Source organism: Carassius carassius, chromosome 20 (assembly GCF_963082965.1).
Source record: "Carassius carassius chromosome 20, fCarCar2.1, whole genome shotgun sequence".
NCBI classification, from domain to species: Eukaryota; Metazoa; Chordata; class Actinopteri; order Cypriniformes; family Cyprinidae; genus Carassius; species Carassius carassius.
This window is the reverse complement of record NC_081774.1, coordinates 10,742,338-10,814,426: the sequence shown is the minus strand read 5'-3', so window position 1 is coordinate 10,814,426 and position 72,089 is coordinate 10,742,338. Positions and strand designations below refer to the sequence as shown.

The 72,089-nt window shown below is 37.4% G+C and overlaps 1 protein-coding gene, 1 long non-coding RNA gene and 3 gene segments (V, D, J or C); 2 read left to right on the top strand and 3 right to left on the bottom strand.

Annotated features, from left to right (window-relative positions):
• Positions 1–43,199: 43,199 nt before the first annotated feature.
• Positions 43,200–43,827, bottom strand: LOC132096924 (T cell receptor alpha variable 13-2-like). The segment is given in 2 exon segments: positions 43,200–43,555; positions 43,654–43,827. Coding segments are annotated over 2 exon segments (396 nt in total).
• Positions 43,828–47,777: 3,950 nt separating this feature from the next.
• LOC132095771 (T cell receptor alpha variable 38-1-like) lies at positions 47,778–48,953 on the bottom strand. The segment is given in 2 exon segments: positions 47,778–48,619; positions 48,733–48,953. Coding segments are annotated over 2 exon segments (498 nt in total).
• Positions 48,954–51,438: 2,485 nt separating this feature from the next.
• LOC132095770 (uncharacterized) lies at positions 51,439–52,157 on the top strand. The gene is made up of 2 exons (XR_009422499.1): positions 51,439–51,680; positions 51,777–52,157. It is a non-coding gene; the product is annotated as an uncharacterized LOC132095770 (long non-coding RNA).
• Positions 52,158–56,599: 4,442 nt separating this feature from the next.
• Positions 56,600–59,950, top strand: LOC132096923 (uncharacterized). Its single transcript, XM_059502612.1, has 2 exons — positions 56,600–58,146; positions 58,311–59,950. The coding sequence occupies exon 2, from the start codon at positions 58,313–58,315 to the stop codon at positions 59,948–59,950; it is 1,638 nt and encodes a 545-aa protein (XP_059358595.1). The 5' UTR covers positions 56,600–58,146; positions 58,311–58,312.
• A 10,698-nt stretch (positions 59,951–70,648) lies between these two features.
• Positions 70,649–71,385, bottom strand: LOC132096922 (T cell receptor alpha variable 38-1-like). The segment is given in 2 exon segments: positions 70,649–71,001; positions 71,112–71,385. Coding segments are annotated over 2 exon segments (393 nt in total).
• Between the last annotated feature and the right edge of the window lie 704 nt (positions 71,386–72,089).

Genomic DNA, 72,089 nt, shown 5'->3' with positions numbered 1-72,089 from the left:
CACCTGTATATTATTTTTTCACCAAAACATTCAGTGAATAAAGTCTTGACTGATCTCTGCACTTGGTCAGTCAGTTGGGGCATTCAGTTGCAGTGTAATATTTCCTAATATTAATTTCCATCATTGATAGCAGTGGTGTTTTAACGCTGGCTTTACTTTCATCTCTCTCACAATGCTGACTCATGTTCTGTTATTCCAAACTCAACTGTCACTTGCATCCCGATGGTCTTCAAAAAGACCTCAGTATTACTAATGACATCAGTATTAAAATTACTAGTATTTTTTAACAGTTTTGGTCTTGTTGGTAAAGCTATTTTGTGTAATAGGTTTCTAATCAGGTTTTTGTACATTGTTACTTAGTTTCCTGTCACTGTGGGCACCAGAGCACAGTAGTAGAGAGCAGAGTCTGATACAGCAGCAGAGAAGATCACCAGATCCACACGTTTTATTTCTTTTTTAGCTTCTGAAAATAGTCGTAGTTCAAGCTCAGATTTGCTAGAATATTCAGTGACAAAAAGTAAAAACACAGGTTTTGCTCCGGGATACTGGCGATACCACTGGATAGTAACACTAGTGCCGCTAGTGAGGCTGTAGTTACAGGACAGAGTCATATTTTTACTCTCAGAATCATGTTTTTCTGGAAACCATGGTTGTATTGTGTCACCAAAAGAATGTCCTGTGAAAAAAAAAACATTCATACACTGCATATGTAACATTAAATGGATTTTAACAATAAATTGATTATTTTTATAATAAGCATATTGCTTAAAATAATATATCTTACCCATGCAAAGTTGAATTATTATCCAGTTAAAGAGAAACATGATGTCTTCAGAGAGACAGTGATTGCAAAAATAGTATTTAAACACCTGTCTGTCTCTGTCTCACACTCTCAACAGTGTGAATAAACTCCACCCACTGCTTACAGTGAAAAACATGCTCATGTTAAAATGGTATGTTTCAGAGCTCTTAGATCTTGTCCAGATGTGCAGAGCACAACAGTAAACAGCAGAGTCAAACACACACATCCTGGATTGACAGAGAAACTGAGCTTGAGGATTTGTTGAGATCTGCATGAAATCTTTCCTTGAATTCTTTTTCACTGCAGCTTGATCCAGTCGAGAGTTTACGGAGCATGTAAACTGGGAATCCATAGGTTTTATGTTGGTACCAGCAAAGATAAGGGTATTTGGTCACTGATACTGTAAGTGCAGTGAAGCATAACTGTCTCATGTTCAGAAGCTGTTTGAACTCTTTTTGGCTGATTGACAGAATCCTGTGTATTGCACTCTGTCAAGAAAAAACACTGTACATTTATATACTGTATATTCTTGTGTAATGATCATGCACTGTTAGATTTTAATTGAATTGTTACTTACCAAGAAATACTGTCAGTAGAAGTAAATTCCTCCACCAGATTAATATAGTTTATGTGCAGCAGGCAATATTAGTCTGAATGTCACAGGTCGGAGCGGACCACAGATGTCGTGAGTCACGCCCCTCCCTAATTTCCACCTCGAGGAGGTCCCAAGAACACCCCAATGACCAGACACACGAGAGACGGTAAGTAAGTATTAAAACAGCTTTATTAAATTACTAAAAGAAAAGGTATAGGGAAGGGAGGGGGAGGGAGGGAGGCTAAAATCCAACTCTCCAATTGGGGGAGTATCAGTCTTGAGTCTCCTAGACTCCGTCACGGGAGATCTCCGGTAAGTCCTTCACTCCTCTTTCCTTCTGGCTATGTGACGACAATCAGCTTATTCACAAGTGCCCCTTTGTTCTAGCTTGTAGGACAGCTGCCCAGGGCCCTCTCCTTTTCCTGGACGTATCAGATACAAGTGGTAAGTATTTAGAGTTTGAATGCACGATGGGTACCTGCTGCTTCTCGTGGCGAACTCTGAGGCGGCCCAGCGGGTTGGACTCCTGGTCGTCCAGATGCTGGTGGAGCTGCACAATGGCTGTCGGGACCCGACTGAAACCGTGCTGGTAAGTGTACGGGAGGTGTTCGCAGTTTCTGTATCCTGAGTAACGGGTCGACGTGCAGGTAGACACTTCAAAGGGACCTGCTAGATCTGCACAAGAACATACAAGTAAGTATGACAGGACATGGACGGTGGACAGAGGGGCCACTGGCTCTTCGCTCGGGGCACAGGTAAGTCTGTAGGAAAGACAACTGAGGCTTCACTTGGGCATACAGGCGAATGTACAACACAATATGCTGGCTTTAGCTTTGGGCATAGGGTAAGTACATCAAAGGCAGCTGGGACTTCACTCTGGGCATACAGGCGAATGTACAACACAATATGCTGGCTTTAGCTTTGGGCATAAGGTAAGTACATCAACGGTAGCTGGGACTTCACTCTGGGCATACAGGCGAATGTACAACACAATATTCTGGCTTTAGCTTTGGGCATGAGGTAAGTACATCAAAGATCGCTGGGACTTCACTCTGGGCATACAGGCGAGTGTACAACACAATATGCTGGCTTTAGCTTTAGGCAATAGCTTACGGTGAATATACAGGGAAGCAGAAAGGGATGTTACTCACACCTTTTGGGGAAATAGACGTCAGGCGTTCTTTTTCTGAGGTTTACCAACTGCTGATAGAGAGGCGGGTCGAAAGCTGCTGCTGCGTTGGGCCGAACACGGCCTCCGCTGATGTCACACACAGGTAAGTGGTTTCCCCCAGGGTGTGCTACACTGGGTGGGTCGGACACTTCCCTCTCCTTTCTGCCAACCAACAGGGTGAGTCTTCTAGACGGGGCGAACCTTGAAGAACTCCACAGCAGGTAATAATACACGCACAGCTGATTTCCTCCTCCAACAGCCAACTCCTCGCCATTAATACTTCCCACTATATCCACACTGTTCTTACTTGAATTTGTTTCCCACCTCCGTTACGTGGGGTAGAAGGGTCAGGATGTCATCAACGGCATCTAATTAGAGATGTTGTTTTCTTTGCCCGCCTCAGTACTCACTTCCTCCACAGGATTTCGTCGGGCCTGAAAGGTGGTTTTTGACGACACAAATACAGCACAACACTGCAATTTTCAAGTGTATACACTCACAGCAAAGGACAAAGGCTCACCCACTGCACTCCACACACTCTTGGTGAATTTAGGGTCAAGCCCCCCCGTCTGACCAAAGACTTGTCCTGGAAATCGTCCGCCACGACACCCCAATGTCTTCTCTCACTCACTGGTCCTGGCTCACCCACAATCCTCCTCCACGGTGGGGCCGCTCACTTACTATGCCAAAAACTCACAAAAAGGCTCACAGATAGTTCACTCCAGATAATTATGCTGCTGTACAATGGTTTAGGGTACTCACACCGTTACTAACACGAGGTTCCTTTTCCCTCTTCTTTCCAGCTCCTGGATACTTTTCCTGTTGCCACGTGACCTGTCCAAAAGGGCCTCCTTCAGCAATATTTCCGGTGAGTATTCCTCTTCTTAACCACTCAGAATTCGTTACACATGTCCATAGAGCATTTCACAGTTGGATAGACATCCCAATATACTCAGCCCAGTTTCTGTTTCTGCCAAACCCTTGTCTCCGTCTTCACCCAGCCTACAATATTCCCCCGCCTGCTTTCCGCTGCCCTCGCCCAAACACTGCAACTCACTCGCCGTATCGGCTAGAATAAACAACTTCTCTCTCTGCAGTTTCTGAGGCCCTCTTTATACTCCTCCTCCTCTTCCCACTGCCCAATCCACGATCGCCCCGTTCATCCATCCACCTGCGATCAATGAAACCCTGATTTCCTTCCCTGGAGTTCCCGGAAGTAGCCGGTGTTTGAGGAATTATCGTCCGGGCGGAACCAATCTCCGTCCTTTTAGTTCCGCCCTTACAAAGTCACTCCGTGACATCCTCCCCCGCCAATCCGTTCTAGTCCCTAGAACGTCTCTCTGCCCACTCACCGTAACGTGCAGGGGGGCGTCCTCGGTTCTCTCGGTGGGACCGCCTAGGTGGCGAAGCAGGGTCAACTCTGGCAGGAACATCCACAGGGCCCCTTGGGACCACTCAGGTGGGCACATTCACAGGGCCCCCTGGGACCACAGCCCATCCCCCAATCCACGGGGCTACGGGCGCCGGCTCTCTTGGAGCCTCCTTCATGGGGCTAGGATAATTTGGACAGGGGCGGATCATGTTGCGGTGGACTACTCGGTCCGGCACGGCCTTCCCTTCTGGGCGAATCGTATACACGGGTTGTCCAGACCGCTGCTGGCCTTGGATCACATATGGAGTGGTCTCCCACCGGTCACTCAACTTTCCTTTACCTTGTCGCCTGTGGTCCCGCACCAGTACTCTTTCTCCAGGGAGTAGGGGGGCCTCTCGTGCCATCCGATCGTATAGCCGCTTGTTCTTATCTCCGGCCACTTGTATCCGCTTGGTGACTTGCTCGTAAGCAAAATGGAGGTGTTGGTGATGACGGCCCACCCACTCTGTCAGGCCCACCTTTTCCTCGGCCATTGCTGTTCCCAACATCAGATCCGTTGGCATCCGCACATGTCTGCCAAACATTAGATAAGTCGGGGATAACCCCGTAGTACTGTGTACGCTATTATTGTATGCCTGGATTAGATTTGGCAAGGCACTCACCCAGTCGTTCTGATGTTCCCGGTCCAAGGTGCCCAATAGGCCCAGCAGAGTCTGATTAAACCTCTCGCACCCCCCGTTACCCTGGGGATGGTAGGAAGTAGTGTGAGTCTTCGTACACCCATACAATTGGCACAGCTCCTTTATCCCCCGAGACTCAAAGTTAGGTCCTTGGTCCGAATGCAGGAACTCGGGGCATCCGAACGGCTGGAAGACAGCCCTCCACAGGGCTGTGGCGGTGGTGTTAGCCGTCTGATCTAGGGTAGGAACAGCCCAAGCATATTTCGTAAACAAATCAGTAACCACAAGAATGTTCTGGTAACGGTCCATGGGTCGGCCCAGCGTCAGGAAGTCCATAGCTACAATGTGTAGAGGGGCTTTTGCGTTTATGGGGACCATCGGTGCTCTGGCCTCTTGCCTTGATTTAAATAGAGTACATCGGGGGCACGCCTGGATGAAATCACTCACTGATGTTTCTAGTCCTGGCCAATAGAAGTGTCGGCGCAGAAGGGACACCGTTTTCTCCTGTCCTTGGTGCCCCAGCTGGTCATGGTAAGCCGCTAATAAAGCTCGTACCTGATTTTCTGGTACCACAATCTGGCAGATCTCCTCATCTAGCCCCGGATCTCGGATGATTCTGCACAGTACTCCGTCTCTCAACTTGAGCTTCGTCCATTGCCCCAGCAACTTTTGTCCTGTCCCAACTTGGGCTTGTCTTTCCACCGGTGTTGGCCTTCGGCCCTGTTCCAGCCATTGACTCAGGGTCCTCACCTCTCTGTCTCCCTGTTGCCTCTCCCTCCATCGGCGGGGGTCCCATCCCCAACTCACGGGCACCACCTCTCGTTGTCCTCCAGGTGCTTCCACCACGCCTACCATATACCCCTCCTCTTCTTGGTCCGAAACTGGTCCTGATGGACTTCTCAAATTCCTCACCGCCGGGAGTTGGGACAGGGCATCGGCGTTGGTGTGCTCTTGCCCAGGCCGATACTGGAGCTAGTAATCGTAATTGGCTAGCTGGGCCACCCACCGCTGCTCCACAGCCCCCAGCTTCGCTGTCTGTAGGTGCACAAGCGGGTTGTTATCGGTGACCACTGTTACCTGAGCGCCCCAGAGGTAGTCTTTGAATTTTTCGCTGAGTGCCCACTTCAATGCCAACAACTCCAGTTTGAAGGAACTATAATTGGTATCGTTCCTCTCCGTGGGATGAAGACTCGCATACGCGATGACCCGTTCCACTCCCGCCTGCCGTTGGGCTAGTACTGCCCCCAAGCAGAGGTTGCTGGCATCTGTGTAAAGAACAAAGGGTTTAGTGAAGTCCGCGTAGGCTAAAATCGGGGCTTGCAACAGCTCCTGCTTCAGCCGTTGAAAGGCAGTCTCACACTCGGGACTCCACGTAATGGCCAGGGACCCGCGGCCTCGAGGGCGTCCCGTCCCAGACAGCAGCTGATTCAAAGGTTTTGCGATCTTAGAAAAATCTTTGATAAACCGTCGATAGTATCCTACAAAGCCCAAGAATGACCTCACTTGCCTCACGGTCTTTGGGGCACTCCATTCTCGTACTGCTGCTACCTTTTCCGGGTCCACAGAAACCCCCGCGGCACTCACACAGTGGCCCAAAAACTTGACCTCTCTCCGCAGCAGGTGGCACTTGTGTGGTTGGAGCTTCAACCCATACCTCTCCATCGCCTGAAAGACCTTCTCCAGATGTTGCAGATGGGATTCAAAGTCTGGGGAATAGACAATCACATCATCAAGATATACGAGTGTGGACTCCATCAACTGACCTCTCAAACACCGTTGCATGAGCCGCTGGAACGTGGCTGGGGCGTTACAAAGGCCAAAGGGCATCCGGTCCCATTCAAAAAGACCAAACGGGGTCGTGAAGGCGGTCTTTTCCCAGTCTACCTCTTCCACCTGCACCTGCCAATATCCGCTGGCCAAATCCAACGTGGAGTTACAAGCTGATTTTGTTAAGCTGGCGAGTGAGTCTTCAATTCTAGGTAATGGAAAGGCATCCTTCTTAGTCACTTGGTTCAGTTTTCGGTAGTCGACACAGAACATCCAGGCCCCTGTCTTCTTCTGCACGAGTACAATAGGAGCTGCCCACGGGCTGCTGCTTTCTCGAACGATCCCCTGGTCGAGCATACCTTGCAGCAGAGTCCGAACCTCAGTATATAAGACTAACTGTCTGCAGAGGATATACTCATATAGCAGGGACTTCATAAAAGCATCATAGATTGTGCCACACAGTGGCCAACTTCTGAATTTACATTGTTTTCATTCAACTATAAAGGGTCCTTCTCAAAGACAAAAGCTGAAATAATTTTAATGCAAATAAGTCCCTTTCTGACTGAAACTCATGCATCTAGCAAGAACTTAATACACACAATAATCAAATTGATTCAAGCATTTAATATTTATGAATTAATTAAATGTCAGTAATGAACAAGACTGCACAAATTATAGTGATCACGAGGAAGGTCCGCGTACATTAAAGTGGATAGTGTACAACACCCCATCAGTTATATTCAGGTCTATAGTGCCACCTGCTAGTGCAGTTTTGTAACTTCTTAGAGAAAATTAAGTCATTATAACGAGAAAACGACTTTGGTTATGTAGAGATAATGAGAAAATTAAGTCGTTATAAAATCAAGTCACCGTTGACCGTCCAGAGTCAAGTCAGGTCCCCGTTGACTTCCCAGAGTGAAGGCAGGTCCCTGTAGATCAGGTCCCTGTTGATTTCCAAGAGGCTAGTCAAGTCACCGTTGTCCGTCCAGAGTCAGGTCAAGTCACCATTAACACCCATGAGTCAAGTAAAACCTCATATCTCATATGTCGAGATAACGAGAAAATTAAGTCGTTATAACGAGAAAACAAGAAGGAAAAATATTGTAATGCATGGCCACTTAGAACTTCCGTAGGAACCTAGCAATATCTCCATGTGAAAGTGTGTGAACACTGCCATCCTGTGGCATACATCAACCTGCACTGCTTATTGCAAATGTGGAATATATTAAATGTTTTATAGTTTGTCAGTTGACTGAATTACTGGTGTTAAAGAGCAGCTTCATATGGATTACATGGACCTGTGTGTACCTTTTGATTTTGGTACTACCTGAGTTTTTTTTTTTTTTTTCATTGGTTTGCCAGTTACAGCTTTTTTCACTCTGTCTTCATCTCTGGCTCTGTGTTTGTCTCTTGTCTCTCTTGTCTCTCAGTGTAACAGGTTTTTGTAGAGAGCTGATGTGTTTCCTGTCACTGTGGGCTGCAGAGCACAGTAGTACAGAGCAGAGTCAGATACAGCAGCAGAGGAGATCTTCAGATCCACACGTTCACTTTTTGGAATGTTAACAGAGAATCTCGGATCTATCTTAGACACCTCAGCTCCTTTTGCTTTGTTGTGGGAGAGTACAAGAAATTCAGGTTTTGATCTTCCATACTGACGGTACCAGTGGAGATAGTTTGTAACTCCAGAGTCAGAAAAAGTACAGGATAATGTAACACTTGAACCCTCTTCAGCAAAAACATCTAGCTGTTCTGGTTTGATCACATTTCCAAAGACAGCAGCTGAAAAGGAAAAGTTAACGTAACTTTTTAGTAAAAAGTTTTTAGAGAAAATTGTTAAATAAATAATTATGTAAATAAATACCAGCTGAGACACAGAGCAGAATAACTGAATGAAGATCCATTGTACAAGTGTTCACTCTGTGAAGAGTCAGACTGAATCAATTCATCCACAGTCTCTGTCAGACACAAGATCATATGAACACTGAGTAGCTCCTCCCTCATTTTATAGCTCAATTCAGACACTGAGAAGAAAAGAAAGATTTAATCACATGATCAAATTTTTATCAATCACATGACAACTGTACCAAACAAATTAACAAAAATTAGTCTTGGATCCTTATTAAGGATTATGATTCTCCTTATAAGAATAACAGTTTTCAGTTTGGTGTTTATTTATAAAGCACCATTAAAACAACTTTGACCAATGTGCTGTACAATAATACAAATACATAACATAAAAATTCTGAAGTGAAAGACAAGTAACTAAATGGTTAAATAAACCACACCAAAGAATTACAGAATAACCAGATGTTTTAGATGTTTACTGTTTTAGAACTTTTTTCTCCATCAGAGTCAGAAACATTTTTAATGTCATTTTGTATGTATTATCATGTGAAACACATTTATCTCTCTATCAATGTTAGATTACAGATAAATCCTATTTTTGGTAACTCATTAATCAAATGTAAAACATACTTATGTTTCAATTGTGCATCATAATCCAGTGGCTCACGTTAGCAATACAGTTATGCTGTGAACATCCTTAAAACCAAGAAAACACATTTACATAATTTAAAGTTGAAATCATGCAATTAAATACAAATTTTTAATTTCAGAAATGTTTACTGTAAAAAAACAAACATCTGTGTTTAAGTTGTGTGTTTTTGTACTGTATGTGGTTTGACTTCAGAGCACAGTAGTACATAGTCAGACACACACAGATTCTGGATTGACAGAGGAACTGTTCCTAATTTGGAGTCCAGTTTTACATCAATTCTCTCCAGAAACTCAGGCTCTGTAGTTCCCTTCCCAATGGAAAAGTCACTCAGAATGAATGTTGGTGATTTGTTTGGTAGTTGTTTGTACCAGAAGAGATAAGCATTTGCAGAATTCATGAGAGTGTAACACTAATGAGTGGATGGTATTTCAGCCATCTGTTCCATATTAATGAATCCTGACTCTCTTACACATTCTGCACTCAAAGACCAGAACGTGAGTAAACAAGGACCTTCGTTTTACAACATCTTCCAACATAATTCACCATTTGGGCGCCTGCGATGTCTGCAATATCCTATGATGGGGTGACATTTATTGCACCTTCGAGACAGTCCAGAGATACGTGCCGAGCCTCAAAGGAAAGACAAAACACCCGCCTTTTTCCACACGGCATGACCACACATTCCACAGCACGTAAGCACATATACACACACACAAACCTTTCTTAACGTTCTTTACCTTCGTCATTTTATTACTAAGATGTATTTTGATAGGTTTGTGTGTTGCATAAAATGGTTAATCCTGTTATGCGAGGATTATAAGTTGCTGACTTGTAAATGGGAAATGTTTTTGGAATTAATGTTCTCAAATAGAATCATGAGTTGTAACCCTACCCCCCTGACCAGGTCATACAACTTTTCACAGAACAGCAAAGCCAGCTCACTGGCACCTTTTCTCAATGTATTCTAAATGCATTGATTATTGCTTTTTTGGTGCATTAGATGTTTTCTATAATCAAATTGGAGTATAATGTTTATCGTGTGTTAATCAAACTTTAAATGTGTGTAATTCTGCATATGAATGTAACGCATATGATTGTTTCTATCAGTCATATATGTCATTTTTGGTATCTATGTAATCGTCATGTTGTGACTGAACTATCCACCTATAGGAAAGGTTTGTGAAATATATTAATCTGGAATTACCGACTTGCTAGAATATAACGGCTGAATTCCGATAAGCCATAACTCACTCGAGTGGGTGTTTTCCCAGAGACAAAGGAACGTTTTTCCCGCTTCAGAACGTGGACGTTCATTGGTTGTTCACGCAAACAGAGACGTGAACCAGTCAAGCCATAAGAACTGACCCAGGAAGTTCCACCCACGCTTGGTCGCTCTTGTCCCTCTCTTGTCCCTGCTCTTGGTCCTCTTCTATCTGAGTTGATCTCAGCACTGCGGCTGAGAGAACAGCCGTTCTCATGGCTCCTTCGGGAGCTTTCATCTCCGTTGTTTTCGTTTCTTTTACTTACTAAGTTTATTCGCCTATTCGCCTCTCCCTATGAGGGAGACGAACTCTGGATCATTGCGTTTGTTGGACCTTTCAAATATCGCGTGAGTCCGCAGCAGCCCAGGAAGACACGCGAGAACACGCACAGCTACAAAGAACCACAGCACGCACGCACGCTGGTCTGGCGAGTCACAAAGAGACCCCCCATGCAAGTATCATTCTCTATGGAGATTTAAATGCTGTTTAAAAGTTGTCGATCTGATTTCTTGTTGTCTTTCAAAGGTTACTGTCTATGATTTTGCCATAACTGAGCGATTATTCTGTGATCACGCCTATTCTCTCGCCTATTTCTCTCTCATCCTCTCTCACTCATTCTCTCTCTCTCTCTCTCTCTCTCTCTCTCTCATTTGTACTCCATTATGTTTTGTATCTGTTTACTGTCTGTATTGTCGTATGCGTATTTACTCTGTGTGATTTGTAATTTGATGTATTATTAGTTCAATTATAAAAAAAACTATATATAGTCATGATTGCTTCTGTCTAAAACGCTCACACCATGAGTCAATGAAATGTCTGATCTTTAGCTACAAGCTCGTTACTTTTCAGTAACCGAAATTTCATAAGGATAGGAGAATGTTTCATGGCCAGAAACTATTTTTCCTTGAATTATAAGAAGTGATAACCCTAGTGAAAGTTGATAAGTTAATCTTACGGCCGTTTGCTGGACAAACCACTGTTTGATTTGCGGTAATTCACAGTAAGAGATATCACTATAATTGATATGAAGAATGGAATATTGACATATTAATGAGTAAATTACAGTGCCTTGTAATGAGTTATTGATATATACAATTGACCTATTTTTCATCTTCAATAATTTTAATGTAACTGTCATATGAGATATATATATTAATCATACTCCTGATTAATTATTAAAATTCCCTTTATATCATTTGAGTTAATTATAATGTACAACCCATTGCGGCTACAAGAGTATACACTTGATCTCCTTCAGCAGAAGTCTTTTCTCTTAAAGGCTGATCGACACTGTGCTCTCCCCAGCACACTGGAAAAGATGGGGCATAAAATTAACAATCATTCACAGATATTAAGTAATTGTAACTAAGAATAAATAAGAAATAAAGTTACATTCATTGGACATTTTATTTTGCACTATTTGAATAATTTGTTTTGCAGTGGGAAACTTCCTTAAAGAGAGCTGTGATGTAGTTCTAAAATGTAATTCAGGAAGTATTGTGTTTCCTATTCATTACATTTTCAGTAACCGCACACAGGTGTGCCTTCACATGTGAAATTAAATTATGTAAATTATGGATTGTGGGTTTGATATGGCTTGACATCTAAGGGAAAAATGAATTTGAGTTTTTGTACGGCTTCACACAAACTTTGTATCACTGTGCTCCTACTCTTAGAGCACAATAATAGAGCGCTGAATCTGACAGAGTTACACCAGTAATAATGAGTTCAGTGGATGTTTGTGATGTAGTCGACTGAAAGCGACGATCATCGGGGCTCCCACCTCCACTACCCGATCGTGCAGCCTTGTATAACAAATATTGAAGCTTTCCATTAGGATACTGTCTATACCAGTACAGATAAACATAACTGCTGCTTGTATCATATGTGCAGCTGAGGGTCACAGTCTCCTTTTCCTTCAAGACACTAGTTTCTTGATTTGGTCTAATCTGGTCTGCAGTCATCACACCTAAAACAAATTATCAAAATAATTTCTGAATCAATTAACACAAATGTATTAATTTGAATATGTCTGAATACTGTAAAGACTGAAAATGTCATACCTGAAGTCAGAATTAAAATCAGCATCAGGTGTTTTTCCATGTTGAATAGATCAGATCAGGTGTGTGTTAATGTTCTCTGTGCTCTGAGCTGTAGATCTGTGTCTCTGTGAGTCTCTGCAGTTTCACACTCAAACACACTGGAACTTCCTGCTTTCTGCTGCTTCTCATGTTTTTGCTCTGCAGCTGGTTAGTAAGAGGAAAGCTTTTGCTGCAAGGAATTATAGTATATTTGTATTTATTCATACAAACATGAATTCTTAATGAACCAATAAAATGAACATGAATGTTTTAAAGTGTAAATACTTCTGGATTTAAATTAGATTTTGAATTTCAGATTCAGGTCAGATTTCCACTGGATAAGCTATTATAATATAATTGTTGAATGCTCAATGAAGAACTTGTGTTGATTTGAGGCTCATGAAGCTGTGGATGAAGTTTGAAATTGCTAAATATGACACTATTTTGTAAACCTTGATCATCAAGATAGTTATAAATATATTTTTAATGCTTTATCCCCACTATACTTATCCCTCTGTATTTTATTAGGCTGTTTATTCACTGGATGCACCCATGAACATTTGTTTAGAATAGCTCAAAGGAGTGTCATCATTGTATGTGTGCTTACATCCTTAGCTTAAATTACACGTCTCTGTCAGGTTCAACGTTTTGAAACATCACCTCCACAACAGGATCTGGGATCTATGTCAGAGGTCCTAGTCTCTTTCACACTCTCCATTAATAGCACAAGAAATTGAGGAGCTGATCCAGGATACTGAGGGTGCCACTGAAGTGATTGTGCAGAGGAATAACTGCAGCATAAAGTAACATTTTAACCCACTACAGCAGATTCCTCAGTGCTTTCTGTTGTGGTTTCACCTATATATAGTGATTTGAAATTAAGCATACAATAAATACTACTTAATTATATTAAACAGTAATATTAGTAATGTTGAATTGCCATTAGTAGAAGCAGAGGAACATTTTCAGTATTTAAGTTTATATTTTCAGTGAAAAGTTAATTAAACGTAAGATAAGTTTATTTGACAATATGTATATGTACATTGTTAAACAGAAATGCAAATGCATGCAAAACATACACAAATGCACTTAAAAGTCAAGGCAGAATGCTAAATGACTATTATTGTACATGTGTTTGGCAGCCGGACTGAGTTTTGTGATAGTCTAGCAAATGTAACAAGATCATCTTGGATCAATACGCCAAACTCCTCTTTGATGCCAAATACCCCCTTACATCTGCACATAGTTAAAAAAAAATTCATTTAGGCCGCATTTACACTGCATGTCTGGATGGCCAAATCAGATTTTTTGACTATAGTCTATCCAATGTTTTTGATGACCTGCTTACACCTTTTAAAAGTGACCTGTATCTTAAATCTGCATTAACACTGCACATCTTTCTCTAATCTAGTTCTAGTATGTTTTATTTTATCCTCTTAATTGTTATTCTGAGGAAGATCTGCAAACTTTTAAAATATTTGTAATAAATTTAGGGGAAAATTTGTGGACTAGTGAAATGGATTTAAACTTGGTTGCTGTCACCCTGCTGCTACTGAGAGGGAACGAGGAGGAAGGATGTTTTAACAAGAAGCTGGACTCAGGTCGTTTTGGCACTCTCGAGGCCCCTAAGTACAGGCTTATATGGGACAGAAGGCCTCCAGGGAGGTACCCATTCCAGGAACCATTGCGGATCAGGCAGTTCAGGGAGCCATGGTGAAGCAAATATCTTAAGGAGCTATGGCGGAGCAGGTAGACTAGGGCGCAATGGAGGAGAAGGGAGACTAAGGAGCCAATGCAGGGCAGGCAGCTCAGGGGGGCATGACGGTAAACAAAATAATTTGGAATAAAGGAAACAAAAACATGGAAAGAAGGGGCACTGCTTACTGTTTAAGGTCCTGTCATCTGTCACGTCGCTGCTAAAGAGTGAATGAAGAGTGCAGAGATGGAGCTTCATACAGAATAGTCTTTATTTGCATAAACCAAGGGGGAAATAAACAGGGAACCAGGAGACACTCACATAGCACAAAGAAGGGTATTTTAACAGAAAGCTGGATTCAGGAAAACTTAAGGCTTAAATAATGGGAAATGTTCTTGATGCGGAGTTCAGTGTTGCAGAATATTTCTTTATAAAATCAGGCTCCGTGGTGTATTGATTCAGAATGAATGTCGGTGATCTGTTTGGTTGCTGTTTGTACCAAAAGAGGAACGGATTTGTAGAAGTAGTAGTATAATTACATATTAAAATAACTTGACTTTAACTTTAACCTTCACTTTCAGTAATTTCTCTTAAAGACTGTTCAACCCAGTCCTGTGGATATGAAAAAGATATGAAAAAGTAAGTCATTAACATGAATTATTAGCAAAGTAAACAAACATTTATTAATCTTAATTCCATTGAATCAGTTTCTTTTAAATTATACAGATGTGATTTTAAAATGGGTTTTAAAGGATGAATTTTGAGATTTTAAGTTTTCAGTCGATATATAATTTCTGATGATTTCTAAAATGTGATCGAGAAAAAGGCAACAAAGAATTCTTTTTTTTAAAAACAAAGGTCAAAACTCCAGTTATAATTTAGATTTTTGAGGGTGTACTCTTGTCATAAATTAATTGATTACTTTTCCTACATAATTTTTAACAAAAAACATTGGTAAAATATATATTTGGGAGTCTTAGACCTTTCCAACGATATATAGTTTGTCAAGATTAGATTAGATTTAATTGTAATTTAGTGAAGTAAATGTAGGCGTCCCACAGAGGGGACGGGTGACAGTTAACAGGTTAAATGTTTGTGTCGTCACATGATCTACTCATACATGGAGATGGTGATGCTGACTCCTTGTGGATGAAGTTTGAAATTGCTTTAAAAAAAACTTTATTATAACTATTATTTTTATTTTAAACCATTTTTCACATAATTCGGAAATGTTTTAGAACCCATGATTGAAACTAGCTAGTCATCTCTGTGTTGTAAATATATTTAGTTACTGGATATATCAATGAGTATCATGCACCTGTATCATGCACCAATTTTTATCTTCCTTGTAATAAATGATCTGAAGATGATTACCTTGATTGTTTATTGACCACATTTGTGCATGTAAATGAGTTATTTCTACCACAGTATTTTACACTTACACTTCTCAACCTACAATAATCATGCATTTGCATTTAAAAAAGCTCAAAGGTGTGGCTCCATTGAATGGCCAAAATAGTTCTAGGTATAATAGCAGGGTCTGCATGTTATTTAATGGTCAAATTTCTCACAGTACATATAATACATAAGTACATGTCATACTGTAAAAGAGAAAAACTGAAGAAAAAAATATCCACTGCTCAGTGCCAAATTACATATGAATGGTGTTATTATTGGATCAATCAATCAGTTTTATTATCTTCTCAAGTATTTTTAATTAATATTTTGATATTTTATACTAGGGATGTTCGGATCAGGTTTTTTTGCCTTCGAGTCCGAGTCATTTGATTTTGAGTATCTACCGATATCGAGTCCCGCTCTGATACTTCTATAATACATAAAAAAAAGAATAAAGAATAGCGGGAAAAAAACAGATCCAGGATGTTCAATAAATTACATTTTGAAATATATTCAAATAGAAAACAGCTATATAGGCTAGTAAAATATTTCAAAATTTTACTTGGCTTGGTGAACAGAAGAGACTTTTTTTGTAGGTTTTTGTAGAGAGCTGATGTGTTTCCTGTCACTGTGGGCGCCAGAGCACAGTAGTACAGAGCAGAGTCTGATACAGCAGCAGAGGAGATCTCCAGATCCACACGTTCACTTTTTGGAATGTTAACAGAGAATCTCGGATCTATCTTAGACACCTCAGTTCCTTTTGCTTTGCTGTGGGTGAGTACAAGAAATTCAGGTTTTGATCTTCCATACTGACGGTACCAGTGGAGATCATTTGTAACTCCAGAGTCAGAAAAAGTACAGGATAATGTAACACTTGAACCCTCGTCAGCAAAAACATCTAGTTGTTCTGGTTTGATGACATTTCCAAAGACAGCAGCTGAAAAGGAAAAGTTAATTGGTTACATTTTAGTAAAAAAGGTTTTGAGAAAAGGTGTTAAATAAATAATTATATAAATAAATACCAGCTGAGACACAGAGCAGAATAACTGAATGAAGATCCATTGTTCAAGTGTTCACTCTGAGAAGAGTCAGAATGAATCAATTCATCCAGTCTCTGTCAGACACAAGATCATATGAACACTGAGTCGCTCCTCCCTCATTTTATAGCTCAATTCAGACACTGAGAAGCGAAGAAAGTTCTAATCACATGATCAATTTTACAACTGTACCAAACAAACTAACCACAATTAATCTTGGATCCTTATTTAGGATTATGATTGTCCTTATAAGAAGTTGGTGTTTATTTATAAAGCACCATTAAAACAACATTGACCAATGTGCTGTACAATAATACAAATAAATAACATAACATAAAAATTCTGAAGTGAAAGACAAGTAACTAAATAGCAAAATAAACCACACCAAAGAATTACTGAATAACCAGATGTTTTAGTGTTTACTGTTTTATAACTTTTTCTCCGTCAGAGTCAGAAACATTTTGAATGTAATTTTGGGCCAGACTCAACAGTGTCGCATCATCTGAAACACACATCTCCCCATTAGTGTTAAATTACAGATCAATTCTAATTTGATAATTATTTAATAAAATGCAACACATTTTTACTGTATGTTTCCATCATGCATCATAATCTAATGGTTCATAGCAATACAATTATGCTGTGAACATCCTTAAAATCAAGAAAACACATTTAAAGTTGACATTATGCAATCAAATAAAATTAATATCAAAATAAATTAATATCAAAATAACATTAAATAATTCATTTGACTGTGTTATCTTCAGTATAACTTTATTGTAGATTTTTACATTTCTGAATTGTTTACTGTGAAGAAACAATCACATCTGTGTTTAAGTTGTGTGTTTTTGTATGTGGTTTGACTTGGGTTTTCTCACTGTGGGCCTCAGAGCACAGTAGTACACAGCAGAGTCAGACACACGCAGATTCTGGATTGTCAGAGGAACTGATTTTGAAGATGTGTCGATATGTGCATTAAATCTGTCTTTGAACTCTTTATCTTCATCTCCAGTCTTACCAACTCTTTGAAGCATGTATTTAGGAACTCTGTTTACTTTTTGCTGGTACCAAAAGAGAGTCGGGGTGAGTTGTGTTTGATATGTGCAGTTGATTATTACAGTTCCACCTTCATAAACAGTCTGAACTCTTGGTTTCTGCTCAACACTGTCCTGTGATTCTGTTCCTGTAGAATCAAATCATGAACAACATCAGCAAAGCAATCTCATAAACATTCAAAATTACCTTGTAGTATTACAAAGAGTATTAAAAAGAATTACTCACAACATTTTATTTACTTACCCCAAACATATATGAAAACAATGATAGTTTGTTTTATCCAGTCTGTCATCTTTCTTGTTTTAAAAATGAAGTCTAATATAAATCCAGATCTTATTCTCACCCCTGATCTAGTCTGATACAGAGTGACTGTATATACTAGTGAGCAAGTGCACTTGATCTACACTACACAGTTTGTTTGAGAAGGTTTCTTTGACTCCTCCCTCTGGCACATTCAAAAACATCTGAAATCCAAGTTAATAACCAAACAATGCATAAACATGCAAAACATATTCAGCACATTGTTCATCATAGTTCATTTTGAATTTTGTTGTGGTGGACAAAGGCACAAGTACTTTATTGTTCTCATGAACTCTTTTCTTTTTCATATTAAAATTAATTTTCATTTTCTGGGGAAAAAAATAATACTAATTAAAATGGAAATTCAAATGCTTAAGGTGCTTTAAGACTGTGTATAAAACTTAATACATAAGTGTATTTGAAGTTTTATGACAGGCCTCAGCAATAATAGATAGATAGTTTTTTTTATGTGGTTTTCACTATAAATAAATCAATGTGGAAAAGAGCTTTGGGTGTTTGTGTGACATGTTTCATGTTTTGTATAACTGGGCTAATGATACTCTTAGAGCACAATAATAGTGAGCTTTGCTGCTGCACCCAGGGAGGAATTAAAGGTTATGTGCCTTGATTAAGGGCACCTCAGTCATGTACAAGCCACTACCAAGACTCAAACCCACAATCTTCAGGTTACAAGTCCAACTCTCTAACCATTAGACCACAGCTTCCCTGTTTTGCTTTTTCAAAGATAAAAAAAAGAATTTTACTCATTTTTAATTGTTGCTTTATTTTATGTTTTGATCCTTTTTACATTAGATTATATAAATTCTCTCTCTCGCCTCTCATTGTAACAGTTTTATTGTACAGTGTTCTTGTGTTTCCTGTCACTGTGGGCGCCAGAGCACAGTAGTACAGAGCAGAGTCTGATACAGCAGCAGAGGAGATCTTCAGATCCACACGTTCCTTGTTTGTCACATTAGCAGTAAATCTTGGATCTACATCAGAGCGCTGAACCAAGTTTGCAGTGTCATAGGTGAGTACAATAAATTCAGGTTTTGAGTTTCCATACTGACGGTACCAGTGGAGATATTCTGTAGAGCTAGAGTCAGTAAAACTACAGGATAATGTAACACTTGAACCCTCTTCAGCAAAAACATTGGTTTTGTTTGGTTTGATGACATTTCCAAAGACAGCAACTGAAAAAGAAGAGGTACATTTGTATTTTTTGTATCGTCTTCTTTTAATAACCAACTAAATAATGAGCTAAATTAATAAACATACCAGCTGAGACACACAGCAGAATAACTGAGTGAAGATCCATGGTATACAAGTGTTCACTCTGAGAAGAGTCAGAATGAATCTTTTCTACCGCAGTCTCTGTCAGACATAACAACATCATGTCAGATCTAAGTCCCTCCTCTTTTGACACTTCAAGACAAAATAAAAGCTTTACTTTTTGTTGGAATAGTTTTTCTTGGGGCCTGACTCATTACTGCTGAGTGGGTGCCTAGTAGATTTTGTTACACAAGTTTAAGTTAACATTAGTTATTTAACATAGCTACATGAAACACATATTCTTATATAATATGCAAGCTTTATGTTTTTTTTACAAATGTATCATGAATTACGTGTAGTACAATTGTAGTGCATTTCTGTAACACACAGCTGCAAACCTAAAGCCTTTTAAGTATTTCTACCTTTTTTTGTCCTTTTTCTAAAACATTTCCTTCTCTCAACCTCACTCAGGTGTTTGCAGTTATTATCTTACACTGAGGTTTTCATAATAATAACTTCAAAGTAAAAAATGGCTTGTAGTTTTTGTACGACTTGTTTCATGTTTTGCATCACTGGGCTGTAACTCTTAAAGCGCAGTAGTAGAGAGCAGAATCTGACACAGTCACACTACTAATAATGAGTTCAGTTGATATGCGAGAACTTCTTGACTGGAATCGAGGATCAGAACTGTCCTTCAAGCTGTTTGATCGTGCTCCTTCATATAATAAATATTGAGGTTCTCCATTAGGATATTGTCTGTACCAGTACAGACGTACATATTCACTGTCTGACTCATATGAGCAGCTCAGCGTTTCAGACTCTTCTTCTGTTTTGATGAAGCTCGTCCCTTTATTTGGCTCTATTTTGTCCACAGCCGTCACATCTGCAAACATTAAGCACAATATTAGCTCATTTAGTTTTATTTTAAACACTGTATATCACTAAAGATGTAAATTACAAGTGTTTTGAAAGAAAATCAATAAAATAGGTAATAGCAGCTAAATTATTTAAAGTAATCATAAATGACGCACCTGATGCCATAATGAAAAGCAGCAGCATGTATTTTTTCATGGTGAATATGATCAGATCAGTTGTGTGTTATTTATCTCCGTGCTCTGTGTGTTACTGATGCTTTCTGCTGTTCATAAAGACATTCAGGAACTTCCTGAACTCTGTGAGTGTGTCACCAGTGAAACCTTCATTTTTATAGTATGTTTAATGGTGTGATATGAAATATGAAAAAAGTAAAATAAAATACACAAAAAAATCTGCCCGCCTTTCAGTAACTTTTCACATGATATAAAAAATTTAGTCTAGCATAATTTTTTCTAATTCTGTTATTGCATTTCCTATTAAATGTCTGAGAACACTGCCACCTTGTGGCACGTTGTACCTGCACATTGTTTTACACACGATAATAGACTGAAACTTTAACTATTAAATAAATTAAAAGCAACCAAGCAATAAAATAACAGATTTATGAAAAGCCTAAAAAAATGTTATCATTATAATATAATTTTATAACAACAGATTTTTTTTGTATTATAATAAACATATTGATTGAATTCATCTCTTACCAATGCATGCAAAGTTGTATTAATATTCAGGTAAAGAGAAACAGGATATCTTCAGAGAGACTATAATTTATTTAATTAGTTTATTTGTCAATTTGTTTTTATTTGGGGCAATGTACAAAATACATTAATCTTACGATAAGATGTTTTGTACCAGAGTTAGCAAATGCTAATTTCCATCTGCAGTACCGGGCAGGTGCACAGAATATTAAAACATTACATTACAAATAACTGTCAGTAGCACTAACAAATACATGCAATATTATTTAAACAATAACCATTTAAAACTAATTAGATGTATAAATGAAAAGCTAATCAAAAAACCATCATAACCTAAAATACAGTACAGACCAAAAGTTTGGAAACATTACTATTTTTAATGTTTTTGAAAAGAAGTTTCTTCTGCTCATCAAGCCTGCATTTATTTGATAAAAAATACAGAAAAAATGTAATATTGTGATATATTATTACAATTTAAAATAATTGTTTTTAAATTTATTATACTTTAAATGATCATTTATTTCTGTGATGCAAAGCTGAATTTTTAGGATCATTATCACATGATCCTTTAGAAATCATTCTAATGTGATGATTCATTATCAAAGTTGGAAACAGTTCTGCTGCTTAATATTTTTTCAGAACATGTGATACTTTTTTAGGATACTTTGATGAATAAAAAGTAAAAAAAAAAAAAAAAAAGAAGCTATGTTTTTAAAATATAAATATTTTGTAATAACAATATACACTACTGGTCAGTAATTTGGGGTCAGTAATTTTTTTTTCTTTCTTTTTTTTAATAAAATCAATACTTTTCTTCAGCAAGGATGTGTTAAATTGAAAAGTGATAGTAAAGAAAATATATTTTTTATTTTGAATAAATGCAGTTCTTTTTAACCTTTTATTCATCAAATATATTAGACAGCAGAACTGTTTCCAACACTCATAATAAATCAGAATATTAGAATGATTTCTAAATGATCATGTGATAGACTGGATGTTACATGTGACACTGAAGTAATGATGCTGAAAATTCAGCTTTGCATCACAGGAATAAATTATTATTTTTTAAGTATATTCAAATAGAAAACTATTATTTTAAGTTGTAATAATATTTCACAATATTACTGTTTTTTCTGTATTTTTGATCAAATAAATGCAGGCTTGATGAGCAGAAGAAACTTCTTTCAAAACATTAAAAATAGTAATGTTTCCAAACTTTTGGTCTGTACTGTATATACAACATAGTCAAAAGCGTTTACCTCAATGTTACATTTGTAAACTTAAAATTTATTTTATTAGGATAAACCCCTTGAGATGCATCATCTCATTTTCAAGGGGGTCCTAAAATACATCACAACCATCACAAAAGAACAGTAATGAAAATAAACAAAAATACAATTATACAAATTGGACAAACAAATACATACAGAACCTCAAACACAGAAAAAAAAGAAAGAAAAAAACCCCAATACTATTTACCGAAATATACCACACTTTACAACCACTAGATCAAATTGGCAGAAAAACATATAATAATAATGTAATAATTCACATTATGTCAATAATAATAATAACAAAAATAATAATTCACATTATGTCAGCATCATATATTACAAGAGCAGTCAATCACAAAGTAAGAAGACAAGGTACGCTTAAACATCCCAAATGAAGTAATGGATCTAATATCGGAAGGTAAGTTATTCCAATCTATAATGGCTTTAAACATAAAAGCTCTTTTGCCAACTGTCTTCTTGGCACGGGGGACAGAAAAATAAAACTGAACAGAGTGCCTCAAATGATAATTTGAAATAATAGGAAAAAAATACTGTTTTAAATAAGATGGGTAATTGAAATGGATACATTTGAATATTAGTTGAAGCCAGTGCATTTGTCTTCTTATATTTAAAGAGGGCCAATTCAGTGCATTATACATTGTGCAATGATGCATGAGAAAAGGGCATCCAAGGACAAATCTGCACAATCTGTTATAGGCTGTTTTGAGACGGGAAAGGTCTGATTTTACAGAGTTTTGGTAAACAACATCACAGTAGTCAAAAATCGGAAGTATAAGTTGAGAGGCGAGTTTCCTGCGCACACTATAAGTGAAGCAGTTACGAGATCAATATAAAACATTAATTCCATAATTGACTTTACGTAAGATATGAGCAATATGAATATTGAAAGAAAGCTCAGAATCTAGCCATACACCAATATATTTAAATTTCTATATCTAAATATATATCTAAAATAAATATCTAAAAGCCAATCCTGTAAAATTTTGAAATCATGCTGAAGACACACTTGAATTTGAGGAAGATCATGTTTAGATGTATATAAAACGGTGTCATCAGCATAAAGTAGAGCACAACAGTTATTAAGAATTGATGGCAAGTTATTAACGTAAATAGAAAAAAGGAGTGGTCCCAAAGTTGAGCCCTGGGGCACACCTCTTTGCTGAGTTAGCAAATTAGATTTATTTCCATGAAGGATAACACATTATTTTCTATTATGGAGGTATGCACTAAACCACAATACAGCATTTTTAGACAGGCCAGTAGCATAGAGCTTATCTAGAAGAAGATAGTGATCAACAAGGTCAAAGGCTTTAGTCAAGTCAATAAATATAGCACCTGTAAGTTCCCCATTATCTGCAGCAGAAAAGACATCATTGGTGAATTTAAGAAGGGCAGTAGATGTAGAGTGGTTAGATCTAAAGCCAGATTGAAGTGGTGATAATATATTGTTTGCACTAAGAAAGTGTGAGAGTTGATTATAAATTAGTTTTTCAAACACTTTAGCAATAGAACATATAATAGATATGGGTCTGTAATTGTTAAGATCTAATACATCTCCTCCTTTGTGTATTGGAGTGATGCGAGCGCACTTCCAGATAGCTGGTAACTCACATGAAGACAAAGAGAGGTTGAATAAATCAGTAAGTGGATACATAAGTACGTGGGATGCTAGTTTAATCAACTTATTATCTAAACCATCCAGTCCAGCACCACTGTTCCCTTTTACTTCATTTATGGCATTCTGCACTTCATCTGGTTGAATTTTCCTAAAATAAAAAGAACTGTGATTGGGCAAAGTATTATTTAAAAAACCAGTACCCAGATCAGATTCAGTTATTAAGGTCGAACAGACGGAAGAGAAATTATGATTGAATGCTTCAGCAATAGATAGAGAGTCATGTAGAATTGAATTTGAAACTCGTATTTGATTAATACAATGTTTTTCTGATGTATTAGTAATAGTTTTAATTTATTTCCAGAATTGTTTTGGATTCTTAAAATCATTACTGAGGCTATCCTTATAGTAGTTGGATTTTGCATTACGGGTTTTAGTCTTACTCATATTTCTCAGCTGCCTGTATATTTCCCAATCTACTTTAGCCCTTGTACGTCGAAAAATTGACCATGCTTTATCCCTCTGCCTAAAAAGGCTAATAAGTTCAGGGTCAATCCAAGGGAGGTGATTACCCTTTACCCGGGCAGATTTCCAAGGAGCATGTTGATCCAAAACATCATTAAACTCGGTATAGAGAAAATCCCATGCGTCTTGGACATTGGGTATAAGTTGGTATCTGTCCCAATTTATAGCGATCAAATCATTAAAAAATAAATCTGAATTCAGTTTCTTATATTGTCTAATTTTGATAAGTCTTGGTGGTGATTTAGGTAATTTAATCTTCCAAACACAATATACTATCGAGTGATCACTAAAGCAATCAGAAATAACACCAGCCTTTAAAAATCTATCTGGATGTGAAACAAGTATCCAGTCAAGCAGGGATTGAGAAGTAGGAGTGATACGAGTTGGTTCCTTAATTAATTGTGAGATATTTAAATTACTGAATAAATTTTTCACTTTATCAGATGATTTATCTAACCAGTTTTTATTGAAATCCCCAAGTAAAATAATTTCATTATTACAGGAAATGGAGTTAATAGTGGATATCAGGTGATCAAAAGTTTCAGCTGGCGAAGAGGGTGGTCTGTATATGCTCCCGATAATTAAGCTTTTATTTAGATGAAAAATTATTTTAACAAAAACACATTCAAAGTGAAGAGGCTCATCTGTAGGTATGGTGAACTCAGATATGAGCTCAGAGGAATCAGATCTATATCAGATCTATATAGGATATAGTTTTGAAGATTAATTTCAGTATCTGATACATTACTATTAAGCCATGTTTCGGAAAGAGTAATTATGTTAGGTTTATGTAATGCAACCCATGCACGAAGTAGGTCAATTTTAGGGATAAGACTCCTAATATTTAAATGTACAATTTTTATTCCTTTAGCGTTACTCATAGAAAAAGCAAATTTTAGTATTGTTACTACGGTCACTGCTGCTCAAACATAATTGTAAAAATAGTTGTATCCAAAAAACTAATACATAATTAGAAAGGTTGCAAAATTCATTTGATACAATACAACAACAACACGAACACACATTACATAAACCCACATACAAAACTAAACACAGTAAAACATAACCCAAGCAAAGCCTTGCAACCCCAGACACCATGTTCCGGGGAATTTCTGTGAGTAAACAAAATTATGTTGGAAAAGACCATCTATTAGTCTCAAGACTCAGTCTGCATTAATATGAAATAATAGAAAGTGTAGCTCAAAGAGTACTTCACAGGCAGCATTTAAAGTCCGTAAGGGAAAAGAAAAAGAAAAGCAAAAACAGTTAGCACGATGTAGCCTAAACCATCAGAAGTAAACTAAAACTTCTGCAGTCGCGTTGTCCGTATTATGAAAAAAAAAAAAAAAAAAGAAAAAAAAAACCAACAACAGCCAGCTCAAGTATGCCTCCCCTCATCAGGTAACTTATGGAGAAGTTAAATTGGACATGAAAGCAGCTTCAGCGTCTTTGTGGCAACTGAAACGCTGTTGTTTTCCATCGACAATAACACACAGCGTGCAAGGATACCGGAGAAAGTACTTCATATTGAGATCACGGAGCTTACGTTTGACAGGATCAAAGTTCCGACGTCTCTTCGTCAGATCGGCACTGAAATCTTGATAGATAAAGATGCGATTCCCACTATATTCCAACGTCTTTTTCTCTCTAGCAAGGCGAAGGATTTTGACCTTATCCTGGAAGTTAAGCAGTGTGATCATAATTGACCTGGGACTGGCTCGATCGCTCTGTCGGACAGACGGAGTGCGGTGAGCCCTCTCAATGATCGGTGTCGTAGGGAAGTTACTTCGTCCCAGCAGTTGTGTGATCAAATGAGACATAAAACCGACGATATCACCGCCTTCAGCGGTTTCATGCACTCCCACGAAACGAAGGTTCTCCAAGTCATCAACTTTATCCAGCAGGTAAGAATTACTTTTCTCAAGTTGCTGAACCCGAGCCATAAACTCCTGTAGATTGTCCTCATTAGCTCCCACACGCTGCTCAAGTAAATTAACTTGTTCTCCCAAAGTGGTTAAAGAATCCTGAATGCTGCTCAGACTACTTTGTATCCACTTTAGCATCAAAGCGTGTCAGCATATCAGTCTTGATCTGTTGAATGGCGTCCCACAATGTTTGTAATGAAATGTGGCGCTCCTCCAGTGTGACAAGGACGCATATAAAATGTCCCAAAATAAATCTCTTAACTGTGTAGAACAGCTTTTTTTAATGCTTAACTTGTTTATATAGAAGTCAAATCAGGATGGATCAGCACATAGGATCACTTAAAAGGCTACTATATCATGAATAAACAGACTTGCTTGAGATACGTTCACTCACGCAGCAGCCATCTTGGGTATTACAAATATATATATTTATATATAATTTTGTGTATAAAATGAGTAATTAAAAGCAACATTCACATTCATTCCACCTTCCAATTTGCATATTAGGCCAGCCGGTCTATTGGTGATGCAGTCTCTATTGCTCTCCACTCGCCCTCTCCCACTTGGAAACAAAGGACTCTTATGTGTGAATGCTGTTCATAGATTTCACTTCAGCATTTATACCACCATCCATAGCAGTTAATAAAGAAACTCAACCTGCTGCACCTCCCTGTGCAACTTGTTGCTGGACTTTCTCACTGCAAGACCACAGGCAGTTTGTGTCGGCAACAACACATCCAGCACCATCACACTGAATACAGGGGTCCCCCAAGGATGTGTTTTCAGCCCCCTGCTCTTCACCCTGCTAAACCATGACTACACACCAATGTACAGCAGCAACCTCTTCATAAAGTTGCACATGACGCAACTGTGGTGGGTCTCATCAGCAACAATGATGAGACAAACTAAATTAGGTGTGACAACTGGCCAGGTGGGGCAGCGACAACAATATCTCTTAATGTAGAAAAAACAGGAGATTGTTGTCAACTTTTGGAGAGCACACACCCAGTACCAAAAGCATGCAGTATCACATTTCTGAGTGTACAGTATACATAACAGATGACAACAGCATCTAAATCCCCTGCACCCATCATGTGCTTATTGTATTGTGGCACCATTGAAAGCATCCTGACCAGCTGCATCATACTGTTGTTTGGTAACTGTACATCCACAACCAGAAATCCCTGAAACATATAGTAAATGCAGCAGGAGAGATCATTGGTGTCACACTTCCTTGCCTTCTGGACACCTATAATATCCGACTAACCCGGAAAGCACTCAGCATAGTGGCTAACACCACACTCCCCTCACAATTCCTTCTTTAGTCTTCTGAACAGCTTCTAAGAACAGCTTTATCCACCAAGTTGTTAGGAAATTTAACTCTCTCAACTCTCTTATGCACTGAATTGTAACTCCCTACACTCTTAAAAATAAAGGTGCTTCACAGCGATGCCATAGAAAAACCATATTTGCACTACAATGTAAATTCTCATGTGTCATGATGTCTTTATTGTACATATTGTATCCTATTTATTCTTAAAACTTGCCTGTGTCATGTTGGTGTCTTACACCGTAGATTTGAAAGAAATACAATTTCAGCCCTCTGTATATCCATGTACATATAGAAGAATTGACAAAGTTGAATTGGACCAGGAGACGCACATTAAACTGTCTTGACTAAGTTTCAGCTCCTGTGTTTTTGTATGTGGTTTGACTGGTTTGAGTTTTCTCACTGTGGGCCTCAGAGCACAGAAGTACACAGCAGGGTCAGACACACGCACATCTTTGATTGTCAGTGGAACTGAATTTGATGACACTTTAGAGTCAAATCTCTCCTGGAACTGAGCATCATTATCTTCTCCTCCATATCTGTTTATCCTCAGGATGTATTTAGGAAAGTTGTTCGTTCTCTGCATGGATGTACCTGAATACATTTTCTTGTGTTGTATCTGTTTATATTTACACTGTAATTTTAATGACTGTCCTTTAATTTCAATCACACGTTTGTCTGGCTGAGCTGCACTCTGTAAATGTTTAAGAATATTTAATGTACATTCCAATGCAAATTTAACTTACATGAATTTTGAGCTGTATAAAAAAGAATTCATACCAAAAACCAATAGTATGAAGAGAAATATATTCCTCAGACTGTGTAACATGACTGTATATATGTTGAAGTCTATATAAATAAGTAAATACTTTATGAGTGATTTGCTTTTGGTATTGTAAAGATGATCAGAGGAGGAGTTTATGGAGAATATAAAAGCTTATAAAAGCTTCTATATTGTTGAATGTCATGTTGAGTAAATACTGCCCTCTTCTGGTTAACTGCAAGTATTGCTTAAACTGAAACCGTAGTATATCAATGTAAATAAGATAATTATTTTCTTAACTTTTGAATATTCAGAAGGATTACTTATAAGTAACTGGTGAACTAAAAGATTGTTTTGTAGGGATTTAACGTAATGTGTATTTGATACTGCCCCACAAAAATTAACATACTATAATAAAACTTGGCTGTGTTTAGAATCTCAGTTGCTCTCTTGTCTCTCTGTGTAAAAGGTTTTTGTACAGTGTTCTTGTGTTTCCTGTCACTGTGGGCTGCAGAGCACAGTAGTACAGAGCAGAGTCTGATACAGCAGCAGAGGAGATCTTCAGATCCACACGTTCACTTTTTGGAATGTTAACAGAGAATCTCGGATCTACATCAGACTGCCGAGCATCTTTTACAGTGTCATACGTGAGTACAATAAATTCAGGTTTTGAGCTTCCATACTGACGGTACCAGTGGAGATAATCTGTAGTGCTAGAGTCAGTAAAACTACAGGATAATGTAACACTTGAACCCTCTTCAGCAAAAACATTGGTTTTGTTTGGTTTGATGACATTTCCAAAGACAGCAACTGAAAAAGAAGAGGTACATTTGTATTTTTCATCTTCTTTTAATAATCAACTAAATAATGAGCTAAATTAATAAACATACCAGCTGAGACACACAGCAGAATAACTGAGTGAAGATCCATGGTATACAAGTGTTCACTCTGAGAAGAGTCAGAATGAATCTTTTCTACCTCAGTCTCTGTCAGACATAACTACATCATGTCAGATCTAAGTCCCTCCTCTTTTGACACTTCAAGACACAAGAGAAGCTTTATTTTGTAGGAACAGTTTTTCTTAGGGCCTGACTCATTGCTACTATTATGTGAAACAAATTTCCTGTCCATCATTGTTAAGATACAGATGAATTCTAAATAGTAATAATTCTAAGTGAGTGCTTAGTAGATTTTGTTACACAAGTTACAAGCTACAACATTAGTCATATTTTAATGTCAGACAGCCTGTCACAGCAAGAGAGAAAAAAAAGCAAATTAAACACGTTCATATATAATATGGGTTAGCTTCGTTTTTGTTTTTTTGTTTCATTGATATGTCGCTGTTAGACTAGTGCTCTAAATTGAAGATGAACACCTTTATTTATAATCTAGTAATATAATAAGTAATAAAAAGTAATATCTTTAGTGTATTTTGATGCTTATAACCTTGTATTTATTTAACTAGGGATGTATTTGTATTTTAGTTAAATGGATAGTTAACCAAAATCAAGAGCTTCATGTAATAACTAAGCAATTGTTTACTTATCTTCATGCATGCCATTCCAGTCCTGTATGATTGTTTCTTCTGTGGAACATAAAAGTTATTCTGTACGGAGCCCCACACATGACATGCAGGAAAAAATATAAGGCTAAATCGTGTGCACGATTTACTAATTCGTTCCCTCAATGTATTAAAACGTGCACACAATTACTATAGCATACTAAATGATTTAGCAAATCGAGCGAACGCAATAGTAAATCGAGGGAACGCAATAGTAATCGTTTGCACATTTTAGTACATTGAGGGAACAAATTAGTAAATCTTGTGCACAGTTTATTTATTTTTTCTTGCATGTCATGTGCGGGGCTCCGTAATTCTGAGACTTTTCCTTCTATGCAAGACTTTTTCATGTCCCTCAGAGATATGATTTTTGGCTTCCTTATGATAAGCACAATGGCTAATTTCACTGAATTTTACAAAAACTATCAACAATATTTCTATTACTGTACATATCACATTTATCCATTGTTAACAATCACTCTGTCAGTTTAGGTGATTATCTATTTATTTTCTTGTGTAATTTTTCCCATTTTAATTTATGTTGACTCAGAACTTATTTTTATTTTCATTTAATTTCTAAATGAAGACTGCTATGTTCATTATTACATCCAACAGAACACCTCAGTTGCTTAGGAGACATCCTTGTCTACAACCGTTCTGGCGTTGAAACAATGACGTAGTGATGACAGCTCATTCAGGGCCGAGCTGTGATAGAATCAAAGACTGACATTGTCAATCGACAGTTGTGAGAGCGACCTTGTCCAGTGTGACATCACACTGATGATTGATTTGAGAAGGGAGTAATGATTCTAGGAGATAATAATAATAAAAAAACACTGTGTGGATTTTTATCATTTATGTTCAAACATCATGTAAAAGTGCATTTCGCATCCGATGACCACTTTAAAGTTTTTGTACGACATGTTTCACCCAATCATTGTGCATTTTTTGTATGATAAGAATTGTGGTTCTTGGGATGCTGTCTATACCATGTAAAGCCACACATATTTTCTACTTGTATATGAGCAGCTCAGCATGTCTGTTTCTTTTTCTTTGGAGAATTTTTCCATCCCTTTGTCCGGATCAATAATGTCCCCAGCCACCAAACCTATACGATTTCTATTTATGAAATCAAGAATTAAAAAAAATAACTAAAAATAAAATATATCACAAACACACTTTACTTTAGGAAAAAAGCAATCAGTCTAATCAAAACATTAAAAGATTTGGAGTTTGAGACTATATCACTAGATCACTATATGATCGGGCACCTTTGAGTGATAAATAGGTACTGAGGTTCGGTCACGGTTGGTAGAACCTTTGTCTCTGTTGATCACTATGTGGGTGGAGTTATGTGTGTCTCTCGTCTGCACTGATCATTTCATGTGGGCGTCTACGTTAATTGTTCATCAGCTACAGCTGCCACACCTGTCTTTCGTCTTGTGTTTGTCAGATCGTTGTTTGAAGCTCCCTGTGTACATGCCTGGTTTCTCGTCCTTGTTGCTGCCTGTTTCTTTGCTACGCTGGATCACTTCACTCCTGGAACCCCATCCACTCACCTCTCCACTGGATTGCCCATCTCAGTTCCTGTGTCACGCTCTCTTGCTGTCCAGTTCCACCTCTACTCTCTGGCCGCCCGTGACTATCTCTCTCCATCCAGTTGTCCTGTTGGTTATCCTTTTATCATCTGTATCACTATCCATTAAATTATACTTACACTTGCATTTGCTTCCTCGCCCATTCCTTTCATTACAGGTTCTCTGTAATAAATACTGAGGTCCCTCTGTTGGGATACCTTTACTGTTTATCTTTACCAGTAAAGATAAACATAATAGCTATCTGTACTATATTATGGAAGTATATGGGTAGCAATATGCAATTTGGGATGCAATATATAAAATGACAATGCATTTCTGTATTTACATTTACATTTTCCAATACATTTGTGCAATGTTTGGTGCAAAATGAAAATTAATTACATTATTTTTATTTGCCATTTCATACACCAGTTTTAATATGTAAAATGAATACTAATTTGAACGCTTTATAAGTTGTGGACATTGAATTTTGCTACATTCATTGCGGGACATTGAATGAAATTGCAATCGTAAGTGCTTGACTGTGAGTGTTAATGCAATTAAGAAAAATAGCATTTAAATGATAATTTTGCCACAGTTTTTGCTTGAACATGTTATACATATCTAATCATTTCTGTAATACATTTTCATTTTAATTTTGCAACTTATAAAGTGTTCAAATTAGTATTCATTTTACATATTAAACCTGGTGTATGGAATGGCAAATGAAAATGATGTAATTTAATTTTCATTTTGCACCAAACGTTGCACAAATGTATTGGAAAATGTAAATGTAAATACAGAAATGCATTGCCATTTTACATATTGTATTGTCATTTTGCATATTACATTCCAAATTGAATATTGCTACCCATATGCTTCCATACTATATGAGCTGCTCAACTTGACATTGTCTGTTTTTTAGACGTTTTTTATGCCCCTTTATCTGGCTCAAAGCTGTCTCCAGCCACCAAAAATGTCCACAAAAAACACAAATGTGAAAGCAAGGTTGACAAAATAATAGCACAAACGCACTGTTTCAGTTGTTTTCACTTCATAATGTATACCTGTTCCCACAATGAGAATCAACATAAAGCATCTGTCCATGTTCAGTCAGATCAGTTCAGTTCTCTGTTGAGTCTCTCAGTGCTCTGAGCTGTAAGTCACTGAAGATCAGTCAGAAACACACACAGGAACTTCCTCCTCTCTGAACTTCCTACTGATTTTCACTTTCATCCATATGGTGTATGTATGTATGTACAGTTTGTATGTGTGTGTACAAAACGCTATCAGCATGATGGTATAAATACTCAGATGATTAAAATTAGCACAGTTATAATAGGAAAATATGTGGGACAACATCGATTTTGATTTGCTATATTGTATATTTACTATATTGTATATTGTATATACAAAAGTAGTTAGCACATACTTTATAATTGAAATAGGATAAATAAAAGTATTTTGTTATGATTACACTTGAATTGGTTTCAAAATAGATGAAGGATGGTAAAACATACACAGTTATACACAGTTAGTATTTGATTATTTTCAATCCTACATAAGTATTCAAAAGCCAAATTCATATTCATATAACAGGAGAAGCACAAGGTAAAAAAAATTTGACTAAGATTTAGCTTGTGTTTTTGCATGTGGTTTGACTTGAGTTTTCTCACTGTGGGCCTCAGAGCACAGAAGTACACAGCAGAGTCAGATACAAACAGATTCTTGATTGTCAGTAGAACTGCATTTGATGAGACTTTAGAATGAAATCTCTCCTCGAACTGAGGGTAATTTTCTCCTTCATATTTTCTTCTCCTTGGGATGTACAGTATTTAAGAAAGTCATTTGCTCTCTAGATGTACCAGAATAGTTCTTCTTGTACTGAGACCAGTACTGCTGCTCCCTATACGCAGAGTAAGCAGTCTGCGTAGGGCACCAACTCCCAGAGGGAGCACCTTCCCAGTTGCAAAAAAAAAAAAAAAAAAAATATATATATATATATATATATATATATATATATATATATATATATATATATATATATATATATATATATATATATATGTATTAGGGGTGTAACGGTACGTGTATTCGTACCGGACTGTTTCGGTACAGGGCTTTCGGTACGGTGCACGTGTGTACCAAATGACCGAATGCAATATTTGGTTTGCAGAACATGGGTACATTTTCGTGTTTCCAAACGAACATATTAAGTGGCGGAAGTCTCCGCGTTCAGCGCAAATCCCGCCCTGCAGCTGATTCTAAGGCCTGTGACACACTGGCTGCGTGGCGTGAGTGTGTCATTTCTGCTGCGTGTCAGTTGCTTCGCGTTTTCTGTCTTTACACACCAGAATCGTGCCTGACGCGGCGCTGGCGCGCTGCTGCTACTGTAGGTGACATAGAGGGAGACCACCGACAGACCAGGCTCTTGTCTTCACGACAACAATATCTATACTTCATGTTGAGCATAAATATAAAGCCTACTGATAAAGGACACCGTCAACAGTATTGACGGCAAAATAGACTATGTTTGACAGGTGCAATATGCCAGTGTGCCACCGGCCTAAGGTTTTCAAAAGGCATCACGCGAGTGTGAACATCACTACAACTAGGAAAAAACAGTTGTAATTCAAACGCAGCTCCCGTCGGCATTTAAACAGACCTTTGCTCTTAACTCCGATCGGTCCAGCACAATAACGAAATCTGAGCAGGTCTAAAAACTGAAACTGTTCATACTGCACTTTACACTTTGGAAAAGTTATATATATTTTTTAAATATGAGCAGGCCTACGAGCTGGGATTGGTAATGCTGCACTGTAATCATAGTTATTTATTTATATTTTTCATTATATTTTATTATATGATATTGGTTTGAGACTGAGAGTATTTTATTTAGCGGAGAACTTTGCAGCAGTATTTTATTTCGTATTCTTTTTTTATTTTATATATATTTTATTAAAAAGTATTTTTTAAAAATTTAAACACATTGTTAAAAAAAGTTTATAGTAATAAACAACCTGCAGTTTAATGTTTGCATTTCTTTCCCTTACTGTACCGAAAATGAACCGAACCGTAACTTTAAAACCGAGGTACGTACCGAACCATGATTTTTGCGCACCGTTACACCCCTAATATATATATATATATATATATATATATATATATATATATATATATATATATATAACCCTGTGTCATTCTCCCTTCCACGTTCACGACCGCTCTCACCTCATGTTTGTGGCTGAATGTTCATAATTGATGGATGGACATCTATGCCCGGGTAAAAGACTGTCACAGTGTCTGGGTTGTGTTCCCTGGGTTTCCACTAGGTGTCCTCAGTTCCCACGGTGTTTATCATATTATCACTTCCTTTCTCCTTATTTGGTCACCTTCCTCCTTGTTTAGTTAATTGATTGTTCCCCACCTGTCTCCTGTTTCCCCATTATCCTTTTGTGTATTTATACCTGGTCTGTCTGAGTCTTAGTCACGGAGTCCTTGTTGTATGTGAGATACAGTTCATGTCCATTGTTTATCCGTAGTCTTGATCTTGCCTTGTGTTTTGTCTGTTCATTGTTTATTTGATACTCTGGTTTTGACCCTGCCTGGACTGTTTACCCCTTTGGATTACCCCTCAATAAACCTCGTACCTGCATTTGGATCTATCCCTTGTTTCTTGTATCACCGTACGTGACAAAGACATCAGCAATCAGAAAAAAGAAAACCGGCATAAAGTAAAAAAAAAAAAAAAAAAAAAAACAGGCATAAAGTTGGCTTGACGTTGGACATTCGAGAGTCTCAAATTTAGGGACCGTCTAAAGTTACATGCGATATTGGTATACACTTTTCGAACTTCAGTAGCATTTGAGGAGAATGACTTATGTAAAAACAACTGTAATTGTTCATCTAGGTGTCAGCTATAATGCACAATTGAATTGAATGTTTGATATTTATTAAAACAAACTGTAAATCATATGTAAATTATTTTACTTTTTCACATGGGCTCATATGCAAATTTGAAGCTCAATAGCATTTGAGGAGAAAGGCTTGCAGTCATAAAACAATTGTAATGTGTTCATTTAGGTGTCAGCTACAATGCACACATTATACATTTTTAATATATATTAAAATAAATTCTAAATCATTTAGGTAAAAACGAGGCACGTTTATCACTTTCAGGCACATTCCTGTGAATTTTTTTTATTTATTTTCAGGTTCCCTTACGAAAATTACCCATGGTTTTAAAAATAACATCACAAATCATCTTTCTTGTAGCCATGGTAAATGCAAATTAACCATGGTTTTGTTACTTCAAATAATAATTTACAAAGAAGTATTAATATACTGTAATATTTTGTTGTTGTTGCTATAAAAACAGACCTAAACCATCAATAGCCTTTAAAATGATTCAAAATGCATTTTATATATATATATATATATATATATATATATATATATATATATATATATGAAAAAAACAATGAGGCAATAATGAATGGTTAATAATAACACTGTTAAAATACATAATGTAGGCAAATACAAAATAAACAATTCATGTACATGTTATTACAAATGCCTGCAAAGGGAGCCAAATGCCATGTAATTGCTGCTGTTACACTTACAGGACAATCAAATCCTTGTTTAGGCTACTGACCAAACATTTAATTAAAATATTCACTTAATCTTTCATTTTTGGCCACCTTTTTGCTATAGATGACACAGCCTTTATAATTTCTTCAACAAAAAACATGCATATCACAACCCTTACAAAAATAAACCATGGTTTTATCATAGTAAAACTGCTTAATTTCCTTTTGCATGATTTCTGAATGCTTGAGACTATAAAATAAATTAGTCATAATTCAGTTATAGCCATAGGTAAATGTCAAGAGCTACAATTGTAATTTGTAAATAATACAATTTATTGATTTACTTTTTTTATTTGATTAAAGTTCTGTTTTCACCCCTATAGTAGGTGTTTTTTTTCCCATCATCATATTTGAGGAAGCGGGGCACAATAATACAGTCCTGCTTAGGGCACCCATTTGGCCAGCAGCGGCCCTGACTGAGACAGTACGCTATTATATTTAATACTATTGATCTTCCTTCAGCTTCAGTCACATGTTTGTCTGCCTGATCATCTGTGTCATCTAATGTGCACTCTATAAAGACTTGACAATATTTAATGTGCAATACAATACAACAGCCAGCTTAAATGAATAAACAGTTGTATTAATCAAACTTCATACCAAAAATGAATAGTGTGAAGAGAAATATATTCCTCAACCTGTGTGGCATGACTATCTTGGCTGAAGACACTTTGAAGTCTAGAAAAACCAGTGAATATAAGAATTTTGCTTTTGGTATTATAATGATGGTCCAAGGAGGAGCTTGCTGAGACCTATAAAAGCTGCTATACTGTCAAATGTAGTATTGAGTACATACTGCCCTCTTCTGGTTAGCTAGTATATTGTAAGTGGAATTACAAGCTTAAAGGGTTAGTTCACCCAGATAGCAAATTTATGTAATTAATAACTTACCCTCATGTTGTTTCAAACCCGTAAGACCTCCGTTTATCTTTGGAACACAGTTTAAGATATTTTAGATTTAGTCCGAGAGCTCTCAGTCCCTCCATTGAAGCTGTGTGTACAGTATACTGTCCATGTCCAGAAAGGTAAGAAAAACATCATTCTTCACTCGTGAACGAGTCAGTCTATTGTTCGCTATCTGGCTCGGCTCGGTGTTCATCTTCAGTTCTCTCTTCACATCAGTTCAGTGTACTGTTTGAGTGCATGCATTACTCCGGGATATTGGTTTGTTTGAACTCAGAGGGAGTGTCAGCCACATAAAAAAAAAGTTAACAGCTTAAGTCATTTGTTGATTAATGCGTATTAGGGATGCGAACTGTTTAAAACGATTCAGTTCGATTTGGTGAACTGAATGATTCGTTCGCGAACCAGATATCCAGCTGCTTTGTTTTGAACTCTCTCTCACAACAGACACAGAAGAGAAGACAATGCTGAATAAAGTCGTCGTTTTTGCTATTTTTGGACCAAAATGTATTTTCGATGCTTCAAAAAATTCTAACTGACCCTCTGACGTCACATGGACTACTTTGATGATGTTTTTCTTACCTTTCTGGACATGGACAGTATACCGTTCACACAGCTTCAATGGAGGGACTGAGAGCTCTCGGACTAAATCTAAAATATCTTAAACTGTGTTCCAAAGATAAACAGAGGTTTTACGGGTTTGAAACAACATCAGGGTAAGTTATTAATTACATAAATTTGCTATCTGGGTGAACTAACCCTTTAATTCAAGTCTAGTTGTTGAAATTCCCTGTGAACAAAATGTTGTGCCTCACAGGACCATGGTGCAAGATTTATAAACATTTATAAACTTACACATAGCTCAACTATTAAAATAAATATTTACTTTATATATACTTTAAACAAATACAAAACATAACACTGCAGTTGTGTGGAAGGACAGTGCAAAAAGAGATATTTAGGGAAGAGTTCAAGATGGAATAAAAGCAATGGGGCATAATAGACAGACTGTAGTGTATGTACAAGTAAACATGCCTTTTAATGTAATAAAATATCTTCACTATATTTTGTTTGTATATTAGTTTATGAGCCAAATTTGTCTCTGACCCATCACTCCTTAGCGCATTGATCTGTAAAGAACTTTACCATAGGCAGGGAATATAATGCAAATATGAGATATATTTGGGCTAAATATACTTAACAGGGTAAAGATATAGCAGGGCAGGAGACTGCAATCCCATAAAAGCACAAATGGTTCTTGAAAGTTGAGCGGGTGATCTACTGACAATTTGCAAATTGAAGAACACAAACACAGCCAGTGCATTTCCTCAATGGCCAACACAACCAAGTGCGGCACAAAGTCACCAAAATCACCCAAAACCAACAGTAAGGTAAAAATTTATAAAAATATAAATGGATTAATGTACCTAAACTGTAAACTTTAAAATTTGATCATAAAAACTAATGTAAATTTTAAGTGAAAGAAACATACTAAAATAGAATAAATTTATGGATGAAAAGGGTCCTGTGAATGAAATCATAGAATAAGCAAAAAAAATTAATTGCATAATGATGTAGTGTATGCTGTTGCATTGTCAGAGTTTTTGTATGAGTGTTGAGTGTGTTTCAGTCACTGTGGGATTCAGAGCACAGTAGTACACAGCAGAGTCAGACACACACACATCCTGGATTCTGAGTGGAACTGCAGTTTTGTTGAGAGACGCATGAAATCTCGCCTTGAATTCTTCCTCAGTGTTTCCAGATTTAGAGACTTTATTTAGCATATGCTTAGGGATTCCATTGTCTTTCTGCTGGTACCAAAAGAGAGTTGGGCCTCCATAAGTAGTCTGATATGTACAGTCGATCGTTACAGTGTCACCTTCAAAAGCAAACTGAATTCTTGTATGCTGATCAACTTTGTCTTGAGAATTACAACCTGAAATTTAATAAAAACATTATGAGTGAGAAATATTCTCATTGGCTGCAAAAAGAATATGCACATTCACACATAATGAAGAATCATTTTAAATATATTTAAAAAGAACCATTACTTAATTGTTCTACTCACCACAGACATATAAAACTATGATCACAATGGCACTTCTGCACAGTGCCATTATATGCAATTGAAATCACCAACTCAATACAATAGACAGAGATGTATATGTCCTCCTTCTCTTTCTGCATCTGTTAAAGCAGCAATAAATTCAAATCACTTTCTGACTTCTGGGAGGAGCCTGTATGCTACAGTGAAGACTGTAATATTATATATATAAATAACAGGGTGCCAGAGCACAGTAGTACAGAGCAGAGTCTGATACAGCAGCAGAGGAGATCTTCAGATCCACATGTTCTCTTTTTGGAATGTTAAGAGAGAACCTTGGATCAAAATCAGACCACTGAGATTCTTTTGCACCACCATAGTTCAGAACAAGAAATTCAGGTTTAGATCTTTCATACTGACGGTACCAGTGGAGATAATGCACTTGAAACTTGAACCCTCTTCATAAACAACATCGGTTTTGTTTGATTTGATGACATTTCCAAAGACCATTACCAGCTGAAAAAGAAAACATTTGTAAGAGTACATTTGTAATTTTTTTGTGATGCATAAAAAATCTATAATTCACCAAATTAATACTCACCAGCTGAGATACAGAACAGAATAACTGAATGAAGATCCATTGTACATTGTTCACTCTGAAAAGAGTCAGAGTGAAATAGTTTCACAGTCTCTGTCAAACACATTACATCATGTCAGATCTGTGCACACAGAGTCCCTTCTCTCTGAGCAATATTATACCTATATTACTTCTGTTCTGTAAATTCAATTCTGTTGTTCACTGTTGCAGTTTCTATTGGATGTTTGAGAACACTGCCATCTTGTAGCACAATGTGTTACAACTGATAAAATTAAGAATATTAGTATTATTAGAAAATGTAAAGTTGATTTAATATTTTTATTTGCAGTTTTGCACCTGGTGATTTGGATTCAGTACTTGTTTAAACTATGTTTATTTTTTTATCAGATTATTTTATCAGACCTATAAATACTCTACATACAGTTCCTCTCTTAGTCTTTGTCTCTGTATGTGTGTGTTTGTGTGTTTTAATTTTTCTAGATAAAAGGGAATGTTTTTGTAGAGAGCTGATGTGTTTCCTGTCACTGTGGTCCTCAGAGCACAGTAGTAGAGAGCAGAGTCTGATACAGCAGCAGAGAAGATCACCAGATCCACACGTTTGATTTCTTTTTTAGCTTCTGAAAATAGACGTAGTTCAAGATCAGATTTGCTGGAATATTCAGTGACAAGAAGTAAAAACACTGGTTTTGCTCCGGGATACTGGCGATACCACTGGATATTAACACTAGTGCTGCCACTAGTGATACTGTAGTTACAGGACAGAGTCACATTTTCACCCTCAGAATCATGTTTTTCTAGAAACCATGGTTGTATTGTGTCACCAAAACAATTTCCTGTGAAAATGAAAAGAACCATAATTAAACAAACAATATACACATTAATAAACTGTATAAAGCTAAATGGATTTTATTTATGGATTTTGTTTTTCATAATAAGCATATTGATTGAATGGATATCTCTTACCTATGCAAAACTGGATTATTAGAAAGGTCAAAAGAAACATGATATCTTTACAGAGACAGTGATGACAACAATATAATCTTTATAACTGTACTGTAGCTGTTTCACTCTGCTTCACACTCTCAACTATAAGCTCCACCCACTGCTGGAGTGTGTTTATTCTAGTTAAAAACATGCTCATGTTGTTTCAGATCTTAACAGTTAAGTTACTTACCAAGAACTGCAGCCATTAGAAGTAAATTATCAGTAAAAAGTAAAAAATCAGCCAGATTAACATAGTTTACAGTATGTGCAGCAGGCAATATTAGTCTGAAGTTTACCGGTCCAGCACGCAATTATTTGCAGACATTGCACACATAAAACAGGAACTTAAATGAGTAGTTTCCATCAACATCATATATTATGCCACACAGTCGCCAACTTCTGAAATTGCATAGTTTTAATTAAATTATAAAGTGTTGACTCAAATCTGACTTTTAACCTTTTATTCTGTACAAGAGTGAAAACAAATAATTTGTTAAAATGTTGTCATTCTTTTTTAATTATTTTTTTGCGTCCATAGTTGTTGTCATGCTGAAATAGTAAAGAACTTCCCAAACTGCTTCTGTGAGGCTAAAAGCACACAGTTCCTTAGAATGTTATTGCATGACAGAAGTGATAAAGATACGGTAAAGACAATTATGATATATAATCAGCATTAGGAACAAATGGGTGGATCATTTAAAATTGACTGCATGATTATTATTGTCGTTTATTTAACTGTTACCTTCAGTATTGTTATAACACAGAGGGGTCGGAGACGAGAGATCACAGGTAATGGTTTATTGACACAAGCAGATGGGTAATGAGTGACTGAGGAGAGACTGAGTAGAGATAGGTCTACTGTCCAACCTGATACAGTTGAGCAGAGGTCCAAATAGCGGTGGAGGAGTTTGGGAAATTAGACGAAGGAGGGGGACGGACACACACACACAGAGTGTGTAAAAGGTAGTCAACTAAATTTATATAAATGTAGCTCAAATAAATTTAAAGCAACCATTTACCTTAAAAGCAATCAGTACATTTAATCTAATTTTTTTTCAGTGTGGATGTACCGGAATAAATTATCTTGTGCTGAATCTGTTTCATATTTACAATGTCATGTTACTGATCCTTCAATTTCAGTCATGTGTTTGTCTGGCTGATCAACTGTGTCCTCTGCCAGACAAAATGTGACTGAACAATGATACAACTGTGTCCTCTGATCTCCACTCCGTATGATCTTAACTGAAAAGCTGATTATGCAATTTTACATTGTTTTTACTAGATTGAAAAGTGTTTTCCTCTGAGAAAAAAGCTAAAACCATGTGATATTTAAACACTTTGTCAATACTTAAGTTTTTTTTTGTTGTTGTTGTTTTTTGATTTTGTATTTTGTTTGTTTTTTAGCAGCAGATCTGGCTCAAATATGTGACCACTTATTTTATTAAATTAAGGGCTGGATAAATTGTGGTTTTGATTATAGTTTTTACATTTACATTACATTTACATTACATTTACATTACATTTACATTTATTCATTTAGCAGACGCTTTTATCCAAAGCGACTTACAGATGAGGACAGTGGAAGCAATCAAAAACAACAACAAAAAGAGCAATGATATATAAGTGCTATAACAAGTCTCAGTTAGGTTAACACAGTACACATAACATGGGATTTTAAATAATATAATATAAAGAAAACAGATAGAATAAAAAAAGAATAGAGCAAGCTAGTGTTAGAGATCTTTTCACATACACACACACACACACACACACACATACAATACCATAATTAATGAAAAGAAAATAGAATACAAAAGATTAGAAAGGTAGTTAGATTTTTTTTAAAGAATAGAATTAGAATAGTGAGTTTTAAAGTTAGAGGGTCAAATAAAGATGGAAGAGATGTGTTTTAAGCTGATTCTTGAAGATGGCTAAGGACTCAGCTGCTCGGATTGTGTTGGGGAGGTCATTCCACCAGTAGGGAACATTTAATTTAAAAGTCTGTAAAAGTGACTTTGTGCTTCTTTGGTATGGCACAATCAAGCGACGTTCACTTGCAGAACGCAAGCTTCTAAAGGGCACATAAGTCTGAAGTAACAAATTTAGGTAAATGGGTGCAGAGCCAGTGGTAGTTTTGTAAGCAAACAACAATGCCTTGAATTTTATACGAGCAGCTATTGGAACGATATTGTACGATATTTCTCTTGTTTTATATCTCTGGGCTTCTAATAGAGCACATTAATAGTGAGCTGAATCTGAAAGAGCTAAATTTTTTATAGTGAGCATGGATGTGGATGTGGATGTGCATGTGCATGTGCATGTAGTCGACTGAAACCATGGATCAGCGGTGTGTTCATAGCTATATGATCGTGCACATTTTTAAATAAATACACCTTTTTTGTACTACAGTAAATATTTCTCAGATTCTGTTTGTACATGAAAAGCCATATAATTGTACTATATGAGCAGCTCGATTTGACTATTTCCCTTTCTTAATCTTTAGTGATTATTTCTGCACTTTACAAATAATAGTAATAATAACAATAATAATAAATAAATAAATATCTGTTGAGGCTCTCAGTGCTCTGAACTTTAGTCATCCAGATCAGTCAAAAACATACACAGAAACTTCCTGCTTTGTAAAAGCATGTTTTAAATACTTTGCATTTATCATTTTCATTTTTGACTGATGAAAATTTGAAGAATATTTACTGTTTATAGTCTAGCTATTTTTATATAAAACGTAATAAGAATTTGGAACAAGCAGGAATTCCACATGAATGTACAGTATGTACTATATACTGTATTACACATGAGAATTATTTCAGATCATTTAATTTTTATTTATTTTATGTACTTTTTCTCGTCTCTCAGTGTAACAGGTTTTTGTAGAGAGCTGATGTGTTTCCTGTCACTGTGGGCCTCAGAGCACAGTAGTACAGAGCAGAGTCAGATACAGCAGCAGAGGAGATCTTCAGATCCACATGGATTTTCTTCTTTTTCTCAACTTTAACAGTGAGTCTTTTATCTATATTAGACACCTTGACATCTTTTTCACTACCAAAGGTGAGTACAAGAAATTCAGGTTTCGATCTTTCATACTGACGGTACCAGTGGATTTCATCTGAAGCTGCAGGTGAATGACTGCAGGACAATATAACATTCGAACCCTCCTCATAAACAACATCAGTTTTGTTCAGTTTGATGACATTTCCAAAGACAGCAGCTGGAAAAGTAAACATTTTTAAAAGTATATTTGAAACTTTTTTGAGATTTAAAGTAAAATCGTAAAAAAAAATTAGAAGTAATGAAATGAATACACACCTGTTGAGGCACAGAACAGAATAACTGAATGAAGATCCATTGATTGTGTTCACTCTGAGAAGACTCGGATTGAAATCCTTTTAACCACAGTTTCTGTCAAACACATTAGATCATGTCAGATCTGTGAACACTGAGTCCCTCCTCTCTGAGCCACATCATACCTGTATAAGTTCAGCTCTGTTGTTCACTGCTGCAGGTCCTAATAATTGTCTGAGAACACTGCCATCTTGTGGCACATTATACCTACACTGTGTGTGTTACGCATGATAATGCTTTAGAAATTAAACTATAGGCTACTTTTGTATAGATTTGATGTAATTAACGATGGCTATCTTAATACATTTCTTAATTTCATATGTATTTGAATGTTTACTTATTTTGATTTCCACATGTAGACTGTGGATTCAGTAGCTTTTTATCAGATTATTTACCTATTAAATCTATTATAGAAATTAATTACAACTACAGTTTATAGTTGCTCTCTTAGTATTCTTCTCTGTGTATCTTGCTTTTTTAAGGACTTGATTTGAAATGTAAAAAGAAACTCAAAAGCCATGAAAATAAACCCAGAAGACTGAGCGATAATATCAAATAGGTTGGATGCTGTTGGAGAGTCAGAAGAGCTTTGAACTCAACAGGAGCGATACTGAAAGACACTTCATTTGAAGAACCACAAAGAGTGATAATATTGAATAAGTGAGAATGCCAGCGCCATTCAACAAGTCATACTTAACTGATCTCCCTGTTTTTAATGAAGTATCACAAGCATTAAGAAATGTGACCCTGGACCACAAAACCAGTCTTATGTGTACATTTTTCAAAATTGAGATTTATAAATGATCTGAAAGCTGAATAAATAAGCTTTCCATTAATTTTCCGTATGGTTTATTAGGATCTGACAATATTTGGCCTATTTCATGAGCTGTGCTTAAAGATCTAAGACTTTTTCTATGTACACAAAAGGCCTATTTATCTCAAATATAGTTTACAAATCTGTCTAAATCTTTGTTAGTGAGCACTTATCCTTTGCTGAGATAATCCACCTCACAGTGGCATATCAAGATGCTGATTAGACAGCATGATTATTGCACAGGTGTGTCTTAGGCTGGCCACAATAAAATGTCACTCTAAAATGTGTGTTTTTCTAAAGTGTTGTATTTGTAGTTTTGTTCAGTGTATTTGAAAACTTGAAATCTGAGGGTGCAAAAAAAAATAGAAATACTTAGTGTGACGAGTGGGGCGGGGACGAGGGACATGGGAGCGAGGCCGGTGGAGTGATTGGAGATGAGCTACACCTGTTCGACCCACCGGTCTCGAGGCCCACGGAGGAGATGGAAGGATATAAAACTGGAGCGACGACAATGAAGGACGAGAGAGGACCAGGCCTGGGATTTTAGTTGTGTTTTGGTTTTTATTTGCGCGCACCAGTCGTCCGTGAGGGGCTGGTGCGCTGTTTTGTGTTTATTTTGAAATTAAATGTTATTTGATTGTCCGCCGGTTCCCGCCTCCTTCTTCCCGATGATTATTAGAGTTTATATCGTTACACTTAGAAAATCGCCTTGGTAGTTGTCCAAATGAATTCTTAGCAATGCATTTTACTAATCAAAAATTAAGTTTTGATATATTTAAGAAAATTTACCAAATATCTTCAGGGAACATGATATTTATTTAAAATACTAATGATTGATCATTTTGACCTATACAATTTTTTTTTTTTTCGGCTATGGCTAAAAATATACTCCAGCGACTTAAGACTGGTTTTGTGGTCCAGGGTCACAAATTATCTTGAGAATGTATTTGTATAGGCTATTAAAGGAGCCACAAAGAACTTACTTGAATACTTTTCACTTCATGCCTCTTGGAATTTTTTCACAGACCTGATTCAGACTCACACAGGTGTGACCACATATTTTATTACATTAAGAGCTGGATAGATTGTGGTTTTGATTGTGGTGTTCACTAGATATTTTCAAAGTGAAAAGAAATTCAGGTTTTTGTATGACATGTCTAATGTTTTTTATCACTGGGCTACTACTCTTAGAGCACAATAATAGAGAGCTGAATCTGACAGACGTACATCAGTAATAGTGAGTTCAGTGGATGTGCGTGTTGTAGCTGAATTAAATCGACCATCAGAGGTGTCTTCATAATCTGTTGGTGGATATTTGAATAATAAATACTGAGGTTCTCTGTTGGGATACTGTCTGTACCAGTAAAGCCGAACATATTGACTACTTGAACTATATGTGCAGCTCAGTTTGACAATTTCTCTTTCTTTAGAAGATTTTTCTGTCCCTTTATCTGGATCAATGTTGTCTCCAGCCACCAAACCTGTGAACAATAAGTACAAATGAACTGCAAACACTTTTCTAGCCATGGTTTACAAAAATACAAATGAATAAAGTAATGTAAATAGCCTTTGTGGTTTGAGATTTTAAATCATCATAAATATTTATGAACAGAGTTTCATTAATTAATCAATAATATACCTGTTCCCACTATGAGAATCAGTATAAAGCATCTGTCCATGTTCAATCAGATCAGTTCAGTTCTCTGTTGAGTCTCTCAGTGCTCTGAGCTGTAAGTCACTGGAGATCAGTCACAGGAACTTCCTGCTCTCTTAACTTCCTGCTGTTGATGACTGTCATTTATCTGTGTTAGATAACTATATTATTTTATTAGACAATAAAAGTATGTTGTATATAAAAAGATTTGCACTAACTTTTGCCTCAAAAGCACCACAAGAAGCATGATGTTTAAATCATTTCGATGCACTTTAGCTTCCTCTCTGTGCTCAAAACTTTACAGTGGTGATGACCGTGCACACCTTTAATTAAAATATTTTAATGTATTTATAATTTAAATTAATTAATTTAAGGCTATAGTCTCTTAAAATATTTGATGCATATGTTTTCCCTTTATCATAAGCATGGAAATATTACGTAATGAAAATCTGAATAATATGTCATTTTTCTTTGTAGAGTTACGTTTATTTTAGTTTCAATTTTCAGTATAATTTTCACAATATAAATGTATAACAATGTTAAAAGATAATGTTGTTGTATGATGTAGTTTCTCTTTATAGGATTTGAAACAGCAGTAACTCCATGTGTATGGAATTACATTTGGTTCAATAAAAATGAACGTAACTTTATAAAACTGAACGTAACATTTTCAGAAACTATCAAAAATATGCCATTACGAAAGAAGAAAAACACTATTTTAACTAAAAGCTGTTTTAGCTAAAATGATATTTGACAGTAATGAGGGAAGTGGTTTACTGTTTTAAAGTTTTTCCTCCATCAGATTCAGAAACATTCTGAATGTCATTTTGGGCCTGATCTCCTAACAGTGTAGCATCATGTGAAACACATTTATCTCTCCATCAGTGTTAAATTCTAATTCTAATTTGGTAAATCTTTAAAACAAAATCAGATTAACATACTTGTTTACATCATGTATCATAATCCAGTTGTTCATATCTTTGCAAGTCAATTATGCTGTGCGCAGACCTTAAATAAAAAAATAAAAACACGTTTAATTAAAATGAAGTTGAATTTATGCAATTAAATATAATAAATATCAATATAATGTTACATTGCTGTGACCCTACAGAGGATAAAGCAGTTTGGAGAATTGACACTGATAATATTGATGTCATGATTATTATTATAGTTCATTTGACTATTATGATTTTATTATAGCTTTACATTTCAGAAATGTGTATTGTAAAGAAACAGTCATGTGCATGTATATGCCTAAGTGTTTTTGTATGTGGTTTGACTTGAGTGTTCTCACTGTGGTCTTCAGAGCACAGTAGTACATAGCAGAGTCAGACACGTGCAGTTTCTTGATTGTCAGTGGAACTGAATTGGATGAATGTTTAGAGTGAAATCTCTCCTGGAACTCAGTGCCATTGTCTCCTCCATATTTGCTTCTCCTCAGGATGAATTTAGGAAAGTCATTCGCTCTCTGGATGTACCAGAATAAATTTTCTTGTGCTGAATCTGTTTTATATTTACACTGTAATGTTACTGATCTTCCTTCAGCTTCAGTCACATGTTCGTCTGGTTGATCAACTGTGTCCTCTGATCTACACTCTGTAAAGATTTAACAATATTTAATGTACAATACAATACAACATATAATCAACTTACATGAATATACAGCTGTATTAAATGATAATTCATACCAAGAATGAGTATTGTGAAGAGAAATATATTCCTCAACCTGCGTGGCATGACTGTGTCTATGTTGAAGAAAAATCTGTAAATGTAAGAGTCTTGAAACTGGTATTATAATGACGATCCAAGGAGGAGCTTGTGGAGAACTGCTGTATTCTCAAATTAAATAGTCAATATCTACTGCCCTCTTCTGGTTCACTGCAAGTATGGCAACTGCAAATGTCATACACCTTCATGCAAATGAAGTATTTTATTTTCTGCATAGTAGAATTTTTCTAAAGTGACCGGTCTATTACAGGACAGTATTATATGGATTTGCTATAATTCACGTTCCATAATGCCATACAATTTTTACACTGTAAAAAAACTGGCCTTTTGACTAACTTTAGAATCTTTTTTTCATATTTTGATCATGTTTGCATTTTTCTCTCATTGTAACGGGTTTTTGTACATTGTTCTTGTGTTTCCTGTCACTGTGGGCACCAGAGCACAGTAGTACAGAGCAGAGTCTGATACAGCAGCAGAGAAGATCTTCAGATCCACACGTTCACTTTTTGGAATGTTAACAGAGAATCTTGGATTTACATCAGACTGCTGAGCTTCTTTTTTATTGCTGTAGATGAGTACAATAAATTCAGGTTTTGATCTTCCATACTGACGGTACCAGTGGAGATAATCTGAACCTCCAGATGCAGTAAAACTACAAGATAATGTAACATTTGAACCTTCCTCAGCAAAAACATCTGTTTTGTTTGGTTTAATGACATTCCCAAAGACAGCAGCTGAAAAATAAGAGGCACATTTGTAATTTTTGTGAGATGTTTTTAATAGTACTTATTTTTAACAACAACAAAAAAAATTATATATAATAATAATTAACCAAATAAATACACACCTGCTGAGGCACAGAACAGAATAGCTGAATGAAGATTCATTGTACAAGTTTTCACTCTGAGAAGAGTCCTCTGAATGCTTTCAACCGCAGTCTCTGTCAGACACAAGATCATATGAACACTGAGTCCCTCCTCTCTGAGCCACATTATGATGAATTTGACATCAGATCCAGTCACATGACCTAATGTCACATCTGTATGATTACAGAACAAATAAACCAAATTTGATTTGCCATCCTTATTTAAGAACATTGAATGAGTAGGATTTATTTGTAAAAAGCTTGGAAACAATTCTTTCAAAACTTTATTCAGCATTGTCTTCTCTTCCCGGTCTATTGTGATATTTTAAGAGTTTTTTTTTTGTATTAATTCTGATGGGTATGACTTACAGCTTAGGAAATTTTTTAAATCATTACCTCAGACAATCAGAATATTTTCTCAAAGATCAATTAAAAAAAAAAAAAAAAAGATTTACAAAACAGTTCAAGATCTCCAAAGCCGGTTTAATAATAAACTCAATACTTAGTTGGGGCTCCTTTTGTATGATTTACTACTTCGATGCGGAGTGGCATGGAGGCGATCAGCCTGTGGCACTGCGGCGGAGTTATTGAAGCCCAGGTTTCTTTGATAGCGGCCTTCAGCTCCCCTGCATTGTTTGTCAGATATTACTTATCTTTCTCTTCCCAATACCCCATAGATTCTCGAGGGGTTCAGTTCAGGCGAGTTGGCTGGCCAATCAAGCACAGTAATATCATGGTCAGCAAACAAGTCCTGCTGCAAAATGAAATCAGCATCTCCATAAAGCTTGTCAGCAGATGGAAGCATAAAGTGCTCCAAAATCTCCTGGTAGATGGATACATTGACTTTGGACTTGATATGGATTCTATGCCTCTCCAGTCTTCCTCCAGACTCCAGACCTTGATTTCCAAATGAAATGCTAAATTTACTCTTATCTGAAAAGAGGAGTGTGGACAACTGAGCAACAGTCCAGTTCTTTTTCTCTTTAGACCAGGTGAAATGATTCTGACATTTTTTTCTGGTTCAGTAGTTGCTTGGCTCTAGGAATGTAACAGTTGTAGCCCTTTTCCTGAAGAGGTCTGAGTGTGGTGACTCTTGATATGCTGACTCTGACTTCAGTCCACTCCTTGTGAAGCTCTCCCAAGTTCTTGAATGGGCTTTTCCAGACAATCGTCCCAAGGCTGTGGTCATCCCTGTTGCTTGTGCCCCTTTTCTTACCAAACGTTTTCCTTCGTCAACGTTCTGTGAATATATTTTGATACAGCACTCTGAGAACAGCCAGACCTTTTAGCAATGACCTTCTGTGGCTTACCCTCCTTGTGGAGGGTGTTGATTATTGTCTTCTGGACAACTGTAAAGTCAGTAGTCTTTCTCATAATTGTGGTTGCATGCATACATGCCAACCCGCCCTAATTTTCCGGGAGACTCCCGAATTTCAAAGCCCCTCCCGAAAATCTCCCGGACCGACCTTTCTCCCGAATTTCTCCCGATTTCCACCTGGACAACAATATTGCTACACCAACCGTCACTGGGCGCCGTTGAGAGTTTACTTATGTAATTGTTGCATTAGGCTATGAATTAATAAATGTTTATTGATAAGATCTAGCTATTTCATCTCTCTTCATTTACAGTAGCTAACAAATTAGGGTCTAACCTCCTGAGGAGAGGCCTTAAGGAATTGAATTTGTCAAATAAATGAATTACATTTTTCTTTGCGTTTGTGTATGTGATATTATATATGATGACACATCGTTTGTGTATGTGATATATATGACGACACACAACCCACCCCCCCCCCGGTCCTTTTTAATATCTCCCTAATTCTGAGGTCTCAAGGTTGGCAAGTATGGTTGCATGTGCTAAACTAGCTTAAGAGGTACCCAGTATTTATACTCAAAATTAATCAAACTAATCAAACTCAAAATGCAATATAAAAATTTTTTGAGACACTTCATTTTTTTATTTTCCTAAGCTGTAAGTTGTAACCATCAGAATTAAAACAAAACAAAAAAATAATTTGTGTGCAGTAAATGTAAAATATAATACATTTTCTATGATATTAAATTTTTTTGAGATGCACCTGTAATAATATCGTTTATGACTGAGCTGGTGATTTTTCTGGACTGAAAAAAAATGACTGCTGGACAGCTTGACCACCCACCCCTGGAAAGACGATTCTACTTCACACAGCCTTGAATAAAGAAAAAAAAAAACGAAATGATATTGAAATCATTGCATTAAATCACAAAATCAATATAATAATGATTATTATAATGTAATGTAACATAATGTATACTACTATTTTATCAAATGTAATATTGAACAACTACTGCCCTCTTCTGGTTCACTGCAAGTATTACTTATTGCAAATAAAAAAAAAAATTCTGACAGGATATTCTAAAGTGAGTGATAATGGCTCTATAGGGACTTGATGTAATTAATCTTTTATGCTGCCAGAAAAATTTACATTCACATTTTTGTTTTATGTTTTGATTGTTTATGCATTAGATTGATTACATTTGCATATTGGCTACCTTTCACTATCTTTGTGTTTCTCTCTTTTATTTCTTATTGTAACAGGTTTTTGTACAGTGTTCTTGTGTTTCCTGTCACTGTGGGCTGCAGAGCACAGTAGTACAGAGCAGAGTCAGATACAGCAGCAGAGGAGATCTTCAGATCCACATGTTCACTTTTTGGAATGTTAACAGAGAACCTCGGATCTACATCAGACTGCTGAACATCATTTGCTTTGCTGTATATGAGTACAATAAATTCAGGTTTTGATCTTCCATACTGACGGTACCAGTGGAGATTATCTGAACCTCCCGATGCAGTGAAACTACAGGATAATTTAACATTTGAACCTTCCTCAGCAAAAACATCTGTTTTGTTTGGTTTAATGACATTTCCAAAGACAGCAGCTGAAAAAGAAGTTGTGCATTTTTGTGAGATGTTTTTAATATAACACATTTTCAACAACAACAAAAAATATATTTAATAACTAAATAACATACCAGCTGAGGTACAGAATAGAATAACTGAATAAAGATCCATTGTACAACTGTTCACTCTGGGAAGAGTCAAGCTGAATCGATTCAATCGCAGTCTCTGTCAGACACAAGATCATATGAACACTGAGTCCCTCCTCTCTGAGCCACATTATGATGAATTTGACATCAGATCCAGTCACATGACCTACTGTTAAAAGTGGTTACCAGTAAATAAATAAATTAACCAAATTTGATTTTAATTATTTAACCAAATATCATCCTTTTTTAGGAATATGACCTTGTGAGAATATAATTATTGTAATATGTTCCTGCATTTTTTCCATTTCTTCCATTGCAGTCATGTCTTGAATGGTATTTGGGGCTTGACGCACACAAATATACACAACAGCGTACCATCATTTGATGCCTAAGCATAAATAATATGTTATCCTTTTGATTATGTTGGAAGACAGTTCAACTACAAACATGGCCTTAAAAAAAATAAAAAAAATAAACACTATTACAAAATATACTGAAATCATCAAGTTACATTAAATCATGCAATCAATATAATAATGATTGCATGATCAATATTGTAGTTCATGATTGACTGCTAGATTCATTTTGATTTTAATACAGTTTTTAAACTATATGTTTATCTTAAAGAAACAGTCACATACATGTTTATGTCTCTGTATTTTTATATGTGGTTTGACCTGAGTTTTTTGATTCTGAGCCTCAGAGCACAGTAGTACACAGCAGAGTCAGACACACGCACATCCTGGATTGTAAGTGGAACTGAATCTGATGATAGTTTAGAGTGAAATCTCTCCTGAAGCTGAGCATCATTATCTGCTCCTATTTGTCTCTCATCAGTATGCATAGGAATGTCATTTGCTCTCTGGATGTACTAGAAGAGGTATGGTTGAGTAGAGGTTGTTGTATATGTACAACTTAATGTCACTGATTTTCCTTCAACTGCAGTCACTTATTTCTCTGTCTGATCAACTTTGTCTTCTGATCTGCACTCTGTAAGGATTTAAGAATATTGGATGTAGTTATGATTTTTGATGTGTATCATAAAATCCATATCAACAAACAGTCGATACAAATTAGTTATCTAACTGCTTAAAATGTGTAGAAATACATACCAAGAATGAATAGTGGAAATAGAAATATATTCCTGGACCACCTCAGGATCTGTTTCAAACAATGAAGTCAAAATAAATACGACAGGTTTCCTTTCACAATAGTATTGGACTCTGAGGAGAAGCTTGAAAGATAAAGGAACCAGTTCCTAAAGAAAGTTTGAGAACACTGCCACTTTGTGGCGTATTGTGATTGAAACGTAAGCCATACTCTACTTTTGTATGAATCTACTGGAATTAACAATTTTAGAATGCTGTTTTCAGTTTGCATTATCATTATCTAGAATCTTTATCTTACTATCTCTCTCTGTTGTTTAAAGTGATCAAATATAACTTAATTCCCACCATATTTCTGATATTATCGATCAATCTAATCTGATTAATTTGATCATTCACTTTTATTTTAAATCCGTGAGTTCAGTGCACATGCATCGCGTTAGCACTCGTTAGCTTGTCATTAGCGTTTTTATTCGTACCTATCACTGTTTTCTTTTCTCCTCTCTCTTGCTACCCTCTCTCTCTCCAGTTTTTCAGAAGTTCATCACACAACTGTGGTAAGAATATTTCATCAAGCACGGTGAGTAGTGGCTTCTCCTGCTATTGTTATTTGCACCTCTTGCCACATGTACAGTTTATCTATCTCTGTCGCTGATGAGGGATTCACATGTGATAAATGCAGGGAAATAGTTAGGCTGACAGAGAAGATTTCAGAATTAGAGACACGCATTCAAACTTTAATTGAGGACAGTAAGAATGTGAGGGCTCTAGATACGGCTTTGGATGCGTCTAGCTCAGGGATTCCTGTACATTGTTCGGTTCCGGCAACAGAGCCCCTGCAGCAAGGCAATTGGGTGATCTGGTGGTAAGACCCAAGACTGGGACAGCTAGTACTCCTTGTGATGATAAAGATAATGTTGTTATGGGACATGAATTTTGACAGAAATGAGAGAGTTTCATGAGACAACAACAAAGAAATGAAAAAGTTCTGTTTGATGAACTGCATGATTTGAAATCTACCATTTTTCAGAAACCTAGAAATGAATGGGGCTTTGAAGAGCAAGTCAGCCTGCTCTTTCTACAACTCCCCACGAGTGTCAGGTCGAGGCGGTGGGCTGGCCACGCTCTTCAAAAATGAGTACAGATGCCGGTTACTACCTGCACTTGTCTATAATAGTTTTGAACTTCAGCTGTTTGTGGCTGATCTAGATTATCCTGTATTGTTTGCAGTTATTTATCGCCCACCAAAGCCAAACAAAGATTTTATGCACGAGTTCTCTGAGTTTTTAGCTGATGTTGTTCCTAAATATGATAAGCTTTTGGTTTGTGGGGATTTCAATATCCATGTGTGTTGTCCCTCAAACCCACTTGCTCATGATTTTAAAACTCTTTTAAGTTCTTTTGGCTTAAATCAATGTGTGGAAGGTCCGACACATCAACTTGGCCACACGTTGGATCTCATTATTTCACACGGGCTCTCAGTTTCACTTGAAGAAATAACAGAATCTGGTATCTCAGATCACTTCCCCATTAGATTTGAGATCAGTATTCCACCACCCACTAGTAAACCTGTCTCCTCAGCCTCTAGGCGCCGCTGCATCACACCCGCCGTAGGTGTTCACTAGGTTTATTAAGAGACAGCCTAGCCACATACCAGAAGGCTGTGAAGGCAGCGAAGATGCACTATCTTTCTTCGGTCATAAATAGCAGTTGTCATGAACCTAGAGTTTTATTTAATACCATTAACTCTGTGTTGAATCCATGCACCTCTGATCCGACAGAGGTTTCAGTTAGTACATGTGAGAAATTTCTTGGTTATTTTACTGACAAAGTAGCAGCTGTCAGGCAAAACTGCAGTGCTAATTTTAACGTGTTTGTACCTGCTGCTCCAGTGCTTTCTGCTGTTTTTGAGAATTTTAAGCCAGTTTCACTTACACTGCTTTCTGAGGTAGTGCAGCACATGAAACCCACCAACTGTCCGTTAGACATTGTCCCAGCCAGGATAGTGAAAGAAGTTTTTAATACCGCCATTGGGTCAAGTTTACTCACTTTAATTAATTTGTGTCTTAGTCTAGGTTGTGTCCCAGCTGCATTTAAACATGCTGTGGTCAGGCCCCTACTTAAGAAACCAAATCTTGACCCTTCAGTGTTATCTAACTTTAGACCAGTTTCTCATCTGCCTTTTCTGTCAAAGGTTTTGGAAAAAGTTGTTTTTATACAGTTACAAGCCTTAATGCAGAAAAATTCTGTCCTCGAAAAATTTCAGTCTGGTTTTAGATCACGTCACAGTACCGAGTCTGCACTGCTAAGAGTACATAATGATATTGCCTTGTCTGTGGATGCCGAGAGTCCTGCTGTGTTAGTGCTTTTGGACCTCACAGCAGCGTTCGATACGGTGGACCATGCAGTCCTCCTCTCTCGTCTTGAGCATTGTGTGGGCATTCGAGGTTTGGCACTTCAATGGTTTAGCTCCTATTTAGCAGATAGGAGCTTCTCTGTTATGATTGGTGAATGCTCCTCGTCGGCTGCTCCTCTTTCTTGTGGGGTACCCCAGGGTTCAATTCTTGGCCCAATCTTGTTTTCTTTATATATGTTGCCGTTAGGGAGTATTATAGGAAAGCACAATCTATCCTTTCACTGTTATGCTGATGACTTGCAGATTTATTTGCCTTTAAAACCGAATGATAATGTCGCACTAGACTCCCTACTTAGTTGTATCGATGATATTAGGATGTGGTTGTCACAAAATTTTCTTAGTTTAAATAATGAAAAAACGGAGTGTATCATCTTCGGCAACCCAAACGGTTCAGCGGTGAGTTTGGGGGCTTTGGCTCCATACCTTAAGCCTGCTGTCAGAAATTTAGGGGTTACTTTTGATTGCGACATGAAATTTGACAAGCAAATCAGCAATATTGTCAAAATGAGTTTTTTTCAGCTTCGTCTTCTAGCTAAAGTTAAGCCTTTTCTTAATAGGCATGATCTAGAAAAGGTGATTCATGCTTTTATTAGTTCGAGGTTGGATTATTGTAATGCTCTCTATGTAGGTTTAAGTCAAGGCTCTATTGCACGACTTCAACTTGTGCAAAATGCTGCCGCTCGGTTTTTAACAAATACACCTAAGTGTGTACACATTACTCCTGTCCTCTATTCCTTACACTGGCTTCCAGTACAGTTTAGAATACATTTTAAGATTTTGTTGTTTGTTTTTAAGGCCCTAAATGGCCGAGCACCGGAGTACATAAGTGAGATTTTAACCCTGCGTGAGCACAGCCGGTCGTTACGGTCTTCAAATCAACTGGTTTTAGAAGTCCCAAGGTCAAAGTACAAGCGTTGGGGTGATCAGGCGTTTGCAGTTTCTGCCCCAAGACTTTGGAACAAGTTACCCCCTGATATCCGTACAACTGCAGATGAAACTCTTTTTAGGTCTAAACTTAAAACCCACCTGTTTAGGATGGCTTTTAATACATAGTAGTGGTGACACAATTTCCCTCTTGCTGTTTTCTTTTTTGTTATATGTATTTATTGTATGATATGATGTTTATTGTATTCTATGATGTGAAGCACTTTGGATACCTGACGGTTGTTGTAAAGCGCTATACAAATAAATGTTGATTGATTGATTGATTGAACATACTCACCATCCCTTACCTACACCTAGAACTGTCTATCCACCATCATCACGAGGTATGATGCATTCACCTCAAGTTCACCCTGTGGTTGATAGCATACAAGCTATAAGTCGATCACCAGCAGTACCTTATAGGCGTTATCATGAACCACGAATTCCTGAATTCATTGAGGGGGAAGATGTGGAGAGTTTTTTCATTCGTTTTGAACGTATTGCAAGAACGTGGGGATGGCTAATGGATGAATGGGCGGCTCGAGTTGTCACTCTGTTAACAGGCAAGGCCTTGGAAGCGTATGCTGGCATGGATGAACAACGATCCGGTTCCTACGAGGACATCAAGGCGGCAGTACTAGCTAAGTACAATGTAATGGAGGAGACTTATCGCCAGCGCTTCAGGAGTATCACAGTGCCATCTGGTGAGAGTGTCAGAGAGACCTATAATCGAATTAAAGGGTTGTATAAGAGGTGGATGCGACCTGAAGTCAAGGCTAAGGACCAGATAGGAGAGACCATCATTCTTGAACAGTACTTGAGGATTCTTCGTCCAGATGTGAGGACTTGGGTTAAGGAAAATCAACCCCAGACGGGAGAGGAAGCTGCGAGATTGGCAGAGAGGTATATGGCCGCACATCGGGAACCGCAACGGACTTACAGAGTTACTGTGGGTAAGGGTAAAGCTGAGGAGCCCAGTGATCAAACTGTGGGAGTAGGGGGAAAAACTTCTACTTTTGCTAAGGGGCCTCTGATCTGTTATTACTGCCAGCAGCCTGGGCATAAGGCATCTCTTTGCCCATTAAGAAACCCCAAGGTAATGAACATGTGTTATGTTCCCCGAGAGGAGTGGACTAATGAACTGGTGAAAACCATGAACAAACATAGACATATCCTATCAGTAATTGTCAATGGTCATCCTGCTGAAGCACTTGTAGATACGGGGAGTACACAAACCTTGGTAAAATCACATTTACTGAACTGTGAAATGTTAAACTATGGGGATACAGTGTGTTTAGGATGTGTACATGGGGAAGAAAAGGCCTATCCAACGGCTGATGTAACCATGGTTATTGATGAACAGGCATTTTTCCTGAAGGTGGGGGTAATTGACAATCTGGCATATGATGTGGTGTTAGGTGATGATTTTCCTTCTTTAACTGATCTGGTCAATGCAAACCCTAAAACTTGTGCAGTAGTAACCCGATCACAAACTAAAGGGCTACAACCCCTACCCAATGCTCATGCAGATTTGTTTGGGTCTGGGGGGAAGATCATGAAGAGTAAAATACAACGAAAGCAAGAAAAACATAAGGGGAAAGTTAAGGCCCAGGATATTGTACCAGGACTCCCTGGACCTGAGTCAGATGTTATTGATCCTCCATGGAGAGTGCCTGACAATTTTGGGGAATTGCAGAGGTCCGATGTTACCTTACAACCTCTGTATCAACAATTGTGAGAGGTAGATGGTAAGCCGGTAGGTGTACCACAGTTTGGTGGGGATCAGTATATCTTAAAAGACAATCTTTTGTATATGGCAAACACAGAGAGTCCCAGATTGGTTGTGCCTACTGAACTGTGTAAGATGATCTTACATCTGGGTCATACTATACCCTGGTCTGGACATCTAGGTCAGCAGAAAACGTATGGGCGAATTAGTCAACGGTTCTACTGGCCCAAAATGTATAAGGAAGTGCAAGATTACTGTAAGACCTGCTCTGAGTGCCAGCTGGTAGCTCCTGTCCGTAAGGCAGATCGAAGTTATTTGCAGCCCTTACCAATCATTGGTACCCCTTTTGACCGAATAGGTATGGACATAATTGGTCCTTTAGTGAAGACGAGTTCAGGTAACCAATTTGCCCTGGTAATTTGCGACTATGCAACTCGATATCCAGAAGTGTACCCTTTGCGGTCAATCCAGGTTAAACATATTGTGAAATGTTTAATTGATCTGATTTCTAGGGTTGGAGTACCTTCTGAGATTATTACTGACCAAGGGACTAATTTTATGGCTAATGTGATGAAGTTACTGTATAACCAATTGGGCATTAAAGGTATTCGAACTACACCGTTTCACCCTCAAACTGATGGGTTAGTTGAGCGCTTTAATGGCACACTGAAAAGCATGCTTAAAAAATTTGTGGCTGAGACCGGTAGAGATTGGGATAAATGGATTCCTTTCCTTTTGTTTGCATACAGAGAGGTGCCCCAATGTTCAACTGGTTTCTCTCCTTTTGAGCTTTTGTATGGCAGGCAAGTTCGAGGTCCCCTGGACATGCTCAAAGAGGAGTGGACGGCAGAGAAACCAGCCCAGCGCAGTGTCGTCTCTTATGTACTGCAGATGAGGGACAAGTTGGAGACATTCCGGACTTTGGCCAAAGAAAATCTACAAGATGCCCAGAAGAGACAGAAGGTATGGTACGACAATCATGCCAGAGAAAAAGACCTAAAACCTGGACAGAAAGTTCTAGTACTGTTACCCTCAGGTGCGTGCAAACTGTTGGCCAAGTGGCAAGGTCCATATGTCATAACCCGAAAACTTGGCCCTGTAACATATGAAATTCTGTGTCCTGAAAGAAAGCGTCCTAAACAGATCCTTCATGTCAACCTGTTGCGGGAGTTTAAGGAGAGGGGGCTGGAACCTAAAGATCAAGTAGTACTGATGGTGCGGGCAGTCGTGGAGGAAGAAGATGAATTAGAGATGGAGCCACCTCGACTTTCAGCAGAAGATCCTGGCCTTAATTCACATTTAAGTGAACAACAAAAACAACAACTGGCAGAGGTACGTCAATCCTTTCCATCTCTCTTCCAGGAAAGACCGGGGCGTACCAAAGTAGTCACCCACAACATTATCTTGAAAGAGGAAGTTCCAATTCGACAGAAGCCTTATCGAGTTCCCGAGAGGATGGTAGAGAAACTGAAGGAGGAGATTGAAACTATGTTGGAGATGGGAATCATCGAACCTTCCCAAAGTGAGTGGTCAAGTCCCATACTTCTGGTACCTAAGAAAGATGGTGGACTGAGGTTCTGTACCGATTTTAGAAAACTGAACAGCGTATCCTGCTTTGATTCCTACCCAATGCCTCGAATAGACGAACTGATTGAAAAGCTGGGTAAAGCACATTACATGACTACACTAGACCTATGTAAAGGATACTGGCAAGTGCCCCTTGACCCATCGTGTAAGCCGTACACTGCATTTCGTGCCCCCACTGGACTATATCAGTATAATGTAATGCCTTTTGGGTTACACGGAGCACCAGCAACGTTCCAGAGACTTATGGACGATGTACTTGCTGGATGTGATCAATATGCAGCAGCATATTTAGATGATGTAGTAATATATAGTGGCACATGGCAGGAACATTTAGATCATCTTAGAGAGATCCTAGGAAGGCTACAGCAAGCTGGACTCACAATTAACACCACCAAATGCTCGTGGGCATAAACGGAGGTAAAGTATTTGGGATACCTCATTGGCCATGGTCAGATTAAGCCACAGGTGGAGAAGCTTAAGTGTATTCAAAACATTCAAAGGCCACAGACAAAGAAACAAGTGAGATGATTCCTTGGTTTAATTGGGTGGTACCGCCGTTTTATTCCACATTTCGCATCTTTGGCTACCCCATTGACTGATTTAACCAAAAAGAGTCCATCTAAGTTTCACTGGACAGTGGAGTGCGAAGGAACTTTCACAGCACTTAAAGATATGTTATGTCAAGAGGCAGTGTTGCAGGGCCCTGATTTTTTGAAGAGGTTTCTTGTGCAGGTGGATGCCTCGGATGTCGGACTGGGAGCAGTTTTGGCCCAAGGAGAGTCTGGCAGTGAGAGGCCAGTACTGTTCTTGAGCAGAAAAGTTTTCGACAGAGAGAGGAGATATTCAACGATTGAAAAGGAAGGCCTTGCGATCAAGTGGGCTATTGACTCTCTCCGATACTATCTACTGGGGCGGGAATTCACCCTGCAAACTGACCACCAAGCCTTGAAATGGATGCAAACTATGCAGAATAGTAATTCGAGGATACTGCGCTGGTGTCTGGCTCTGCAACCATATAAATTTACAATTGAGCATTGTCCAGGTAAGAAAAATCTCATTGCTGATTACTTATCCCGTTCACCAGACTAATCTCATTCAGAGGGGGGGGGAAGGGAGAAATGTGATAAAATGAGGTTTGTAACTTTCACTTCAAAGAACCAAACAATGGGTTGAGTGTTCAAGATGATTTTATTAACGGTTTGTCCCACACATGTGTCGAGTGGAAGGTGCACATTCCAGTGCGACTCATGTTGTGCCTGTCTTAGCCTTTTGTGCCTGGAAATAGGAAAAGGTGAATGTAAATTTATACAAATAATGATTTGTTTGTTAATGGAGAACCTCTTGTCTTACCTTCTTCCTGGAACATCCTAATAGGAGGGGCTCGCGAACAGGAAGCCTGATTTATACCTTCCCAAAGGAGGAGGAGTTCAAATATTGAGAATGTGAAATGTTATTACATTGAATGCATGTCTTTTAAGATTCTCGTTGGTTTTCATGATGAAAATGGAGCTTGATAAAGAAGATGCTAATATTAATTTTTGCATGTTGAGGTTAAATCTGGACTCATAAATAATCTTATGTATATTGCAATTGAGATATCCTTGCCATTGGTATGTTTGAATTTGAGGGGAGGAGCCTCAACTATAAAGAGTCTAATTGTTTGGACTCAAGGAGAAAAGGTGACTGTTGGGCCAGTAGCCAACGTGTTTGATGTTCTTTATGTAGATATTAGTTTGTTATTGTTTTTTCCCCTTTTATTTGTTTGTACTTTATTTTTTTCCTGTGTTGAAATTTTGGTGGATGGAACCCTGTTACACTGTTGGAGCATGTCCTGACAAGGAAATTAAATCATCTTTAATAGACTTTAATAGAGTTTTATTTCTTTTTGCTGCCTGCCTAGCTACAACTAAGACCATCCTTACCACAATCACAATTATTCATTTTCTGACATGCTTTAATGTAGACACAAACTATGCCAATAAAGTACATTAAACGTAATAGAAAATCAGACTTAAAACCCACACATCATGTAACTGTGCAATAAAAAAAAATGTATTGCATTGGTTTTTCTATTTATTTTTATAAAGAACAAATCAACCAATAAAGAGTGAGTGTATAAAGTATACAGTTTACTTGTTGTAAAACTTCTTAATGGCACATTTTAAATAGTTACTATAGCTACAGAGGAAGGAGATACAGATTGCCAATGAATGCGGTTTGAATTTGGATCCGTTCCTCACACCAAGTATCAAATGGATACAGGATTTAAATAAAAATAAAATACTTTCATGATCATATTATTTAATGCTTGTGCATAACATAATATGCCCCTACTGTACCAAGAATAATAATATAAAATTTAGTAAAATTATAATTAAGTGCAGTTTAATGCACTTGACCGATATGCTTAATTTTTAAATGATATGTTTCATTCTGTTTTGACTTGACTACAAAGACTACATTTTAACAGTTCTACACTTCATTAAAATGTATGTGATCATTTAACCATTATCATGTAATATTTTATTTATCTTGTTTATCATGGGTCACATAATATGCTGCCAGATCTTAGCCTGATTTGGGCCACATATCACTGGACTGATCTGGGACACACTCCTCCCATCAAGAATCGGCCCTCATGTTGTTTGCCGGATCCCCGCCATGCCGTCATTGCCACACATGGCCCAGCTCTGGCTGAAAGGGTACATGCCTTTGCGGACAGGAGGCCAGCAGTGCCACCTTGAGGCCACATGTTGGCCAAGTCTTTGCTATGTGGGTAGCCAGAGTGCCTGACATCTTGGCAAATTTAAAAGTGCTGCCTAATGCTAAACATAAATACAGTAAGATTGTTATTCATGGCAGTGGTAATGATGTTCGACTTCGCCAGCTGGAGATCACTAAAAATAACATTAAAAAGGTGGGTGAACTTGCAAGCACGATGTCGGACACTTTAATATGCTCTGGTCCCCTCCCTGCTTACTGTGGTGATGAGATACATAGCAGATTGTCATCACTCAATGGCTGGATGTCTAAGTGGTGCCTGCAGAATAACATAGGTTTCATAGACAATTGGACAAGCATTTGGGGCAGACCTGACCTGTTGAAAAGAGATGGTCTTCATCCCTCCTGGGGTGGCTCCGCTCTTCTCTCTAGAAATATGGCACATAGTCTTAGAGTTTATATTTGACTAACTGGGGCCCAGGTCATGAAGCAGACAGACTGGCTAAACCGACCGTCTGCTAGCACATAGAGACTCTTTTACCTAGATATCACACTATAGAGGCTGTGTCTGTTCCCAGAACTAGAAAATACAAAAAACATCCAAACCAATTTAAGAGTAACAATTTAATTGAAGTTCAACAAATAAAAAACAGATGCAATACGGATAAACAAATGATAAAGTTTGGCTTATTGACTATCAGATCCCTTTCTACGAAAACACTTTTTGTAAATAATATGATCACTGATCATAATCTAGATGTGCTCTGTTTGACAGAAACCTGGCTAAAACCTGATGATTACATTATTTTAAATGAGTCCACCCCCCAAGATTACTGTTAGAAACATGAGCCGCCTCCAAAAGTCAAAGGGGGGAGGGGGGGGGGGGGTTGCTTCAACTTATAACAATGTTTTCAGGATTTCTCAGAGGGCAGGCTTCAAGTATAACTCGTTTGAAGTAATGGTGCTTCATATAACATTATCCAGAGAAACAAATGTTAATGATAAATCCTCTTTGATGTTTGTACTGGCTACTGTATACAGGCCATCAGGGCACCATACAGATTTTATTAAAAAGATTGCTGATTTTACATCTGAGTTAGTGCTGGTTGCAGATAAAGTTTTAATAGTTGGTGATTTTAATATCCATGTTGATAATGAAAAAGATGCATTGGGATCAGCATTTATAGACATTCTGAACCCTATTGGGGTTAGACAACACGTCTCAGGACCTACTCATTGTCGAAATCATACTCTAGATTTAATACTGTCACATGGAATTGATGTTGATGGTGTTGAAATTATGCAGCCAAGTGATGATATCTCAGATCATTATTAAGTTTGTGCAGACTTCATATAGCCAAAATTGAAAATTATACTTCTTTGTTACAAGTATGGTAGAACCATCAATTCTACCGCAAAAGACTTTTCTTACCGCTTCGTAATCTTCCTGATGTATCCGAATTCCTTAGCATATTTAAAACCTCAGAACAACTTGATGATGTAACAGAAACTATGGACTCTTTCTTTTGCTCCTTTACACTTAAGGAAGGTTAAGGAAAACAGTCTGACACCATGGTATAATGAGTATACTCGCACCCTAAAGAGAGCAGCCCGGAAAATGGAGCGCACCTGGAGGAAAACAAAACTAGAGGTATTTCATATTGCTTGGCGGGAAAAGTAACCTATCCTACAGAAAAGCATTAAAAACTGCTATATCTGATTACCTTTCTTCTCTTTTAGAAGAAAACAAACATAACCCCAGGTATTTATTCAATACAGTGGCTAAATTAACGAAAAATAAAGCATCAACAACATTTCCCAACATCACAGCAGTAATGACTTTATGAACTACGTTACTTCTAAAATCAATACTATTAGAGATAAAATTGTAACCATTCAGCCATCAGATAAAGTATCAAATCTGACAGTGCACTATTGACCCCCTGAGGAACAGTTCCACTCATTCTCTACTATAGGAGAGGAAAAATTGTATTGTAACTTGTTAAATCATCTAAACCAACAACATTTATGTTAGACCCTATTCCATCTAAGTTCCTAAAAGAGGTGCTCCCAGAAGTCATGGATCCTCTTCTGACTATTATTAATTCCTCAAACCTTCAAACTGGCTGTTATTAAGTAAATGGACTGCATTTATATAGCGCTTTCAACAGACCACATGGCCATCCAAAGCGCTTTACAAGTTGCCTCACATTCACCCATTCACACACTCATTCACACACCGACTGCAGTGTCAGCCATTCAAGGCGCCATGCATCTCGTCGGGAGCAGCTGGGGTTAGGTGTCTTGCTCAAGGACACCTCGACACTTGGTCAGGTGGAGCCGGGGATTGAACCACCAACCTTCCGGTTTGTAGACAACCTACATGAACCACTGAGCCACTGCCGCCCACAAGCCTCTCATCAAAAAATGCTCAAACAGCTTGCAAAATAGAAAAACAAACATGAAAAAATGTTGATATTTAGCAGAGGTGCAACAAACCCATACACCAAACCAAACAACCCAACCCCCCCAAAAAAGTAATTCTGAGATTACATGACCATATAAAAGTGGTTTACATGTGGAACATGACATCTGGACATGTTAATGCTACTTTACTTAAGTTTCTAATTTACATTTTATGCCTTGCAACAAATATCTAATTCTGTCTTACACAGGTGTGACCACATATTTTGATACATTTGAGGCTATATAGATTGTGGTTTTGATTGTGGTTTTCACTAGACTGGTTCAAAGTAAAAAGAGCTTTATGTTTTTGTATGACATGTCTCATGTTTTGTATCACTGGGCTCCTACTCTTAGAGCACAATAATAGAGAGCTGAATCTGACAGAGTTACACTCTTAATAGTGAGTTCAGTGGATGTGCGTGATGTAGACGATTGAAACCGCTGATCAGATGTGTGTTCACCACTCGCTGTCCGAGCATTTTTGTATAATAAGAATAGTGGTTCTCTGTTGGGATACTGTCTGAACCAGTAAAGCCAAGCAAATTCACTACTTGTACTATATGAGCAACTCAGCTTGACAGGTTCTGTTTCTTTACAATTTTTTTCTGTCCCTTTATCTGGATCAATGTTGTCTCCAGCCACCAATCCTGTGAACAATAAGCACATAGAACCAAAATATTAATAAACACATAATAAAAAACTAAACAAAATATATTTTTTCAAATACAATTTCCTTATTTTATGTGGAAAAACAAACAATCAGTCAACTAAATAATTTAGCATTTGGGGTTTTATGTTATAAAAAAGTTCATATTCATCAGTTACTCAGTAAATATACCTGTTCCCACTATGAGTATCAGTATAAAGCATCTGTCCATGTTCAATCAGATCAGTTCAGTTCTCTGTTGAGTCTCTCAGTGCTCTGAGATGTAAGTCACTGCAGATCAGTCAGAAACACACACAGGAACTTCCTGCTTTATAAAGGCATGGCTTATATTCGTGATGTTCTTGCATTTTTCACTGTAGTTTCCACTCATTTCTCATGAACATGGACATCACTTATAGCTTCTTTCTCTCTGTCTTAATCTCTATTATTATCTCTGTTTTTAATCTTGTCTCTTAATGTAACAGGTTTCTGTAGAGATCTGATGTGTTTCCTGTCACTGTGTTATAGACAAAGTCTGATACAGCAGCAGATGAGTTCTTCAGATCAATATGGTTTTTCTCCCTTATACAACTTTAACAGAGAATTTTCGATATACATCAGACACCTCAGCTTCCTTTGGAATACCGGAGGACAAGGACATACCAGAAATTCAGGTTCATCTTTCATACTGATGGGACCAGTGGAGATTATCTGTATTTCCAGAAGAAGAAAAACTACAGGGTAATGTAACACTCGAACCCAGCAAAAACATCTGTTTGGTTTGGTTTGATAACACTGACAAAAACAGCAGCTGAACAAGAATAATTGTTAAGAGCATTTAAAAAATTAAATTTAAATCATTAATGATTAAAAACATAATGCAAATCTTCCAGCATCGTGATATAGACATGTGGGGCGTGTTAGAATGAGCCATTTTAGTTAGGCGTGGTTGACTCTTAACTTTTATAAAGAATATCTCTTTGTAATAGTGAGTTCAGTGGATGTATGTGTTGTAGCTGAATTAAACCATCAGAGGTGTGTTCATTATCTGTTGGTGGATTATACGAATTGTGGTTCTCTGTTGGGATACTGTCTGTACCGGTAAAGCCACACATATTCATTATTTTTACTATATGAGCAGATCAGCTTGACAGTGTCACGGTTGGTAAACCGTGATCTCTGGGTTTTGCACTTTGTTGTGAAGTCTTTGTGTTACGCGTCAGCACTGATAAGCTTGTGGGCGTCTCCGTTAATTGTCATCAGCAGCAGCTGTCACTCATTACTCTCTCCCTATATTTTGGCTTGTCTCACGTCTTGTGTTTGTGAGAGCGTTGTTTCATGTCTGGTAACTGTTCTATGCTTCTGTGTTGGATGTCCATGTCTTCCCCCGGAACCTCATCCACTCATCGCACCTTCACAAGCATCACCACGTACCTTCGGCTCGATTCCCCGCAGTTCCTGTGCCATCTTCTCCTGCTGCCAACTCACCATCTGGATTACTCACCATCTCTCCACCATCTTGGATTGTCGTCTTCCCAGCGTTGTTTGTATTCTTGTTTGGTTTTCATTAAATTGTTCATACTCGCACTTGTTTCCATCTCCTTCATCCAGTTGTCACAGACAGTTTCTCTTTCTTCAGAGGTTTTTTCATCTCTTTATCTGGCTTTATTTTGTCTCCAACAACCAAAACTCTAAACAATATGTACATATGAATAGATTTTTGATTTGGTGAAAGCAAAGTTGATTAAATAATACTGCAAACACCTTTCTAACCACAAAAATACAACTGACTGAAGTAATCTAGCCTTTTGAGATTTTAAAAACATCATAAATATTTATATAGAATTTCATTAATACCTTTTCCCACAATGAGAATCAGTAGAAAGCATCTGTCCATGATCAGTTCAGTTCTCTGTTGAGTCTCTCAGTTCTCTGAACTGTAAGTCACTGCAGATCAGTCAGAAACACACAGGACTTCCTCCTCTCTGATTTTGTTGCTGATGTTCATGATTGTCATTAAACTTTGTAAGATAAATATTCAAGTTTATAAGAGAATGTTATATATAAAAAAAGATGTGCATTCCTAACTGTGCACAAAACATTATAGTGGTAACAGAGTGCATAGGCAATTTAGGCCATATCTCCATGTGACATTGTGTGAACACCGCTAACTTTGTCTCTGTGTTTCTCTCGTCTCTCAGTGTAACAGGTTTTCTAGAGAGCTGGGGCCCGTTCTTCGTACGTCGCTAACTCCGTTAGCTGGATTTGATTGTTGACGATTTGGCATGATCTTGGATCGTTTGGTTCTTCGAAGCTCATCCCGGAGCTGCTGTCATAGCAACAGGTCCGTAAGCTTAAACCTGCTCGGGAGCAGGCTTATTTCATGTAAACAGGATTAGATCGCTTCTTTTCAACCAGAACTGATACTCAAAATATGTCTGCTACCACCGCTACTTTATTACAAGTGTATCGTACTGATCCAGGGACAATAATTTAAAATAATAATCATTAAAAAATATTTTAAAATAATATAAAAATGCTGTGTAGTCCATAACAGCCTACTATAGACAGCCAGTTTTACTCACTGAAATATTTATTTGTCATAAAAGTATTACTTCATAATTGTATTAGAGTCTTACACACATGCTATACAGATAATAGAGTTGTGCATTATTTTGAGTGATGACTGCTATTATAAGAGTTGCTTGATGGAGTGCAGGAGATGCAGATAACATGATATTGACCCTTAAGAAACTTTAATTAATGCTGTCACGTAACAAATATGTCCAAATATAAAATGAAATGAATAGATAATTTCTACACTGAAATAAAAATTTAATGACTGCACAACTATTATAAATTTCGAATCTAAATAATTGGGAATCATGAAAAAAATTATAAAAAAATAAAAACCCTATTATCTGTTTCATGTATCTATTATAACATTTATGTAGTTTTGTTTGCTTGGCTGTTTCTTTATAAAAGTCCAGAAATTTGTCAAGTTTTTCCGTCGGGTGTCATTTTAAATTATATGACGCCATTACATTGCCGTCTTGCCACCAGCCAATCGCTTCACTGCTGATCATGGTTTCGAGTATCGATACATATCCCCTTTTAAGCCAACACATGAACGCGCAATTATCTCAGATAACTCAATCCAGCGATACTAATCATACACAACAGGTGTGTTCGAAGAAACCAATTAGCCAGATCATGATTAGCACGATGATATCATCTTGGATGTGTCATTTGATCTCGGATGTAATAAGCGACGTACGAAGAACGGGCCCCTGATGTGTTTCCTGTCACTGTGGGCTTCAGAGCACAGTATTGTGCACAAAAAGTTACTGCAAATAAGTATTATTAAAAAAAATATTACTATTTGCCAGAGTGTGGCAGCTTTAATTAAAATAATATTTGACATTAATGAGGGAAGTAGTTTACTGTTTTAAAGTTTTTCCTCCATCAGATTCAGAAACATTTTCAATGTAATTTTTGGCGCAACTCACAACAGTGTAGCATCATGTGAAACACATTTATCTCTCCATCAGTGTTAAATTCTGATTAGGTAATTCTTTAAAACAAAATCAGATGAAAAACATTCGTGTTAACACCATGTTTCATAATCCAGTTTTTCACATGTTTGAAAGACAATTATACTGTGCACAGTCATGTGCATGTTTATGCCTATGTGTTTTTGCATGGGGTTTGACTTGAGTGTTCTCACTGTGGTCTTCAGAGCACAGTAGTACACAGCAGAGTCAGACACATGTAGTTTCTTGATTGTCAGTGGAACTGAATTGGATGAATGTTTAGAGTGAAATCTCTCCTGGAACTCAGTTCCATTGTCTCCTCCATATTTGCTTCTCCTCAGGATGTATTTAGGAAAGTCATTCGCTCTCTGGATGTACCAGAATAAATCTTCTTGTGCTGAATCTGTTTTATATTTACACTGTAATGTTACTGATCTTCCTTCAGCTTCAGTCACATGTTTGTCTGGCTGATCAACTGTGTCCTCTGATCTGCACTCTGTAAAGATTTAAGAATATTTAATGTACAATACAATACAGCATATAATCAACTTACATGAATATACAGCTTTATTAAATTAGAATTCATACCAAGAATGAATATTGTGAAGAGAAATATATTCATCAACCTGTGTGGCATGACTGTGTCTATGTTGAAGAAAAATATGTAAATATAAGAGTCTGGCTTCTGGTATTATAACGACGATCCAAGGAGGAGCTTGTGGAGAAATATACAGTAAAAGCTGCTGTATTGTTTAATGAAATATTGAACACATACTGCCCTCTTCTGGTTCACTGCAAGTATGGCATAACTGAAATTCTGCAATCTCATACACATTCATGCAAATAAAGTTTTTTTATTTTTTGAATGGTAGAAAATTCTAAAGTGAATGGTCAATTAAAGAACTGTTGTATTGTTACGACCCTGTCTAGGGTAAGGATGCAACATAAACTGAAATCAACAACAAAGACCCTTTATACATTTATTTACAGAACCACAGATTAAAAGCACAACTTCAGGGGTGAGCAAAGGCCAAAACAACAAACAAATACCAAGCCAGCTCCTAACAGAAAAGACTAAATTCCCTAACAAAAGAAAAACTTATAAAAATACAATATGCTACCGTAACTTCCTAATGAAAAACAGGAGAAAACATTTTCTGCAGAAGAAAATGGCACTCATCCTCTACAGCTTCCAAGTGTGGAAGCTATAATAATTTACAATAGGCTACTTTTAAATTTAACAAAATGGAAAATGAGATTGACAACACCTTATCAACTCAAAACCCAAATCCACACTGAACACAATAGGCAGATCAACAGGCAAGCTAAGATCATCAGCACCGCCAACACAGAACAACACATGTACAATGGAACAACAGGAAATCACAAGTTGAGCATCCCCTTTCCCAGGCACAGCAGATCCTTTTATTGCTGCTCCTTGGTCCCATTAGCACTAATCAGATCTGGAGATCACTTTGGTAGGATCCAACCCTGTGAAAAATAGATAGAGAGAGAGAGGACCAGCAAAGCAAGGCACACACACACACACACACACACACACACACACTATATGTCTTAAGACATACTGTAACAGTATGGATTTGCTGTAATTAACGTTTCATAATGCCACACAAATATGCATACTGAAAAAAACTGCCCTTTTGATTAACTTCAGAATCTTAGACTTTAGAATCTTTGTTTTGTTTTGATAATTTTTGCATTAAATATCATGTTTCTTGTCTCTCATTGTAACAGGTTTTTGTAGAGAGCTGATGTGTTTCCTGCCACTGTGTGCTGCAGAGCACAGTAGTACAGAGCAGAGTCAGATACAGCAGCAGAGGAGATCTCCAGATCCACACGTTCACTTTTTGGAACGTTAACAGAGAACCTTGAATCTATCTTAGACACCTCAGCTATTTTTGCTTTGCTGTAGATGAGTACAATAAATTCAGGTTTTGATCTTCCATACTGACGGTACCAGTGGAGATTATCTGAATTTACAGATGCAGTGAAACTACAGGATAATGTAACATTTGAACCTTCCTCAGCAAAAACATCTGTTTTGTTTGGTTTAATGACATTCCCAAAGACAGCAGCTGAAAAAAGAAGAGGGATATTGGTCATTTTTATGAGATGTTTTTCATATAACTAATTTTTTACAATAAAAATCTACATTTATATAATAATATTTATCCAGATAACATACCAGCTAAGGCACAGAACACAATGACTGAATGAAGATCCATTGTACATGTGTTCAAGATTCAAGCTGAATCGATTCAACCGCAGTCTCTGTCAGATACAAAATCAAATTAACACACTGAGTCCCTCCTCTCTGAGCCACATTATAATGAATTTGACATCAGATCCAGTCACATGACCTGATGTCACATCTGTATGATTACAGAACAAATGAACCAAATTTGATCTGCCATCCTTATTTAAGGATTTGACCTTATAATAATGGGACTATTGTAATGATATTGTTGTAACGACTGGGTGAAGGAGTGGCAGGAAGCAAGTGCGAGATAAATGAGATTTAATGAAGACAATACAAAACTGAGACACAAATAACGCTGGGAGGAATGCACAGTCCAAGATGGTGGTGATGAGTGACGAATCCGGAAGGCGGAGGTGAGTAGGCAGCAGGAGAGGGTGACACAGGAACTGCGGAGAAGCGAGCCAAAGGTAAGTGGTGTTGCTTGGTGGTGGGTTGCGTAGAGTGGACGGGGTTCCAGGGAGAGACGGACTTTCAACGCAGAAACACACAAGAAAGCAAAGCATAGGTCATAAACATGAAACAACGCTCTCACGAACACAAGACGCTAGACAAGCCAATATATATGGATGAGTAAAGAGTGACAGCTGTTGCTGATGACAATTAACGGAGACGCCCACAAACTAATCAGTGCTGACGCGTAACACACAGACTTCACCCACAAAGTGCAAAACCCAGAGATCACGGTTTACCAATCGTGACAGTACCCCCCCCTCCTGGAGTTCCCAGAAGGGCCTACCTGCTGATTGTAATCATCAATAAGGCAGTGATCCAGTATGTCCCTAGCAGGTACCCAACTCCTCTCCTCCGGACCGTAACCTTCCCAGTCCATCAAGTACTGGAATCCTCGTCCCCTCCGTCTCGAGTCCAGAATACGATTAACCGAATAGGTCGGTTCCCCATCTA

Excerpts from the sequence above, each read along its gene's own strand:
- LOC132096923 (XM_059502612.1), top strand. The coding sequence starts at position 58,313 with ATGGACATAATTGGTCCTTTAGTGAAGACGAGTTCAGGTAACCAATTT.